This window comes from Muntiacus reevesi, chromosome 22 (genome assembly GCF_963930625.1).
Source record: "Muntiacus reevesi chromosome 22, mMunRee1.1, whole genome shotgun sequence".
In the NCBI taxonomy this organism is placed as follows: Eukaryota; Metazoa; Chordata; class Mammalia; order Artiodactyla; family Cervidae; genus Muntiacus; species Muntiacus reevesi.
Genome location: NC_089270.1, coordinates 26,107,921 through 26,180,009, shown reverse-complemented (window position 1 = coordinate 26,180,009; position 72,089 = coordinate 26,107,921). Strand labels below are relative to the sequence as shown.

Below are 72,089 nucleotides of genomic sequence, written 5' to 3'. Positions count from 1 at the left end.
TCATTTGTATATCCTAGAACTATTAATAGTTCCCAAATAAACAGTTGTGGCCAAGTGCTCATCTTAAAGTCTTTTTATATGAAGGGAAAATAAAGCACTAAGGTATTTCTGTCTTGGCATTAACTTTCTGGGAAACAGTATTAATAATTCAATTCCATTGATATCAATAATTAAAGCAAAAGGAAGTTGATATATTTGAGGGTCATCACTGTCCCACTGGGCTTCACAGGTGGTACTAGTGGTAAAAAGCCCACCTGCCAATGCAGGAGACATAAGAAACACAGGTTCAATCTCTAGGTCAGGAAGATCCCCTGGAGGAGGGCATAGCATGTATTCTTGCTTGGAGAATCCCATGGACAGAGGAGCCTGGTCAGCTACAGTCCATAAGGTCACAAAGAGTCAGACATGACTGAATGACTAAACTCACACACTAAGAGATGACTCTTGAGAGCTTTACTCCAAGAGGTCTTGTCTGCAAAGGGGTAAAAATTACAACTTTCTATATTATCTAGAAAACAGATCAAAACCTCTGACTTTTTCTTAGTCTCATCCTTAAGCATATGCCACCACAGGTCACCCGCTCCTGCTTACATCTTTCCTCTTTTCCTTTGGATTTCTTCCCAATGCACTTTCTTTGTTCTCTTCCCAACTCTGGGCTTTCTTTCTGTTCCAAGGCTGGACCTTTTATCTTCTCAATTGGTTTTAAGATTTTACCCAAACTTTTCCACCTTTATTTCTATTAAAGTTTTTAATACTTGATGGAGTAATAGATCACATTGAAGGTCTGATAAACCTAAAGACCTCCAATATAGGAAAATGCATGTGGGTATGTATGGGGGAGTGGAATTTATTTGACTTTTCTCTTTTTGCCTCACTGAGGACACTAGCCTGCCCCTATCTTCCCTGTCCATGAGAGTCAGCTACTGCCAACCAGGAATTTCAGTTTCACTGCAGGCATCAGTTTCCTCGTGGTCTGGATGCTGAGTTGAGAGCTAGTCACTAAGCCATGTGACCTGTTGCAGCAGAGTAGGTAACTCTATGGAGACTGTGATGGACCATCTGATCAGAGGCCAGGTGGAGGATGATGGGTAGAAGTCAAGAGATATGAGAAGTCAAATCATCATTAACAGGATGGTTGCTGCTCCCGGGGATCATATCAGGGCCATTAGATAGGAACATGTGGTCGCCTTCATAGGAACACAGCATCCAAGGCTGGTAGAATATATCACAGTCAGGCCAGAGAACATGCCCCCAACAGCCCTGGATATTTCTTCCAGAACAACCCAAGGATCTATGTGGGGCCAAAGTTCCTTTGCTTGCCCACTGCACACCACCTTTGTGAAAGAAACAAGAAGAGATGGCAATTCTCTGAAAGCCTGTTTTGTATTCCAAGCGATGCAGAAAGTTTCTGGAAGAAACTGTTTACATTATACAGTTGGACTAAGTTTAAACCAGATTGGATGTTTCATTAGGTTGTTTTCCCACTTCCTAGCATGTGAGTGCTCAAGAGAGAAAAAAATCATCAGTAATGGACTGAATTAATTTGTGAGATTTTTTTTTCCTGAAACAGCCAATTTGGAGTGTGAATTGCATTTTTTTTGTACTGTAACACACAAATTTTCATTTCTTTTCAAAGATTTCATAATATCTCTGAGGGCTATGACTCCTGCTCTACATTTATGGTGAAATACCATCCACTTACAGCAATTCCACCCCCTTGCAAAATCTTTATTTTCAACCCTTGTGTATGATTTAGATATTGCAACCACTAGCAAGACATCTTAACTTGGATATTCTATAGACAACTTGGAACCTGATCAATGTACAGCGGATCTTGCCTTTTCTCCCTCAAGTCAGCTCCCACCTCACCTGGCTCTTGCTGTCATGCACATACATAGCATTTTTTGTGTTCCAACCTCTCTTGTTCACAGCATAAACTGCACCTGTCTCCTCCTTTTCTCATTTGTTCCCAACTGTATTTAATGTCAGGCACTAATTGTTTTCTTTTGAAGTATGATCTGAGTTTTACCATTTGCTGCTCCACTTTTACATGATTACTGCATATTAATATGCTGCAAATCCTCCCATCCTCCCCTCCTGACCTTGGCATCTCTGCTCCTTTATCCATCTCCAGTACTTACAGATGCTTTTTTTGAGACTATGACTTCATTATGTCTTTTCCCTGCTCAAGGCTCATCTTTATCTTGACTTAGACTTCCCTTGACGTCCAGCTCTACATTCCCAATTGCTTGCTGAGTTCTCTACAAAGATGCTCCCAGAGTCCTCAAAATCCCATTTTTGGAAACCGAATTCATCATGTTTACTACCTCACCAAACCTCCCCCACCCCTTGGCCCTCCTCCTCCGATCTATATCCCAATCATACCAAGAGCTGCCAGGTCATCAGTGAAGAGCTATGATATCAGTCTTCACTCTCACTCTCTACTCTTACACATCTCCAAATTCAACAGGTCACAAAGATCATGTTCATTCTCTCACCAAAATGTCCTAAGTACTTCACAGGCTTTATATTTAGGTCTCCCACTTCTAGCTCCTGTCATTTCTTCTGCCTTATGTCACTCAGGTTTCCAATTTATTGTTCACAACCCTACAGAATTCTCTCTATAAATGATATGTATTTTCATGTCACTTGTCTGCTCAAAGCCTTTTGTCTTTCCCATCCAGTGAAATCCAATAATACTTAGTATGACATATCAGGCCACTGTGATCTTGCCCTTTCTCTATCTGACAGCCTCATCTTCAAGTATATTTCCCTCAACACCCCATATCCACTCTTCATTCTAGGGTGGCCAGACTTAGAAAACAAAAAGTACAGGATGCTCAGTTAAATGGCAATGTTTGGAACATACTTACACGAAAACGTTATTTGGTGATTATCTGAAATTCACATTTGACTCAATGGTTTTCTCTTATCTGGCAACCTTGTCCACATAGCCTCTTCCAATTGTGCACCACATTTATTTATGTAATCTATGTGATCTTATCTGTAATTATTGTCACCTTCAAGAGCAATCCTTCCCTCTTCCCTCTCACATGTTGATTTTCCATCCATGAAATATGCCTCTTGAAATATGAACCTTACCTAAAGCCCTGTAGTGAAGTGGACCTCCACCTCCCCAGCCCCTTTCCCCAGATACTCTTTATTTAAGAGAAAAGGCTTTGTGATATAACTAAGGGGATGGGAATGGGAGGTAGAAATGTTTGCTCAGCAAAATAATGCCATGTTGAGTCTTCAAGAAATGGAGTGATAAACTTATTAATAAAAGGGATACTCTCTTGGAGGGGCCTGGTGGAGGGGCATTGCTTCTAGTGGCAAGGTCTGCTTGTTAGAAGTTTAACAGGGGAATGTTGGAAGCCCTTCATATTTCTCCTCCTTGTCTAGAGAGGGGGCAGGAAAGAAGCCAACAGACACCAAGACAAAGCCCAGAAGTTTTTTGTGTGTGTGTAAAGACACAGGCATTCAGTGGATAAGACTGCTAAATTTGTGAGACTGCAGAGGGACCTGAGGAGACTGAAATTTTTTGTTTGTTTGTTTTTTGTTTTGTTATGTGAGTATATGGGATTTTTGGTCTTTTTTTGATGTATAGTTGATACATAAGACCACGTAAGTTCCAGGTGTACATCACAGCAATTCACAACTTTCAAAGGTTGCATTCCACCTACAGTGACCACAAAATGTTGATTATATACCCTGTGCTGCAGAACACATCCCTTTAGCTTATTTATTCCATACATAATGCTCTGCACCTCCCAATCCCCCTTTCCTGCTCCTCCCTTCTTCCTTTCCCATCTTGGCAACCACTAACATGCTCTCCACATTGGTGAGTCTGTTTCTCTTTTAGAATATTCACATTTTGTTTCCCCCTTTAGAGTCCACGTATAAGTGATATCCCACCGCATTTGTCTTTCTCTATCTGACCCATTTCACCCAGCATCCTGCCTTCCCAGTCTATCCTTGTTGCTGCAAATGGCAAAATTTCATTCTTTTTTATAGCTGAGTGTGTGCATGATCAGTTGCTCAGTTGTGTCTGACTCTCTGTGGCCCCAAGGACTATAGTCCCCCAGGATCCTCTGTCCATGGGATTTCCTAGGCAAGAAAAATGGAGTGGGTTGCCATTTCCTTCTCCAGGGGATCAAACCCACATCTCCTGCATTGCCAGGTGGATTCTTTACCACTGAGCCACCAGGGAAGACCTTTATAGCTGAATAGTATTCCATTATATATTATACATCACATTGTCTGTAATCGATTCATCTGTTGATGGACACACGTTGCTCCCATATCTTGGCTATTGTAAACAGTGCTGCTATGAACATTGGGGTACGTGTATCCCTTCAAATTAGCATTCTCATTTTCTCTGCATATATACCCAGGAGTTGAACCACTGGGTCACACGGCAGTTCCATTCTTAGTTTTTGAGAAACTTTTATACTGTTTCCCACAGTGGCTGCACCAAGTTACATTCTCATCAGCGTTTGTTATTTGTGTTCTTTTTGATGATCACTACTCTGACAGGTGTGAAGTGATATCTTATTGTGGGTTAAGCTTGCATTTCTCTGATTTTTAATGATGTTGAGCATCTTTCCCTGTGCCTATTTCTGCATTTCTTCTTTGGAAAACTGTCTCTTTGGGTCTTCTGCCCATGTTTTAATTGAATTGTTTGTTTTCTTGATGTTGAGCTGTATGAGTTGCTTATAAATTTTGTATATTAACCCTTTATCAGGCATATTATTTATTAGTATTTTCTCCCATTCAGCAATTTGTCTTTTTGTTTTTTCTATGGTTCCCTTTATTGTGAAAAGTTTAAGTTTAATTAGGCCTCATTTGTTTATTTTTACTGTTATTTCCTTTGGACACAAATCAAAAAAATCATTACTATAATTAATGTGAAAAATAATTCTGCCTATGTTGTCTTTCAGGAATTTTATAATTTCCAGTTTTACACCTAGGTCTTTAATCCATTTTTTAGTTCATATTTGTATGTGGTTAGAGAATGCTCCAACTTCATCCTTTTACATGTAGCTATCCAGTTTTCCCAGCAACACTTATTAAAGAGACTGACTTATCTCCATTTTCTAGTCTTACCTCCTTTGTCACAGATTAATTGACCATAAGTGTGTGGGTTTATTTCTGGGCTCCCTAGTCTGTTCCATTGATCTGTGGGTCTGTTTTTCTGCCAGCACCATGCTGCTTTGATTACTGTATCTTTGTAGCATAGTCCAAAATCAGGGACAATGATGCCTCCAGTTCTGTTCTTCTTTCTCAAGACTGCCTTGGTTATTCAGGGTCCTTTGTGCCTCTACACAAATTTTAAAATCATTTGCTCTACTTTTATGAAAAATTCCCTTGGTATTTTTTAAAGGAATTACAATGATTCTGTAAATTGCCCTAGGTTTTGATTAGGAAAGAGGAATTACATCCCAGAAAACAGGCAAGGGAGAGGGTACTTGAAAGGAGAATACTGTGAGGTGGAGAGGGGAGTGGAAAGGAAGAATTAGGGGATAGGAGTTCCTCTGAAGGCCCAGCATGACACTGATTGGGTCCAAATTCCTCCCTACCTGTTCTTAACCTGAATAGTTTCAGAATAATCACAGAAATCTCTTCAGAGATGAAATGGGTACACCACAGAGGGTGTTCAGCACAGATTGCTTTGGGGAAAAGTGGGTGAGGCAGCACTTGGGACAGGAAGAGAATGAGGAACCCTATATCCTCTGGTCATAGGCTGACTGGTCTCCTCTTCAAGGTGGATTACTGAGGTCACTCCAGAGCATCTCCACACAGACAGTGACCCAGAAGGAAAAGAGTCAGTTTGATCTCAGGTAGACACTTCCAATTATGAGATAAATAAGTCCTGGGAATGTAATGTTCAGCAAGGTGACTATAGTTAATAATACTGTATTATGTTTTTGAAAATTGCTTAGAGAGTAAAATTTAAAAGTTCTAATCACAAGAAAAATGTTTCTGTAACTACGTGAGATGATGGATGTTAACTAAACTTACTCTGGTAATCATTTTGCAATATAGAGATACATCATTTTACTGTATACCTAAGACTAATTCAATGTCATATATCAATTACAGCTCAATAACTTTTTTAAAACCTTCCACATAATAGCTCTTTACACCGTACTTAATGCCCTCTGCCTCATTTACGGGGAAGAATGACTTATCGAGGATGGCACTGGGTGACCCATTGGGAAGTAAAATTACATTGCTAACCCAGAGTGAATGAGTGTGCTGCTAGAAGTTTCTCAAATATATTTCTCTTCCCTCCCAGGAATAGGCAGGACTTTGTGATCCTAAACCTTTGGACTTTTTGGCTCAGAAGATTGTCAGCTTTTGTTTGACCACTGAAAAAAGTTGTTAGAGGAATGAAGGATCAAACCAATGAAATCATCAGCCAGACTTTGTGTCTCGATTCCATTCAATTTTACTGCTTAATAAAAGTAAAAAAAGAAACAGACCTTTCATATGAAGGTGTTGAAATGGTGGAAGCAGCCCAGTTGCTGGGAAAAGTTCATGGAGGAGGGGATAATCGTGAAAGATGACCCCCTTGGTGATTCAGATACTCCAGGAGATGCTGACAAACTGATGCCTGTAAGGACGGGGCATGATCTGGGAGCTATAGACGGTTGTCCATGACTAAGGCGTGGAGGTGCTGCAGGAGATACTTGCCTTAGAGCAGACCAGTCTAACCTGGGAAGGGAAGACCCCGCTTCTGACGGATGGCAATATAACTCTCAGGGACTGGGTATGTCTCCAGTGTTGATGGACAATTCAAAAAGAGGGAGGGAAGTTTGTTTTCTCCAAGGTACAATTGCATTTCAAGTCACCTCCCAATTGTCTCTTGTATCCTTCCATTCCATTCTGGCTTTCCTAAACAGGAGATAAAGGCCATAACTAACAAGGTTTTTTCTTTAAACCGTCATATCCTCGTGGGCTGAGCAGAGGGCGAGAATCATTAAATATGCGTGTGTGCACAAATCAGGGCTTTCCTGACGGCTCAGCAGGTAAAGAATCCTCCTGCAATGCAGGAGGTAGGGAGGCTCAAAACCTGGGCAGAGAAGATCCTCTGGAGAAGGAAATGCAATCCACTCCAGTGTTCTTGCCTGGGAAATCCCGTGGATACGGGAGCTTAGCAGGCTACAGTGTGTGGGGTGGCAAAGGGTTGGACATGACTGAGCACACACACATACATGTCCACAAATCAACTGCAATATAACAAGATCCATCATGGCTTTCTGAGTGCCTACTCTGCCGTGACTATGACCAGCTACATGATTTGTGGGTTCTGGTGCCCAATGAAAGAACCAAGCGCTTGTGTGGAGCTATTCTTAGAACAAGGTCCAGAGAGTTGCACAGGTCAAACACCCATAGAGCCAGCTCTGGTCAGGAGTTTTCATGAGCAGTGTTTCAGTTATGCTCGCCACCAACATGTGGCGCAGTGGGTATTACTATATCAAATTTAGAGATTAAGAACTGTGTGAGCGTGCATGCTCAGTTTCTCAGCCGTGTCTGACTCTTTGTGACTCCATGGACTCCAGCCCACCAGGCTCTTTTGCCCACGGGATTTCCCAGACATGAGTACTGGAATGGGTTTCCATTTCCTCCTCCAGGGGATCTTCCCCGACCTGGGGACTGAACCCAGGTCTCCTAAGTCTCCTGCATTGCAAGTATATTCGTTACTACTGAGCCACCTGCGAAGCCCAGGAAATGTATGTGTTTTGTCCAAAGACCTTTCACTAGCAAGGAATAGAGTTCACGTTTAAACTAAATCTAAAGATCTTATTAAATCTCTAGAATGATATTGGGAATAATGAAATGTAAAATTCAGTAAAGTTGCAATGGAGATTTTGTAATTGTTTGTTTATGGAAAGTTGCATGGAGAGCTGCTGAATTTAGTTTCTTCCTCTTCCTTTTGTCAATAACCAGCTCTGGGATTAGGGTGAGGGGAGTGAGCCTGACACTTGCTCTAGACCAAAATTAAAGGAGGTGCCAATGAACACAGGATCGAAGATAAAAAATGTGCAATGTGATTTTTTTTTAAATCAAAATTCACGCAAAAAAATCCGTGATGAATAAACTATCTAAATTAGAATTAAAGACCAACCAACAGTGGTTATTTATGTTACAACTTTGCATTATTATGCAACAGAAACACTCTGCCTTCAGTCAGCCTGCAGTTCCAGGCCTGCTGCCATCAGATCCCCAGCAGGACAAGCTCATGAGCACTGAGGAGGGCCTGTGAACAGAGTGGGCAATGCAGACCTTTATCGATTAGTCATGTGTATTCACATGGATAGTCATGCTTTGTTATTACAGAGTTTTCATTATATTTTTTTCTTGATTCAAAATGTAAAAGGATGTTTTGATAAGTGTATATAGGAGCTCACATTTTTCTTTTTGCCCCAGGCTTCAATATGTCACTGTCAATAATCTAGTATATCACTGCCGAAAACTCACTGTACTCTTGACAGTTTACAGTGCCTCTGATCTATGGTATACCCCATATATACCCCATACGGTATGAAATGGGCACCACACACCCACTGACCATAGACATTCTAAAGAACATTTGGCCCATTGGGAAGCATACATTCCATTTGGAAGCAGACATTACTTCTGGTTGGATGTACACTTGTCCTGTTCATCACCATCATCCATACAAACATTATGTCAGAGCATTTAAAGAAGCATATTCTCCCCTCCTTAATCAATCATGGATTCCCCGATGCTCTCATCTGCACTAAGCCAGGCACTCGAATTTCTGTCTTCTGCATCCCACTCATTCTTCTAGCCCTAGATAAATACCACCTCTTCTGAGAAGTCTTCCCTAGTCCCTAAATCTCTAGTCCATACTGGCAAGGCATTATTTGTATGTATAAAACCTTCATCTTTGCTGCTATAAAGTAAAATTCTGTGGGATGGGGCTAAATCTAGTTCATTCTTTTATCCTGATCTCTTGGCACCATGCTATGCATAGAGCTGTGTTGAATATCCACTGGATGAATAAATAGAGCTTATTTGGCTATTTATTATAACTTTGTGAATATGTCTTTTCTCCTATTTGAAAGAAATATACTGTATGTTGTTCTCCTTTCTTCTCTCCCTGCACTTAACAACACTTTTATGCATATTCCTGTTGTCAGCTTCTGGTAATATTTAATCAGTTGGACGGAAGGTAGTTTACAAAAATGACAAGTTTGATTTTAAACATGTACTGATTCACATGAGGTGATGATATTACTATGAAAAAAAGTTTTGCTGCCGAAATAACATTTTCAGTGTACTGGAAAGGTTTATAACATTGACAACTACTGAATGTTGTTTTAAAATGACTATTTCTTCATTTTCATGAAGGTAAATATCTGCCCAGTCCATGCCTAAATAGTGACAAATTCCAGATGGGTGAGGTTTAAATTAATTAAGCTCCATTGATTCAATGCACTCGAGCAATGTGGAGTCAATCTAGGGTATCAGAAAAATATTTTTAAATTAAAACTATTTGTATTATATTTCATTATTTGCAAAAGCTTTTGGAATAGCCAAATACTTTACAGGGTGTTTATTTCCTCATATCTTTTGTGGCTCAAAGAATTATTTTATCCTATCAAATTAAGTACTCTCCATTAAGAGTGTTATGTTCGTGCCTTGAGTTAGTATGCATGCCCTGTTGCTCAATCTATCCATGTTTTAGTCTATGTCCTTTCTTATTTCCAGATATTTTAACAGGTTTAAGAAAAGTCAGCTAAGCCTGTTTGACCTGGCTGAGACGCTGAATTTTAAAAACAAGTAAACATATTCAGCTGTTTGTTGTAGAACCCTCTTATTTTATTCCCGTTCACTTTTCACTTTTTAAAATGTCTCAAAGTTTTGTCAGCCACATAGTCTTAGGGGGAATTTATTGAGCTAATTGGCAGACTCTAGAACACATTTCTGTTTCTTTCCTTTTGGAAGGTAGATAATTTCAGTTGCACTTTTATTGCAAAGTCTGAGATACCAAGATAGTGCCAGCAAAATGCTTAGTCTAGCGACTGAAATATTTTAAGCATTCTCTAGGTAAAGGTTCAGGTTTTCCTGGTGGCTCAGTGATAAAGAATCCTCCTGCAATGCAGGAGCTGCAGGACACATGGGTTCAGTAACTGAATTGAAAAGATCCCCTGGAGGAGGGCATGGCAACCCACTTCAGTATTCTTGCCTGCAGAATATCATGGACAGAGGAGCCTGTCAGGCTATAGTCCATAGAGTCTCAAGAGTTGGACATGACTGAAGCAATTTAGCACACACACATGCAGTAAAATTTCAAGTAATATTAGTTATTATTAAAAAGATCAATATTAAGGATGATAGTGATAATGATTCTGGTGTTTTCTGACCACTCTTATGGAAAGCAAGGAGTATACCTAAGAGCCAAGTTACAATGATTTACTAGTAATGTGGTCTGGCAGGGGACTAAAGCTTCCTGAGCCTTAAGTTCATACTTGTATAAATGTAAAATATCATGCATGTAATGTGCATGATAATTCTTACTGTGCAAGAACATGGTGAATAATCAATAGGAGAGGTTATTCCCAGGCCCAGACTCAAATTATACTCAATTCAAGTAATGTTGAGCTTACAAGTAGTAAAAGTCCAAACCCACTTCCAAAAATAACAAGCTTAACTCAGCACAGTTGAAAAATTATCAGCCCTTTCATTACTTTCAATAGCATTGTAATAATTCTTCCTTAATTCTTCTCATGGGGTACTTTCAAGGAAGAAAGAGGGAAGGGAGAGAGGAAGAATACAGGGAGAGAAAAGAAGTTGCATACGGCCAGTCACTGAGTTGGAATCTTTGCCTAAACATGGCTTGTTCAGACAAGAGTAGACTGACATTCCTGGCGATCATGAACTCTTGAAAATACAGAGAGCTTTTACTGTGCAGCAATTTAAGTTCAGAGACGAACTCCTTGTTTTCCATAAGGGTGATCAGAGAACATCGGTATCATTACCACCATCATCCTTAGTATTGTTGATCTTTCTAATAATAACTAATATTACTTGAACCTTACCTAGAGAATACTAAAAATATTCCAGGTGCTAGGCTAAGCATGTTACTGTCTCATCTAATCCTCTCAGCCTACCTTATTTATTATTTATTTTCACTTTGCTGATGAAAAAATTAGTAAGGTTAAGTAACTTGCCCAGGGGTTCATAGTCAGTTACCTGGGATTGAAGCCCACATCTGTCTGAATTATGATCTTGTGCTCAGAACCTTTATAATAGTTCAGAAGCAAGTTTCTCCCAACCCTACACCATTTACAGAATGATCAGGACCACTGGTTTTATTAGAGTTCAGATACTGTGGTATGCAGCTGAAGCTATGAGACAGAGGGGTGACTGTACACAATGCAAGACCAGGTTATCTTCAGGAGTAAAACAAGACCAGCCAACAAACAAAACGCACTATGCAAATTATTTTTTAGAGTTGCTAGTTCTGGATCATAGAGCAAACGAATGTTCCTAGGGTATTAAAAAAAGAATATGCTAGAAACAGCCTTATTAAAATTAGTTTACACATGGCAGTAATATAAAAATGGTTTTATAGAGCAAGTCAGAAAAAGGTTCCCTCTCACTTCTTTCTAAAACCAGCATATGACAAAGTTGTCATCCAGTTTGGATCACAGAGCTTCAAAATATTTTATTATTCTGCACACACCATAAAAGAATAATTACACTTTCTGCAGCAAGTAACACTGAGTTCTATATCTGTGAAGTTCTGTTTTGTTTTTTTTTTTTTTTTTTTTTTTCACTTAAATAAGCTGAAAAAGGAGAAAAGGGAAAACACCTACTGAAGTACTTCTGTTGCATTTTTTCCCTGGTAACTGAAACTCGAGTAAGAAAAAGAAAAAGTGGAGGAAAATGTCCTTAAACGTGGAAACACGTTTAACTAACATTTCCTTAATAATACAAGTACTGGCTGTAATTGTTGCATAAACGTTGCTAGATACCCACATTTTGAAATTTCCAATAGCACAAACATATTTATCTCTTGAAAAATAATTACTGACTTTGTTTTTAGAGTTATATCATTTATTTAGTTTTCTAATACAGAATTTCAGACTACTTCAGACACCCAAAGTTGACAGGTCCCAAGGTTGAATGGACTTGCAAAAGTACAAACTAGATATTATTATAAGATACACACTCTCAGGATCCAGTCACATTAACAAAGAGACAGGAATAGACTATTTGCACGTTATGTTCCAGTGTCAGTGCTTGAATGCCAAAGTAGGTCGCAGGGGAACAGGTTTCTTTGCAGAAAAATACTTTGAGGCATAGAAGAGTCTTTGAAGAACAGATGTCCAAATGTAGCACCCATATTCATCAAACATAACAAAAAAGATTGTATAAACCAACATTCTTGCACTGAAGAAACATAAACTTTTTTTCTTTTTTTTTTTTATAATAATAACTGTCAGGAGTGAAAAAATATATAATTTACTTGGGGGTGAAAAGAAACCATATACTGAGTTTCTGGGAAACTCACCATATACTGAGTTTCTCTCACCATATACTGAGTTCTGGGAATGTTCATCTTGAGTTTCATGCTCCAAGACAGTGGTATAGGTTGAAAGTCTAATGACAGTGTCCTCTGAATAATGTAACTTCTTGGATAAGTCCTGTTTTAAATTCAGTGCTGTGAAGGATTATATCCACTACAACATAAACTAGTGACCCTGAGGTCACTATTTGTCCACTGATGAGGTCCCAGGACCTAAGGTACTTGGCATTTAGTAGGTTCTTAACAAATATTTTTGAATGAATGAATGATAGCAATGCCCTAATATATTTAGGTTCTCATAATGTAGTGTATGCAGACTATATTAAAATGAAGGTTTCATTAAGGCAATAGCTAGGTCCTAAAACCATGGGCACTAAAATGTGTCCTAGACTTCCTTCATAAAATTTGGCACAAACCAGGGCCTTTTCCAAATAGCAGATTATCTGACCCAGAACATTTTACTCTACTCTCTATGTAACAATAATATAGAGTGGAAATAATCCACTTCAGGAAGCAAATCAAAAGCTCTCCATCTCAGCTCATTGCTATAGCAGTATTGGAAGCAGAAACATCTCACCTCTCAGCACACATGCCCATATACTTTACCCTGTCATGTACAGGACATTTTGAAACCAGGCATGAAGCCTTCGTTCTTTCTCTTCTCATATTCCCTCATAGCAACACCCACTAGTCCCTCCACGGCTAAGGCTTTCCAAGAAATTCTGTAGAATTTGTTAAGGATCCAAGAACTATTTGGCCTTACCTGGGATATGGGGTAAAGAGCTTTATTCTCAGAGCCAGTCTTCAGTTCAGATGTAATTTCCCTCCAGAATCTTCCATGATTCCTTTTCAACTGGCTAAGTCATCCTCCTCTCTGATCCCATAATACCTGAGCCTCTCTTAGACCGCCAAACTGTATTGAAATTATTGCTGAGTAGCTGTTTCCTCCCACTGAATTGTAGACTGTCCAAGGGCCCATGTCCTATCCCTCCTTGCATTTGTCACGGTGGGTGGTGCAGTACCTAGAATACAGGAGATGCCCAATCAGTGCGTTTTGGACTGTCTACTCAGTCTCCACGCTCCCCTGCAATCACTATCCTGAATGGCTATACAGTGACAAATGGAATATCACTGCTAGAAATGCTTCTCTAATTGAAGGCATTATTTGATAGTACTGTCTCATAAAGGACATCATGTCTGCTTTAAGAAACTGTCATCTGCGATCTCACGATACACTGGAGTTAAAGATCTTGGTTCCAAGTCATAGAAATCCAAATAGCACTAGCTTAAGCCAAAGGAGGAATTCATTACAAAGATACTGACAGGTCTCATTAAGCCTACACACAGGAACCGAACGAAGCTAAACTCCAAGACTTTATGGGACAGGAACTCAGACTGTCAGGAAACTCGCCTCTCACCTCGGTTCCTCTTTCACCAGGTTCTTTGCTTTTCTGGTCCTCACGGAACAAAACATGACTGTCAATAGCTTTGAATTGCACATCCGTATACTCCAAGAACCCAAAGAAGGATAACTTTATTTCAAGTTCCCAATTTCCCTGGAAATGACTCCAATTGGCCCAATTTCATTAATTGCCCACCTTAGATCAACCAAATACAGCTGGTGCTCATGATCAATTCCACTCTTTGCAACCCCATGGACTGTAGCCTACCAGGCTGCCCTGTCCATGAGGTTCTCCAGGCAAGGATACTGGAGTGGGTTGCCATTCCCTTCTCCAGGGGATTCCCCAACCCAGGGATGGACCCCACCTCTCTTGTGTCTCCTGCATTGGCAGGCGGGTTCTTTACCACTAGCACCACGGAGGTGAGGTTAAAAAATATGGCCAGGCTGCTGAGTAGCCAGTCTCATAAGTGTCTACCATATTTTCAAATTCTTCAGTTTCCAAGGAAAAAATATGGTCAGAGTAAACTATTTCAAAGGTATTCATGATAGTTGCTATAAAACACAAGGTTTTGTAAGGCAATAATGCTCAATTTTATTTCTATTAAAAATGTGTGGTAACAATAGAAAATTCCTAAGCAAATATATATTTGCTTTGTTTTAAAAATAAATTTATTTTATTACATGATAATACTGACAGTTTACATAAATGAGGTCATTCAGTATAGGCAAAAAAAAACTATACAATACATTTTTAAAACATAGGAAAATCTTTGAAGTTCTTTCTTGGTAGTTCAGATCTACCAAATTTCAAGAGACACATTTTAGCATCAAAACAAAATTTCCAAGCTTGAATTGCCTTGAGAGATTCCATTGATCAACCAACCTCGGTTAAGGAAAGAAGAAATGTTTATAGCATTTTTAAAAATTTTAAATGCTCTAATGAACATTTGTTTCAAGCACTCTTAGTAACGACTGAGAAAGAGAAAGCATGAAGAAACTCAGAAGAAGCTTTTGAAAAGAGTGTATACAACATGAATCAGGTGAAATTGATCCTATTTCAAGGATGGTCATTGTTTAACCTAGTTCTTACTGATATTTGAGCTATTTCTGTGTTATACTTAAGCACAGCCTCATTCTCACTTGAAATACGGCGTGTGAGAAAAAAGTAATACAGAACTTCACCTTTTCTCTGAATTCTCTTCTTCATTTCAGGCATGGAGTCTACACTGCAAATTAGAATTTACAAAGATTCTGGAAAAGCTGCTTTGCCGACAGGCACAACAGCCAAATTGTAGTAATTTAAGGACATCTGCCACCAGTTTTTATAAATGATCCACCCAGCCAATGTAGGAAATTCCATATTCTATGGAATTTTGACTAAATGTGCATTCTGCTTTTTCAGATTTAAAAAGAATCTTTATTAAATGTAATATGGAGTTGAAGGAGCATTTGGCAAGATGGTCCCAAGTAACAGGTGACTATGGTCATAATTTGATTGCACTAAAATTCATCTGAAAGCAATCACAGGTACTGTTTTCTTGTGTGCTAAGTCACTTCAGTTGTGTCCGACTCTTTGTGACCCTACTGACCATAGCCCACAAGGCTCCTCTATCCATGGGACTCTCTCAGCAAGAGTGCTAAAATGGGTTGCCATGCCCTCCTCCAGGGGATCTTCCCAACCCAGGGATCGAACCTATGTCTCTTAAGTATTCTGCATTAGCAGGTGAGTTCTTTACCACTAGTGCTACCTGGGAAGCCCCAGAAGAACAACAATGAGGATATGCCTCATACATCTCTGCCTGGGCTCTGCTGTGCTGTCCCCGACCATTTACCCCAGGATGAATAGCCTCTTCCAGTGCTTTATCTATACTTTAGCAAGCATAAACATTTATATGGAGCTTAAAGATGGTCATGCAATTACTTTCCATCTCTGTCATTTTCCTAACTGTAGGACAAATCTGTTTGCTTTAGAAATGTAAAAATGTATGTATATCACTGAGAATTTACAAAGGAGCAAAGAAACACAAGGAAAGTCAAGTCCATAGAAAGCATGATGGCAACAGTATCGTATATCCAGGACTCTGCAACCTGAGTTTCTGCAGGAAAATGTACCAGTGCCTCAGTCATTGCACACACAGTTTAGTGTAATGTCTTGGGTTATATTGTGCATTAGGTTGCAACAACTCCAGTGAACAAAAATGATGGTTAAGAGCAAACTTTGAACTTGGCTAAATATTGGTTCCAATTTCAGCTCCACCAATTCCTAACTCTATAAACCAGGGTTATTTAACTTCTTGTGTTGTGTTAGTCACTCAGTCGTGTCTGACTCTTTGCAACCCCATGGACTGTGGCCTGCCAGACTTTTCTGTCCATGGAATTCTCCAGGCAAGAATACTGGAGTGGGTTGCCATTCCCTTCTCCAGAATATCTTCAAGACCCAGGGATCAAATCCAGGTCTCCTGCATTGCAGGCAGATTCTTTACCGTCTAAGCCATCAGGGAATGTCCTTTAGCTTCTTAAGATCTGTTTCTATACATGAGAAATGAGGATCATAGGTTTTTGAAAGAATTAAAGGAAATAATGTATTTCAAACTCTTAGCACATAGTAAGTGTTAGATAAATGGTAGTTTTATTGTTAATGCAATTCCTAAGATCTAAACTCCTTCCTACTCTTCTTTTTTGTTTGACTAGCAATTTTGGTGACAAAACTTAACTGAAAGTTTATTAAAATGTCCCTGCTTAACTGGGTGCTTTTCCCAAATACTATATAATAATAAAATTACTTATTATTATTATAAAAACATAGTAAACAACACAAGTTAACATTACTGACAAAAAGTAAATACATTATTTAAAATTCATTTTGCTAGCTGTTTCCTGAGACACATTCCGTCCGTTTTCAAATGAGTAAGAAGATACTTTGTAACTTGTCATCAGCCTGGAGTAATCTTCATAGACTATAGGAAAAAGAAAAGAAAAAAAAAAAAAGAAAAAGAAAAAAGCAAGTCATTAAAAAGAAACTTACTATGTAATAAAAAGAAAAAAAGAAAAACACACACACACAAACTCAAGCAGGAAACTGTGGGTACTCTGTGGGTACCTCTGTCAAGTTTATTATTAACCTCTCTATCTGAACCTGTATTCCTTTTGTTCTTCAAAACTTGTTCTCCTCAAGATTGAGGAATATACAAGAAAAGGGGGGAATTGTAACCGAGCAAGACCCTATGGGGCCTTCCTGAGACCTGCCTTCACCCATATCCTCTGCTTTATGTACTCTCTCAAGTACCCAATTAATAGTATTTGATGCAAATTTCCTGACTTATTTTGGCGATGGGAAAACCTCCCACCAAATGGAAGAAGTTCCCTACCTGATGACCCTGAACACATAGCCCCAAGTCTCCTGGAACCTTAAAACTGATAATGTTAATCCCTATGACAACACCCTGCTGCCTCGTCATCAGCCATTCAGAGAACTGCACAAGCTGATCACGTACCCAGCCATTCCACCTCCCACTTGCCCTTTAAAAGGGCTTTGCCGAAACCTTTAGGGAGCTCCAGGTTTTTCAGGGCATGAGCCACCTATTCTCCTTGCTATCTCATAAAACATACACACACACCAAAAATAAAACAAAAACCTTCAGAATCAGCATTTTTGTTTTCAATTCATTCATGTCATTCTGATAATAAGCAAGAAGAACATTATAATTTCTCGATAATCATTTACTGTTTTCTATTGTTCTGCTGAGCAATTCTGGAAAAGATTTTGCTGGGCAAGCTATGGAAAGCCACCATTTTCTCCTACTGGATGAACAAGGCAGCATGTGGCCATGGTTGCTGCTAGCTTCTTCTATGACCTAGAAGGACTTAGCCAAGGATGAAGTCAACTCTTGGAATGGTAAGCAGAAAGGCAGAAATAATAGTTCTCTGCATGAGAACTCTGGTACAAGCAAATGCGAACATTCTCTTTCCTCTGGACTGCCAGGGCAGGTGAGGCAATACATCGCCTTTATTTTAAACCAGCTTGGTGGGGTTTGATGCCATTATAGACCAGATTGCCCTCATGCCTGACTCAGCCAGCTATGTTCCATCTGCCCCCTGGAGCCTTCCCCTGCTCATTACTCCAGGGGGAGCCCAGACTGCAGCCTGACCTATGGACTGCTTCACATGGGCTCCCCTGCCCCCCGAGTTCCTGTTGGGTTTGGCTAGTGAAAGGTACTGGCTGAAGATCTGAAGGCAAGAGGACAGAGGTTTGGGGATATTCTCCCGCTCCTGCCTCCTTCCTTAAGGGCTCAGGTGCTGACCATGGCTATTCCCACCCATAGCTACAGCTTCTGCCTGGTGGGCCCGAGAGCACAGCCAGCTTCTCAATGGCAAGGTAAGTGTTTTTCAGCCCTTTCAGGCCCAGGTGGGGGACAGCCTCCAGCAGTTGCTAGACTCTGGGAGCCTCAATATTCCTATGGGCTCCCTCAACGCTGCCCTCCCAGCCCCTTCATCAGAATGCCTTTGTTGGATCATCTGAGAGAAATTGTGATTCCTGCTGGGATCTCAAATGATGGAGCATTTAAAAGAGCCTTGAACAGTGCTTGGAATGTGGCAAATGCTCTGTAAACGTGGTTATTATTAAAACACTGCTTTTGCTATTTCCTTTCAAAGTGAGATGTCTAAACTAGAATTTTTATTTGTGTCCCCCAGTGAAAAATATATCAAATATCTTATAATATTTTATAAGAATATAAAATAACCACCACAACCATGCATAACTAGAAACCAGAACGATCTAAGTGCATCAGAAAAACTGTGTAAAAGTCTATATTCTATCTCTGTGGTACCATGCAAAAGAAAGATATGATAAAGTCTTTTATTTGGCTTCAGAGTCAATGAAAAAAATGTCAATTTATTTTTAGATGTTTTTAAACATAATCAAATTCCAATCAATGATTTACTGGATGCCATTAAACCCCACTTCACCAGGCAAATGTCACCTGAAGAGCTCCCCATCTACTAAGTTTATCATACTTACCATTAAGCAATACTAGTCTCTTGAATATCATCATTTATAGGAGTTAATTCTTTACCCAGAGTTCCCATTTCTTCTTCCTTCTTTCTTCTTTTCCGACGTTTCCGAAGAGGACTTGGAAAACGAAGTATTAGAAATTAGCATGGTCCTTTTAGTTAATGCAGTCACAAAATTAAATGTCAAGAAAGCCTATGATCTTATTTCCAGACTGGTAAAAATGTACAGGTCATTAAAAAAAAAAATTTAGGTTCTCTCTTAACCCATCCCTTTCTCTAGGCTCAAACAGCTACAATAGCAAAAGTACAGAGAGAATGTAGTTATAGCTACATAGGAGGAATATAGTACTTGATTGTGGATAGAGCTTGTTGAGCACAAGAAAACTTTTCATGCCAAGTCATTTTATAGAATAGACTGATAAGCATTATTTAGTATGTAAATAAAAGATAGTACAAAATGGAAACTGACATAAAACTAAGAGAATGAGGGTAATCTCTGAATATGTTAATTAGTTTCTATATAAATTATTTAAGAAATGTATTAGATATTCTGTAGTGCAGTTTAGTTTTCTTAAAATATGATACAAAATGAATGTAATAAAATAGAGCATTCCCCACTCTGCCCCAAACTTGGCATTCTAAAATTCCTTTTTGCCATAAAGGAAGTAAAATGTTACAAATATCTTTCAATTTTACATCTAGAAGGAATCCTACAGATTATTTGTAAATGAGAGTTTAATCCTCTCATTTTACAGAAAATAAAATTAAAGTTTAAAGAGATTAAGAAGTTTGTCCAAGTTCTCAAAAGTGTTTGATGGCACAGCTGGGACAAAAATCTCTGTAGACAGCTGTGTAGCTGTGTTAACACTTTTCTACCAAGAATGTTGTAAAGAAAGGAATCATCTAACACCCTCCTGTAATGAGAACCACAGTCCAAAGTACAGTTTAGGAGGCTTCTCAAGACATGAAGGTAGCATTTTAAGAAAATGCTTTTTTAGCATGCTGTGTGGGAGTCCTGGCCTGATAAAAAATTTGATGAGTTTCCAAAACTAAAGCATTGTACTAAGCCATTCTGTCTCACAGAAAAAAACAAGGATTTTCTTGATTAACAAAGTTGAGGTATATCATGAAAAATAGAGACAGGAGAAACAGTGCAGGCATCTTAATAATAAAATTCGTTATTTTAATGTGACTAATAAAAAATACTTTTGTTTCTATCTTTCAAAATTTTTGTGCCACGGTACAGTTTAAGAAAAGTATTGTTTAAACTATTAACAAACTTACATAAAAGGTGATGGGCTCTAGGGCTAAATAATTGACTTTTTATTTCCTTGGACTACAAGGAGATTAAACCTGTCAATCCTAAAGGAAATCAACCCTGAATATTCATTGGAAGGACTGATGCTGAAAGCTGAAGCACCAAACCTTTGGCCACCTGACGTGAAGAGCTGATTCACTGGAAAAGACCCTGATGCTGGGAAATATTGAAGGAAGGAGGAGAAGGGGATGACAGCTCAAACTCAAGGAAATAGTGAAGGACCAGGAGGTCTGGTGTGCTGCAGTTCATGGGGTTGCAGAGAGTTGGACCTGACTTGGCAACTGAACAACAAAACTGACTTTTTTATTTGATATATAATTGACGTATAACATTTTATTCATTTCAGGTATGACTTGATATTTGTTTATATTGGAAATGATCACCACAATAAGTTTTAGTATTTAATATCCCATCTCCACATTTACAAAATTTTTCATTCTTGTGATGAGAACTTTCCAGATCTCCTCTCTAAGAAACTTTCAAATATTCAAGACTGTATTATTAACTATATCACTATGTGTACATTACATCCCATGACCTGTTTATCTTATAAGTTTATACGTTTGGGTCGCCTTCATCCATCTTGCCCACTTCCTCTTTCTCAGAGGACTTATATAAATTTTATTTTAATTATAATTACGCTTAGAAAAATGACAAAAACTATGTCATGTGTTTATTATAAATGCTTCAGAATAAATGATGGGGAACTGTAAAAAGTAATTTAAATTTTAAAAAAAGGGAAAGAGAAAAGGCAGGAAGGAGGGAAGGAAAGAAGACAGGAAAGGCAAGATAAAAGTTTTTAGACTTCCTTAAAATTAAATTTAAAAATACTTACTGACAGCATGTGCAGACACTGACCACCAAAATGATAAAAATTACCATAACTGCTATCAGACAAATCACCAAAACCTGCCCTCTGTCTCCTCTTAGGTAAAACAAGTCAATTCTCTCACATCTGGCCCCAGCATAGCCTTTATCACAGCTATAAAAACAGAGCAGAAACAGGGCAAAAAGGTCAAAAAGTAAAAGACTTTTAAGAATCTCTACTATTTCTTTGTTGAAGAAGTTAACAACTTTTTTCATTACTTGGAATTAACAAAGGGTACAATTTTTTTTTAAAAAATGTGTTTAAGCTGTTACAATCACTGCGTTCATGAGAAATTTCATTCTTTGCTGAAAACCTGTTATCCTTTGGACATCATTAACAATATGTCTAAGATAAATAAACGGGGAGGGTAACACTAAAATCGACCTTGAAATTTTAGATTCTGAGTTTGAAAGGGAGGGGGTGATAAAATCCCCTATACAGCACTCACAAGTGCTTAAATATCCCTGGACAGGGAATTCAAAAATCCCCAGGATTTCCCATTTCATCAGAGGGTGATACAAAGAGTTTCACTGTGCCTGAGTTCTCCTATTATAAATTATATTTAAAGTATACAGTTTTATATGATCAAACATGGAACGTACAAAAAGCTCTGTAAATGTTATTTTACAGGATTTCTCTCCACATACCTTTCCCCACCCCCTGGCCTCTCTTTTGACCTTCCATACATCAGTTCTGGTTCTCATGCTTGTAGGAGTCGCAGATTAGGTAAGTCTCTTCCATTCACCACCTCCCCAGCTGCATCCCCTCAAAACACAATAGATGTCCTCTCTAGTTCCTTTATCTGATCCTCTAAAGCCACAGTTTCAGATCTGTGCACCATTCCCTGTGTGCTTAGGAGCGCGGTCGTGTCTGACTCTTTTGGGAACGCCGTGGACTGTAGCCCACCAGGCTCCTCTGTCCATAGGATTTTTCAGGCAAGAATACTGGTGTGGGTTGCCATTTCCTCCTCCAGGGGCTCTTCCCCACCCAAGGATCAAACCTGTGCCTACTGCGTTGCAGGGAGACTCTTTACCCTCTGAGTCATCGGGAAGCCCCACCTTTCCCTCTGCTCTCTAAAGGCCCCTTTGCTGCATGGTCATGGTAAAGTGAAGGAATCAGGAATCAGCAAGCTCTCCAAATGCCTCAATCCCCCCTCTCATTCTCTCATCGACTTCATCAATACAGTCCTGAGTTGACCTCAACTTAGCAGATGCCCCCTGTCTGAAGTTACAGAGCCATTTGACCAAGCACCACCTAAAATTCAATAATCTGGGGACTGTGCATTGCAGTCCCTGACTTGTGTCAGATGCCTAAAGGATGCATAAAAAGTTTGTCTGAAGATATTTGAAAACCAAAATGATATGTTGTAACATCACTACTTTTGGCTATCAAATATCTTCTCTTTTTTTCTCCTCAGACTCATTCCAAACACAAAGAGATACTGGTCATATACATAATTATTTAAACCTCAGAAAGATGAAGGAAGCTCTGCTTCTTAAAAAGATGACTGTGTAATTTCATTTTTTGTTGTCTTTGTTTGTTTAAGAAGGTATCTATTGCCAAGCCACTCTAGAGTTTACATCTGATAAAAAGCCAAGGCAGCCTTATTTCTCAAATAAGGAGGTCCCTGACTGATGATATTGTAGCTGCTGCAATGATTAAAAAAAAAAGAAAAGAAAAACTAGCTTGGTCACAGCCATCAGTTGAAAGATGAGGCTCTATGTAAGCAAAGGAGAAAAAAACCACCTGAGGCCATCTATTGTAAAATGACCCCAGGATGTATGAAGGAAAATTGCTTCCTGCAAGATAGCTAGGCTTTTCATCGCAAGGTCAAAATAACAGGAAGAGAGCTTAGAAATATCTGAAATATCAAAAAATCTCTTGCACATAGAACTGGAAATGGGGGGGGGGGGAATCACTTTTAATTGCAAGTGTGGGAGGGAGGTTTTAATGGGTTTTTTTAAGGTTATAATTAAAATCTACAAATATAGTCTCGTCTAATTAGCTGGAATGTTTCTCTAACAAATTTACTAAATACGGCATTTTTAAACAATAACTTTGCCCATAAAGTACATGGCAATTACTTGCTACTCTTTTAGAATGTTTTCCTAATTATAAGCTCTGGGTTCAGTTACTCACCCATGCTTTAAATGAATTTCTCAGTAAGCAGTCCTTCCTATAAGTTATAACCCAGTGAAGCTATGTAGAAGGTCAAACCCTTACACAGCTAGTTACAATGACTCATGTTATTTCATAGCTCATCTAATTATTACCGAATCAGCTAATGGTCATTTCAGTGGGAAAGGAAGGGGAAAAGGGTGAAAGATGCTAGCAAATGTTTAATAAATGCTGAGCAAATGAATGAGTTTTTATTTAATAAACATTCCATAAGTTAAAAATAACATTTAAAGATGCTATCACCCTTGAGGACTCTGGGATCTCTGTTCTGAAATAATCACTAGGCACTATTATAAGAACTTTATAAGTATCAACTAATTGATCCTTATAACAACCTTTGAAATAGTATTATTAACCCCTTTTGGAAGATGGAGAAGCTGAGATATAAAGAAAGTAGGTGAGTGGGGGCTAGGATTCAAACACAGGAAGTCTGGCTCCCAAGTTGTCCAATCACATGTAACACTGCCCAGGGATCAAACTCTCATTTCCTGAGGCTCCTGCCTAGCAGGCAGATTCTTTACCTGATGAGCCACTGGGCTTCCAAGGTGGTTCAGGGGTAAAGAATTCGCCTGTCTCCTGCAAAAGACTTGGGTTCGAGGGTTCAGTCCCAAGGTTGGGAAGATCCACTGGAGAAGGAAATGGCAATCCACTCCAGTATTCTTATTTAGGAAATCCCATGGACAGAGAAGCCTGGCTGGCAAAGAATTGGACATGACTTAACGACTAAACAACAGCAAGTGAGCTGTGCCATCTAAAATAAAAGATGGATAATATCTGGAAACAAATTATCCCCATCCCCCCCCCCAAAAAAAAAAAATACTGAGATGACTAAGAAGGGATTGAGTTATTTGAAACACACACTTTGGTTTTTTATATAAAGACCGGAGTCCACAACTCCCATGATCCCAAACAAAAGGAGAAATTTCTGGTTTCCCAAGATGGCATAATCGCCAGTGGCAAGACAATTTTGCCTGAATCCGTGCTACACCAAATTGCCTAAAAGGTGAAGCCTAGTTGAATAGCTCCCATTCAATTCAATAGTACATTTATGGAACATTTACTCTGTGCTGGGTACCACAATAAATATTCTTGCTTGAGGTATTATTTTGCTTAATTTTCAACACTTGAAAGAAGGATATAATTATCTTCTTTTAGAGATAATTAAACACCCAGGAAATGTAACCAACTCATTACTAACGCTGCTCATAGTTGGTTGAAACAAAATCTTAGGTGTATTTTACTCCAAAGACTCCAATGTTCTTCCTCCCCACCACCACCCCACTGCCCTCCTTGGTTTTATACTGTTTCACCACTAAGAAGGTGTTCCTGGTTCAGATTAAAGCCTTGGAATTGACATTCAGCACAGCACTAGATCAAACCTGGATCTCTTGCTTTGCAGGCAAATTCTTTACCTCTTTGTTGTCTGAGCCCCCAGGGAAGCCCCCAGTGGTAAAGAACCCATCTGCCAATGCAGGAGATGTAAGAGATGCCATTTCGATCCCTGGGTCAGGAAGAGCCCCTGGAAGAGGAAATGGCAACCCCACTCAGTATTCTTCCTGGGAGGATCCCATGGACAGAGGAGCCTGGCAGACTGCAATCTATAGGGTCTCAAAGAGTGGGACATGACTGAAGCGACTTAGCATGCACGCAGACACAGCACTAGATGAACTGTGACAGAGGGACTTGTTCATTGATTCATCAGATGTTTCCTGAGTACCTAGTAAATTCTAGGCTCTGTGCTTGGCGCTGGAATATGAGAATGAATAAGCCATCATCCCTGCCCTCTAGGAGCTCAGTCACAGAAGGGAGGTTCAGAGAAACCAACAGTGATACTCCAGGGGGACAGAGCTTTTCATTGAAACGTGACGAGATCACTAAGGAAGGACATCCAACTCAAGTCAATGCAGGGATCCAGGAGGAGCTCGTGTTTGAGCTGTATTTTAAAGCTTCAGTAAGAATAAACTTTCCAGACTATGAGAATAGCTTGTCTAATAAACCCTGCAAAGGAATGTAGGATTTCATAAGAACATTTGAGAATGTGGTGAGAAATATGGCTGGAAAGTCAAGCCATTCAACTATACTTCAGTGAAAACATATATATATATATATAAAACCAAAAAGGTCAGTGAGAGGAGTGATTCAAGATGATATTAGAGAAGAGACTAGAGACCAGGTAATCTACTGAGAAGCTGTGATTATTCTGGAAACAAGTAAGAAGGGACAATTATGGTTCAAAGTATGACCATGACTTCCTTTACATATAAAGATGTCAGCTCTCCCTGAATTAGTTTGTAAATTCAATATAATCCTAATAAAAGAAAAACAAAATAAAACAACCAAAAAGGTTAAGGCAGCATCAGAGGCGCTCTGGAGGAAATGGGTTTTAACCTCTGACTGAGGGAGACAGGCTGGGTAATTCTGCTGTTGTTCAGTTGCTAAGTCATGTCCAACTCTTGTAACCCATAGGCTGCCAGGCTCCTCTGTCCGTGGAATTTTCCAGGCAAGAATACTGGAGTGGGTTGCCACTTCCTCCTCTAGGGGATCTTCCCAACCCAGGGATTGAACCCTAGTCTCCTGCATTACATTTAGATTCTATACCACTGAGCCACCTGGGAAGACCAGGCAGGTAGATTACACCTGTGATTTTCATTCTAGAAGGCCACAATATTAAAGAACAATACATGTACAGACATAGGGACCAGTAAGAGAAATGTACTGGGTTAAGAGGCATTAATCTTTTAAAAATTCATTATATTCTCCCAAGCCAGAAAGCAAATAAATAAAATATTAAAAAATCAGCTCTATCTTTCCCAACACATGTAAGCACATTTTCCTTATTTCCTTACATTAGGTTTTTTCTTATTCCCCTCTAAGTATTACCTATGTATATTGTTTTCTTAATTGAATTAAATTATAATCAAACTCTTCTTCAAAGTCCACAACTCTTCAATTTCCCCACTATATCAGGGCTTGGAATCACTGTCCTGAGATACTTGTGGGGGCGGGGTGGGGGGAAGAATACTGGGGCAACTACACAGAAGAACATAAGCATTCTATGAACTTTAATTCAAAATTATACTTTAAAAAGTCACCTTGTTATTTTATAAGGTAAGGTCTCAGCACTTTAGCAAGACATCTTTAGCAGAAAATAAATATTTAAGATATGCAGAAAATTTGTTTGTGCCTGAGTAAAATTAAACTTGGACTCAATCTACCAAGAGTTGGAAAGAGAACTCTCCTCCCAGTCTCCTGCTGTACTAAACAGACTTTATGGATCTCTAAAAATAGGACTGATTTCCATGCACTTAATTGACACCTGCAAAAGTAGCTTTGAATTTGGCAGAAATTTCCTTCATATTTACATTCACCGTGAACCACCTAACAAATGCCAGAAGAATGTGTTCGAGTTTGAACCACACCAGAGTTTATTTGAGCTGAAAAGCACCCTTAACACTAGACAGAAACAGGTTTGCTTGCTCAAGACAGCAGCGGAACACGAGCCCACCCCCTAAGGCGATCTGGACTCCTGCATGCTCAGTTCTCAGCGAGCAAGTGTGCGTCAGTTTCTCCGTAAGTCACCGCCCCTAAACAAGTGGGGCGGGGTTTGGGGGGGCTGGGTAGGGCCAGGGAGAACGGTGACCTGACAGATGGCTGGGTTAACTCAGACTTTCCGCTCCTGTCACCTCCCCCCACCCCAAGCCAGCTCCAGTCTGTACCCCTTGGCTTGTAAGCGCCGTGCTCCACTTACACGCAGGAGGGCGTCTGCTCGGCCACCACGAAGCGACATCTGCCTTTAATACAGTAATGCTTGTACTGTTTGGGGCACCGAGAGAAGTGGCCTCTTCTCTTTGGTTGGGTGGTGGTAACTGGAGAAGGAGAAATGACTCAGTAATCAGCTCACTTCAAATGCACATTTGTAAATGTAATAGAATTACACTCCTACCGGTGTCGCCAGTGTTTCTGCAGAACATGCTCCAATTGCTCATCGCTCCTTCCCTCCACACTGGGATATGTCAGGCTTTGGGGACCAGAAGCTGGCCCTAGAGACTGGCTATTGGGGAATGTGATGGGAACGTTTCAGATTTTAACAAAGATTTCTGTTCAAAGGACCTCTCAGTGACGGCAGCGCTATTTAAAGGGTAAACATAACTGCGATAGAAGAGAAGATTGGGAAGATTGTCAGAGGTGTGGGGCTGTTGGCATTGAAAAGAGAGGAGGGTTTTTGTTTGTTTGTTTTTGCTTTCTTCTTTTCGTTTTTTAAAACTTAAACACAGCACTTACTGAGTGCCAGATGCTGGTCAATATGCTTTTTTTATATAGAGAGTCACCCCTCCACATCTGAGGAGACTGATTCCAGGACCCCAGCTGATACCAAAATCCACAGATGCTGAGGACCCTTATATAAAATGGCATTTACAGTCAGTCCTCAGTATCGCCTGGTTGGATCTGTGGTTGCCTGAATCTGAGGATGCTAACCGGAACCCACAGATTGGGGGGGCAGAGCTGTATCAGCTCATTTAATACTCATGACAGCCTTGTGAGGGAAGCACCATTCTAACTCCTATTTATGGATGAGCGCAGCACAACGCTGGGAAAGACTGAGGCAGGAGGAGAAGGGGCCAACAGAGGACAAGACGGTTGGATGGCATCACCGACTCAGTGGACGTGAGTCTGAGCAAGCTCCGGGAGGTGGTGAAGGCCAGCGAGGCCTGGAGTGCTGCAGTCCATGGGGCTGCAAAGAGTCGGACACGACTGAGTGACTGAGCAACGACAAAGCACAGCACGTAGAGGCTAAGTTACTTTCCCGGATCCCGCAGCTAGCGTGTGGCAGAGCTGGGACGCAAACCCAGACGGGCTGTGCATTTGACTGCTCCCCTCTGCCAGGCAGGCAGCAGTCATCTGCCCTCCGCCTGAGGCACCCACAGGTCCTGCTTCTCTGAATCGAGATTATCATTATCCCTCTCATCCGACCCCTGGAGGGCTCTTCCTGCTGTGAACGAGGAAAAGACTAAAGAAGCTTCAAATCCAGGATTTCATTCCCTTACTGACTTTTTTCTGACCTTTTAGCATCTTAATTGCCTAATTTTTCAATTAGGGAAATAGCGGGGGATAATATGGAGCAACTTCTCCATCATTTACCTGTAGAAAGTTTCAATAAACAAGGGCTGTCAAGAGAAACACTAAAAAATGCTAACTAGCTGTTTCATGGGTTGATTGACAACAAACGCCTGCCCACACCCAGAGAAAACAGCTAACTAGCCAGCTGACCCAGGGTCCGACATTCGATTGTCATGGTATGACCAACAGCTTGCAGGACTCAGATACCTGTGAAATCAGAAAGTCCACGGTGGTCACTGCAGAAGGGCATTGCACACGAGGTTTGGTATGGCACCTGTCACCCCGATGACGTTAAACAATCCTTTTAGAAATAGCAATGACCACTAAACTTTTAATTAATATTGTGAAATGAGCAAATATATAGCCACCCAGGGTCACCACAAAGGACACTCGCAAAGGACTCTGACTGATGGATACAGAGGAAATTCCTGGGATGCCAGGTCACAGAGTTTCAGAGGGTGGGAGAACATTGCAGAGGAACTAGCTGACCTGGTTTTGGTCGGTGACTTGATTACTGGTCATGCTGACTGCTTGTATGTGCCAGACATTTGCTCCCATGCCTGCCAGTCAATGGACTCTGATTGAAATTTCTCCCATAAATAACTGCAAAATATCTCAAAGGCAAAGATCTGTGTATTTTGGCAAAAAAATTGATCGAATGAAAATCAACTTCCATTCATTAAGTATTTCCTCTTTCCAGAGGCCTGTAGTAAGCGTTAGAAAACATCAAAGAAATAAGAGATACCCTATCTAACTAGCTACAGTGGCATGATAGAACAAATTTAATTCAATAATAAGCAACAAACCAGTAAAAACAACCATAGTAACCATGTAAACAGTGTGGTACACTGGAAACAGTGGAAAAAACTCTGGCTTAAGAGGAAGGAAATCAGTGCTTCGTTTTCAGCTCTGCCTTACATGAGCCATATAGGTTCAGGCAAGCTAATTAAGCTGTCTGAGCCTCAGTTTCATGATCTGAATATTGAAGATGATAACATCTACCTTGCAGTACTTGGATGCAATCTCAAAAGTGACAGAATGATCTCTGCTCGTTTCCAAAGCAAACCATTCAATATTACGGTAATCCAAGCTTATGCCCCAACCAGTAACACTGAAGAAGCTGAAGTTGAACAGTTCTATGAAGACCTACAAGACCTTTTAGAACTAACACCCAAAAAAGATGTCCTTTCCATTATAGAGGACTGGAATGCAAAAGTAGGAAGTCAAGAAACACCTGGAGTAACAGGCAAATTTGGCCTTGGGGTACAGATGAAGCAGGGCAAATGCTAATAGAGTTTTGCCAAGAGAACGCACTGGTCATAGCAAACACCCTCTTCCAACAACACAAGAGAAGACTCTACACATGGACATCACCAGATGGTCAACACCGAAATCAGACTGATTATATTCTTTGCAGCCAAAGATAGAGAAGCTCTATACAGTCAGCAAAAACAAGACCGGGAGCTGACTGTGGCTCAGATCATGAACTCCTTATTGCCAAATTCAGACTTAAGCTGAAGAAAGTAGGGAAAACCACTAGACCATTCAGGTATGACCTAAATCAAATCCCTTATGACTATACAGTGGAAGTGAGAAATAGATTTAAGAAACTAGATCTGATAGACAGAGAGCCTGATGAACTATGGACGGAGGTTCGTGGCATTGTACAGGAGACACGGATCAAGACCATCCCCATGGAAAAGAAATGAAAAAGGCAAAATGGATGCCTGAGGAGGCCTTACAAATAGCTGCAAAAAGAAGAGAAGCAAAAAGCAAAGGAGAAAAGGAAAGATATTCCCATTTGAATGCAGAGTTCCAAAGAATAGCCAGGAGAGATGAGAGAGCCTTCCTCAGCGATCAATGCAAAGAAATAGAGGAAAACAACAGAACGGGAAAGACTAGAGATCTCTTCAAGAAAATTAGAGATACCAAGGGAACATTTCATGCAAAAATGGGCTCAATAAAGGACAGAAATGGTCTGGACCTAACAGAAGCAGAAGATATTAAGAAGAGGTGGCAAGAATACACAGAAGAACTGTACAAAAAAGATCTTCATGACCCAGATAATCACAATGGTGTGATCACTCACCTAGAGCCGGACATTCTGGAATGTGAAGTCAAGTGGGCCTTAAAAAGCATTACTACGAACAAACCTAGTGGATGTGATGGAATTCCAGTTGACCTATTTCAAATCCTGAAAGATGAAGCTGTGAAAGTGCTGCATTCAACATGCCAGCAAATTTGGAAAACTCAGTAGTAGCCACAGGACTGGAAAAGGTCCGTTTTCATTCCAATCCCTAAGAAAGGCAGTCCCAAAGAATACTCAAACTACCGCACAATTGCACTCATCTCACATGCTAGTAAAGTAATGCTCAAAATTCTCCAAGCCAGGCTTCAGCAATATGTGAACCATGAACTTCCAGATGTTCAAGCTGGTTTTCTAAAAGGCAGAGGAACCAGAGATCAAATTGCCAATATCGGCTGGATCATCGAAAAAGCAAGAGAGTTCCAGAAAAAGAAAAACATCTATTTCTGGTTTATTGACTATGCAAAAGCCTTCTACTGTGTGGATCACAATAAACTGTGGAAAATTCTGAAAGAGATGGGAATACTAGACCACCTGACCTGCCTCTTGAGAAACCTGTATGCAGGTCAGGAAGCAACAGTTAGAACTGGACATGGAACAACAGACTGGTTCCAAATAGGAAAAGGAGTACATCAAGGCTATATGTTGTCACCCTGCTTATTTAATTTATATGCAGAATACATCATGAGAAATGCTGGGCTGGATGAAGCACAAGCTGGAATCAAGATTGCGGGAGAAATATCAATAACCTCAAGTATTGATATCTGGCAGATGATACCACCCAGAAAGTGAAGAGGAACTAAAGAGCCTCTTGATGAAAATGAAAGAGGAGAGTGAAAAACTTGGCTTAAAGCTCAACATTCAGAAAACTAAGGTCATGGCATCTGGTCCCATCACCTCATGGGAAATAGATGGGGAGACAGTGAAAACAGTGTCAGACTTTATTTTGGGGGGCTCCAAAATCACTGCAGATGGTGACTGCAGCCATGAAATTAAAAGACGCTTACTCCTTGGAAGGAAAGCTATGACCAACCTAGATAGCATATTAAAGAGCAGAGACATTATTTTGCCAACAAAGGTCCATCTGGTCAAGGCTATGATTTTTCCAGTGGTCATGTATGGATGTGAGAGTTGGACTGTGAAGAAAGCTGAGTGCAGAAAAATTGATGCTTTTGAACTGTGGTGTTGGAGAAGACTCTTGAGAGTCCCTTGGACTGCAAGGAGATCCAACCAGTCCATCCTAAAGGAAATCAGTCCTGGGTATTCATTGGAAGGACTGATGCTGAAGCTGAAATTCCAGTACTTTGGCTACATCATGCGAAGAGTTGACTCACTGGAAAAGACCCTGATGCTGGAAGGGATTGGGGGCAGGAGAAGAAGGGGACGACAGAGGCTGAGATGGCTGGATGGTATCACTGACTTGATGGGCATGGGTTTGGGTAGACTCCAGGAGCTGGTGATGGACAGGGAGACCTGGCATGCTGCGATTCATGGGGTCGCAAAGAGTCGGACACGACTGAGCGACTGAACTGAACTGAACTGAACTGAAAGGGCTGTTGAGAGGCTCAAGCAAAAGAACACATGTGGAAATTCTTAACTTCCCAGGTGGCGCTATTGCTAAAGAAACTGCCTGCAATGCACAAGACCCAGGTTCAATCTCTGGGTCAGGAAGATTCCCTGGAGAAGGAAATGGCAACCCACTCCAGTATTCTTGCCTGGAGAATTCCATGGCCAGAGGAGGCTTGTGGGCCAGTTCATGGGGTCACAAAGAGTCAGACACGACTGAGCAACTTTCACTTTGTGTGCAAATTCCTAGCAAAGGGCATGGGACAATAAAGTCCTCGGTCAATGAGTTGATTCTAGAATCCTGAAAATCTTGACAATTCTAAGAGAAGTCTTGCAGCAGTACAAATAGAGCTTATCTAATTAAAAAAAAATTCTGGAAAATGCAGATTTTTTTAAAGAGATGCAAGTATGCGTGCTCAGTCGTGTCGGACTTTTTGTGACCCATAGGCTACAGCCAGACTCCTCTGTCCATGGGCTTCTCCAGGCAAGCATACTGGAGTGGGTTGTCATTTCCCCCTCAAGGGGATCTTCCCTGACCCAGGGGTCCAGCCAGAGTCTCCTGCATCTCCTGCCTTGGCAGGCAGATTCTTTACCACTGAGCCACCTGGGAAACACTTATAGGAGATGCTGAGCAAGCAGCAGAGTTGTGGAGAATTTCAAGAGTGAAAACTCAGTCGTCAGGAATAGGCCAGCCTTATGCAGGAGGAGGGAGGCAGATTTAATGGACATGGAAGAGACCTGAAGGAGGGCAGAAAGGATGGCTGTGAATGGAAGTCAGAGACCTCAAGTGTCAGCAGGCTGGAGTTTTACCCTTGGATGAGGTGGGAGAGAGGTGAAGAAGGTTCTTACGGGCTAAATTAAATGGTATGTGTGAAAACTAAGCTGTGAAGCATTTTACCAATGTATTAGACATTAAAGCGCAGGATGGATTAAAGTAAGAAGATGCCAAGGGGGAAAGGAGGAAGCTAGGGCATATCTGAGCCATGCAGACATACATGATACAGGCCGGGGGCAGGGGAATGGAGGGCAAGGAGATGAACAAAAGAATAGAGAATCATCAGTACCATTTCCATCATAAAATACAGAAAATTTAAAACATGATTAATACAATAAAATAAAAGAACAGGTAAGAACAAGGACCCACGGTATAGCTCAGGGAACTCTACTCAATACTGCATAATAACCTATCTGGGAAATGAATCTGAAAAAGAATAGGTATATGTATAACTTCATCACTTTGCTATACAACTAAAACTAATCCATCACTGTAAATCAACTACACTCCAATAAAGAAGCAGTGAGACTTACTGACAGATCTGCTGGGCTCCAGAAAGGTCTTTTCTACTTTGTAAAGCACACCTGACTTTAAACATAAGCTATATGGCTCTGTATCCTGAACTTCACTAATTCCTCTGGCTGCCATGCCCTGCTAAACATAGCCAGCCTTTTTAATAAACACCATACAGAGCAAGATACCAGAGAGCGCCTTACCCAGCAGCTGCTGGATGCAGTGATTTGATCAGCCTCGGTTCATCCAAGCAACACAAAGCCATGCCAGGGAAAGGGTTGCCAAGTCCTGTTTTGATTGCTCACAGAGTTCCCTCCTTTGCCAAATAAGCATGCCCTTAAATATTCCCAGCATTATTTGGATTTAAAATCCCTTCCATGTCACCAAGCAGAAAACGTCCTGTGATTTCTCTATGGAACTTTAAAACCTGGAAGAAAAATTAATCACACATATTGCCCTCCCCATTCCACACCCCCTCCCAAAAAAATAAAAACTAAATGGGAGCCCCTCTCTCTCTCTCTCTTGCATGGAAATGAGAAGGGTTATCAGCATTTCCTCCTTTGAAATGCACCTAAAATTCCAGTTGCTTTCATCTAATATTCATCAAGGTCACATTTTCTGAAAATTGAACAGCTGTGAAATCTAACATTTTCTGCCTATCATGAGACCTGATGATGTAGGGAAGGGGACGGTAAAGTCTATCCTTCCATTCCAGAGATATTTATCAAGAAAAAGGAAAAGTTAATCTTATGACAAAAGAATGATTTGTTCTACATATTGTGTTTCTCTGTTGAGAAGTGAATGGCATGGTCTTAAAAATGTAACAGCCGTGAAGATTCCTGTTGATACTGAGGTTTTTTTGCTGTTATTTAGTCATTAAGTCGTGTCTGATTCTTTTTCAACCCCATGGACTGTAGCCTGCCAGGCTCCTTTGTCCATGGGATTTCCCAGGCAAGAATACTGGAGTGGGGTGCCATTTCCTATTCCAAATACTAGGGGTGGTGGAACTTAATTGCTTTTTTCCCCTCCTACTTGCTCTTTTCCAACTCACACTCCCCGAACCAAATCATTTCTCTGGGAATGAGTTTGTTCCACAAAATTACATGGGAAAATTGCATGTACCAGATCACAGCACAGTCTTTTAAGTGGATGGGCACTGCAGGTAACATATCACAAACTCTTCATGAGACACGGTATTCCAAAGATTCTACAGCCAATTAAATAAGGAACCACCAGGGCTACTAGAGGTCAAGGATGTCAAATTTTGATTCCAAGAGTTAGTAGAAGGGGTCAGAAGTAAGAATATCTTTCTTTGATAGTAAGGGCAGGTAGATAGAAAGTGGTCACATTTTGGGGGTCATAAGAATGATTAAATGAGATGTGATGGATTCTCTTGAGCCAAACTAAAGTGGAGGAATACAGCAGACACCCAGATAACCTAGTTTAAATACAGAATTTTCCCCATTTTGATGGATGCTTTGATCAAACAGTGTGGTTCTTTAGTCTTTCTGTGTGTATGTGCTAAGTTGCTTCAGTCGTGTCTAACTCCTTGTGACGCTATGGACTGTAGCCCCCCAGGATCCTCTGTCCATGGAATTCTCCAGGCAAAAATACTGGAATGGGTTGCCATGCCCTTCTCCAGGGGATCTTCCCAACCCAGGGATCGAACCCATGTTTCTCATGTCTCCTGCATTGGCAGGCAGGTTGTTTTCTACTAGCCCCACCTAGGAAGCCCTAGTCTTTCTGTACATGATTCTTATTCTCCAGCCAAGCAGGTTTTGTCATGCCTGTGTGATTAAAACTCTTCACAATTAATACATTAGGCTTATTTTCATAAAATCGTCCCTTACCTATCCCGATAATGCTCATGAAAAATCTATTTAATGATTTTTTTCAAATGATATCAATATCAGCAACTCTTCTGAAATCAACTCTAAGGGTAATATACAATTACTGGGAAAATGCTTTTTTGGTAAATTAACTCATTACAATGTTTATAACTTTTTGTATCTCTAAACCTTTAGTTAGATACTTAGTTAAATCCCTGTGTAAGAGATTTAAAAGGGGGGAACTAAATGCAGGCTTCCCTGCTGGCTCAGATGGTAAAGAATCTGCCTGCAATGCAGGGGACCCAGATTCGATCCCTGGGTCAAGAAGATATCCTGGAGAAGAGAATGGCTACTTACTCCAGTATTCTTGCCTGAAGAATTCCAGGGACAGAGAACCCTAGCAAGCTACAGTCCATGGTGTCACAAAGAGTCTAACACAACTGAGCGACTAACACTTTAAACTTCTCAACTTTTTAAAATTTTGGGATAGGAGTCCCACAAGTGTTAACAAAGAGAGAGAGGAAGGGGGAAAAATCCTTATAAACTGACCTCCCCACACAGATATCCAACCTAAAAAGAGGGGGAACAACCAGTGCACCGAAGAGTTCAAATGGTCACAGCAGCATCTGGAGAAAAGTTTCCTCCTTGAACATGAAGTAGAGCCTGAGATTTTAATATTTTAGACATCTTCCCAGTAGGGACGTCTTCCTTTTACAACCTTCTTAAACTAAGAGGGGAGGAAGGAGGTTTTATATTTTTTAAGTTAATTTTTCTTCTTATCTTGCCAACGATCTCTGTGGGACAGAGGAATGTAAATTCAGGATGCTCTTGAAAAAGTGCAGCATCAGAAAATTTATTGTAATTGAGGATTCCCATTTGTCTTACATTCAATGCAGTTTCTTGTCAAAATGTGAATTGGACTATTTCTCCAGGAAAAGAAAAAATAAATCTCACAGATGTACTTGTCACCATCCTGGGCTTCTAGAATATGTTTATACAGAGGGCCAATCAGGTCTTATTAGCAAGTCTTTTACCCAGAAGGACTGTGTCAACCATTTGTGAGCTAACAGGAGTGGACATTCACTTATAGCTGTGCTTTTCATTCTAGCCCTTTGAAAGGAAGAAGAAAGAATCCAGTGTTGAGATTTGAGTATATTTCATATATTTAAAATTATTCTTGGCTAGGAGATAAATAAGAATGGACAGGGAAAAAACTGCATTTCTTTTCGTTTTTCAAGAATGCATGTGATGCCCGCTTTGCTCATTCTCCCTGGCTGGTTTGACTTCGACTCTCTCAACTCCTTCTAAATTTTGCGATGCATTGAGGTGCAACACTTTCTCAGCTTTTCTCCTCAGTCCTCTTCCTCTCTGGGTGTTTCTTGGCTTCAAAGAGCTTAATGATAACAATGCCCAAATTTGTTTCCATCCCAGATCTCTTCCTTCCATGCTAACTGCCTCATTAACATATGTCTAGCTGGCATTTCAACTTGACATTTCCAAAATGGAGCCTAGGATTTCCGCCCCCTCAAATCTTGTCCTTCCTCATCTCAGTAAATGGCATCCTCCTCTTTTTCCCTATTACCTTTGTGACCTCATCTTTGACCATTTTGCTCTTTGCTGCATCTTTGGCACTTGGGACAGGGCCTCCTGTATAGTCGGTAGCTCATAAGTACCGACAAACGGAATAAATGTTTCATTCAAGATAGAAAATGACAGACTAAAAATGGAATGCTTAAAGACTGGGGCTGTTGGCAAGTCAAATCCTGAAATCATTTAGAAACAAGAAGGACTCCTAAAAATCATTTAATTCAGGGGTCCCCAGCCTCCGGGGTGTAGACCAGTATTTCCTGTCAGATTAGCGGTATTAGATTACAAATAAAGTGCACGACCCGCTTCCCTGGTGCCTCAGACGGTAAAGAATCTGCCTGCAATGCTGGAGACCTGAGTTCAGTCCCTGGGTCAGGAAGATCCCCTGGAAAAGGGAATGGCAACCCACTCCAGGATTCTTGCCTGGAGAATTCCAAGGACAGAGGACCCTGGCAGGCTACAGTCCATGGAGTCACAAGAGTCAGACATGACTGACTGACTAACACTTTCACTTTTTCACTTTCAAAGTGCACAATACATGGAATGCAATTGAATCATCCCAAAACAACACCCCCACCCCCAGTCCGTGGGAAAACTGTCTTCCATTAAATCAATCCCTAGTGCCAAAAAGGTTGGGGACCACTGAAAGTCACTTCTTTATTTTCCAGGTTACAAATTAAGTCTTTGAAAGCTTAAGCAATGTGCTCAAGGTCACAGTTACTCAACAGAGACAATCTGCTCCTGTTTTACATTAATTTCTCTTTCAAGAAACTACAGTCATTTACACTTTGAAGCAATTGTTTTTCTCAGAATTTTTCTCATGTATGGAGCATTCTGGTCTTCTAAAGTGATTCTAGAATATTACCATGGGAATTAACAATACACATTCTAGAGCCAGTCTTTCCAACTTCACGTCAGGCTACTCTGCTTACCTGTGACCTTAAACAAACTAGGAAACAAACAATTTATAGACTAAAAGGGCAATCTCCAGCCTCTATAGAAAATAGCAAGGAGTTTATTCAAAAATTTTAAGTGGGACAGCCATATGATCCAACAATACCACTCCTGGGTATTTATACAAAAATCAGGATCTCAAAAAGGAAGGTGCACTATCACGTTAATTATAGCATTATTCACAATAGCCAAGATGTGGAAACAACCAAAATATTTATCTAGAGATGAATTGATAAAGGAAATACAGTATATACAGACAATGGAGTATTAATCAATCTTGAAAAAGAAGAAACTTTTGCAATATGCAGCAACATGGATGAACCTCGAGGGCATTATGCTAACAGAAATAAACCAGTCACCAAAGGACAAGTAATACATGATTCAACTTATATGAGGTTATCTAAACAGCCAAATCCACCAAAACAGAGTAGAATGGTGGTTGCCAGGGGTTGTGGGGAGAGGCCTTGTTTGTTGTTCAAGGGCTATAAAGCTTCAGTTCTGTAAGATAAATAATTCCTAGTGATCTGCTATCCAATATCAGATTCCATAGCTAATAATATCATATGCTAAGTCGCTTCAGTTGTCTCTCTTTATAACCCTATGGACTGTAGCCTGCTAGGTTCCTCTGTCCATAGGATTTCCCAGGCAAGAACACTGGAGTGGGCTGCCATGCCCTCCTCCAGGGGATCTTCCCAACTCAGGGATCAAACCCAGGCCTCTCAGTCTCCTGCAGTGGCAGGCAGGTTCTTAACCACTAGCGCCACCTGGGAAGCCCCAGTTATATTGTATTGTACACTTAAAATGTTGTTAAAAGGATGGATCCCATGTTACAAGTTCTCAAGACAATAAAAAAATTTAAAAATACACTTAGGAAGATAATGAGGAAGATTTTTTAACCCTATCAATCATCGATTACAGAGTAATCTACCAAAGGAAATGTGAAAATGTCATTTAAGACATTTGAAACCAGACTGAAGGAAAGCACACACATAAAGTAGACTTTGTCCTTCTCACTACACAGGTGACAAGACCCACACCGTCACGATCGAAGACAGCGATGGACTCACAGCCCACGGGCACTCTCCAGACCACCCACTAATGGGAGGGAGGAAAGAGGAAAGCTGGGCTACAACTGATGACTCACTTCAGGACGACTTGCTCAACGTGTTCCTGGCTCAGTTACAACATCCCCAGGACACTAGGAAAGGAGCACTTACACCAGGTCACCGTTCTGCAGCTCAGAGAAGTTTCCAGAGGCTCTTCTCCACTCTGCCCTACTTTCAGAATTGGCCTATGTTGGGTTGTGTTTTGAAATAAGAAACAGCCTCCGTAGAAGATCAGGCCATACACTGTATAAATGACAGACAGACCTTAGACCAGAAGTCAGTCAACTGTGACCCAAAAAACAAATCTGGTTCACAGCTTGTTTCTCTAAAAAAAAAGTTTTACTGGAAGACATCCAAAGCCATTCATTTGCATAGTGTCTATGGCTGATTTCAATGGCAGAGCAGAGCAGTTACAAAAAAGACCACAAGCACCACAAAACCTCAGTTTTTACTATCTGACTCTACTAAAGCTGACCCTTGCCTCAGACTAATAACTTTGAGAATACTAATTCAAGCATCTGTAAGGTAAAATATGTTTTAAAAATTGATGCCTTCTTCCCTGCTTTTAAGTTGTAAAATAGAAAATAAAATTTGAATTTGAATAGAATGTGCCAACTTTCTATGAATCTAGTCCAAGACATCACATGATGCTAGAAATCACATCTATGATGGAATGAGAAAGACCTGAGTGTGAATCCCAGATTTGCAGTATACCAGCAGTGTGACCTTTGGCAATTACATATTCTTTCTAGCTTCACCTTGAAATAAAGTAAAAAGTGTTACTAGCTCATAGAGTTCTTGCAAGGAGTGAATGCATTACTGTATGTAAAGCCCAGTGCCTGGTACATTAGCAAGTGCTCAAAAAACTATCTGGTTTTATGATTACTGTATTATCAACAACTTAAAATGTAGGGAAGTCAGCTTTCTGAGATTGAATATAAAGCTGATGAAATAGAAAGACATCACTAGTTATGCATTACCTGGGCAGTTTTCTGCATGATCTCCACAGAGAAGGCCATCATTTTCAGGACTTCTGGTTGAATTCCCATCTGCCAGAACACAGTGGAGGATCACTAGACCTTCAAGTTCAAAACAGAACCAAAACAAACATGAAACCTTGAAAACATGCTCAAGACAAAAGATCCTATCAAAGTCTCAACCATTTATGAAAATAACAAGTCTGTGGCTCCCATTTCCAAGTTATTCTCTTGCAGCATCGAAGGGGCACCCAGGCTGGCATGTCTCATTTTTTAAGCTCAAGGCTCAAGACAGAATTTTCAAGCCAGTATCACTTACTGGGTTTCCCTGGTGGCTCAGACATTAAAGAATCTGCCTACAATGTGGGAGACCTGGGTTTGATCCCTGGGTTTGGGAAGATCCCCTGGAGAAGGGAATGGCAACTCACTCCAGTATTCTTACCTGGGAAATCCCATGGACAGAGGAGCCGGGAGGGCTACAGTCCATGGGGTTGCAAAGAGTCAGACACGACTGAACAAACAACAACAATACACACATCACTTCTATCTGATGAGACCTGGCCCTATAAGTGAGAAGACTTAGCCATAGCTGCGATGAAGCCTTATCCTATGAACAGAACAAAGGGAGTTCTCAGCCACCTGATGAATATACACTGGTGAGCTTCAGGGAGGAGGGATAATGAACCCATGTGGCAATGTATTTTCTCCCCTGGTCTTCACATACCCAGTGCTTCTCAAGTTTTAACTACTGAGTGTGCTTCCTTCTGGGGAGATGCAAACTAGATATTCAATTCATAGGAACTATTTTAAAATTTGAAGTTCCTCCAGCTTAGTAAGTCGGTCTCTGAGAATGACAGGTCTCATGGAAAAGCAGGGGAAGGAAAGGAAGACTGTGCTGAGGTTAGGAAAGTTTAGAATACAAAGGGTAGTCCTTGCAGGGATTCAGATTCAAACAAACCAACAGTAAAAATCACAGTAAAGGTATCAGGGCAATCTGACAATCTTAAGAAACTGTTAGAGTGTCAAGTGTGATAGGAGAAGGAAATGGCAACCCACTCCAGTACTCTTGCCTAGAGAATCCTGTGTACAGAGGAGCCTGGTGGGCTGCTGTCCATAGGGTCGCATAGAGTCGGACACGACTGAAACGACTTAGCATGCATGCATGCATTGGAGAAGGAAATGGCAGCCCACTCCAGTAATCTTGCCTGGAGAATCCCAGGGACGGAGGAGCCTGGTGGGCTGCCGTCTATGGGGTCGTACAGAGTCGGACACGACTGAAGCGACAGCAGCAGCAGCAGCAAGTATGATAATGATTTTGTGGTTTAGATGTTAAAAACAGAATTTATATCTCTTAGAGATATGTATTTAAATCCTTATTAAGGAGATTAATGTATCTCTGATTTGCTTTAAAATAATCCAACAAGGGAAGACAGGTGTGTGGCAGTGAGGGAAAGGCATAGATGAAGCAAGATTGTTCACATATTGACCATTGTTGAAGCTGGGTGGTATGTTTGTCAAGGTTCACTCTGCTGTTGTCTCTACTTTTACATATACTTTTAAATATCTGTAATAAGAAGCTGGAGAGGAGAGGGGAGAGGAGGAATGATTAAACTGCTTGGGAGCTGGATGATCCTGAGTTTATAACCTGTTTTTGCCACCTTATAGCCACGTACCATGGGCAAGTTTCATGACCTCTCGGTTTCCTCATTGGCAAGATGGAAATAATTATTTTGTCTTCTTCAGAGAGCTGTCGTGAGGCTCCAACCAGCTAAGTGTACAAAGCACTTAATGCAGTGCTAACACTTAATCAGTACCCAGTTAAATTACTCATTATTATGTAACTAGTAGGAACAGAGTAACTTGCCCACTGGTTGTGTTGACAAGGTTCTAAACTGCACATGTCCTTCAAGTACAATTAAGCTCAACAAACATCCACAAGCACCCCCAAAACACACCTGTGGACAGGAAATGCTCTACCCTCAAACTCTTCCAACGCTGCTAAGGCAGGTAATCAGCCAACCAAGTAATCACAATACAAAGTGATAGTATTGTACCAGATAACAATAGAATCCAGAAAGTTCAAAGGCTGAAAGAATTTCAAAAAGAGTTTTACAAAACAGAGAGTTTTTTCTATCTCTATCGAAGTGGGGGGAAAAAAAATTTTTTTTAAAGAGGTGGTACCTAGCGTTGGAAACAGTGAAGAGAAATAGAAACTCATATCCATTGATAAGAGGAAAATTATTACTACTTCCACAGGACAATTTACCAGAACTTTCAGCTTTTAGCTAAAAGCTTTAAAATTGTCCAAGTGCTTAAGTCCAGTAATCTCATTTCTAGCAATTTTTCCCAAAGAAATAAATTAAAATACACAAAAAGATTTCACCACAAAATTTCTACATGTGACATGGCTTATAAAAAAATTAGAAATTGGCCTAAATATCTAACAATAGAGAACTGAGTCAAGATATAGGAAATATTTCCATGTAATAAAATGCTCTTCAGCTATAAAATATTATTTTTAAACATTTAAAAATATCCGTCAGTAAGAGAAGCAGTTATAGAATAGTAATTAGTGAGTTCTGAGTGTTTTTTTCTGCATGTGTTTGTGATAAATATGAAAATAACCACATAGACAAATAGTTAAAAAAGAGATGGGTAAGTAAGTAGATAGAGTTGTCCACATGGTTAGAAGAATTTTTCCTTAATTATCCTAATTTTCACTTTGTAATTTTTCTACTTGACTATTCTGTTTGTTGAAACAAGAAAAAAGGAGCAGCTCAAATTTAAAAACAAAACAAAACACAATTTGGATACCAAATTTCTATATATTTTTCTGCCTTTAGCCCTATTACCTGGCTCCTCCTTTCACACTTAGAACAAACCAGAAACAGTCATTTAAGACTTCTCAAGCACAGGAATTGTATTTTTCCCAGCTCTGAAATCCTGTTATTTAACACAGAGCACAAGGGATATTCAACAAATGTTGATAGATGAGCGATCTTAGATTAATCTATGAACATGCAAAACAAACATTAAGTTCAAAGATCCCAATGTCAATGTCCAGTGGAAAATTTTATCCTTTTTTTATTATAAAACAGGTTTAAATCATTTTTTAAATCCCACATATGGGCTTTCTTCATGGGCAGAATAAGAGGCATTAATTCTTCAGTTAATCTATTCTGATGATGGAAATTGAAAAAAAAAAAACAAAACTAAATCTCACAGAGATTTAACATCTGCAAACTAAGGATGGCAATATCTTCTTCTTAGGAGTATTATAAAAACATAAATTAACATAAGAAAAGATACACACATGGTTTGGCAGATAGTGTACAACTTTTAGTCTTCTTGAGCTCCTTCCCTTATCACTTTATAATTTAACACAACATTCTCTATTCCCACACGACAGAGGGAGTCCTGATTCCATGGAAATCCTGCCAGGGTCTCCGAACACTCTGGCAGGCTGTGCCCAGGCTGTCTTCTGCTAAGGCTCACCCCACATGCTGGCATCCACTGGCAAAGAAATTCCACTGGAGAGAGCCCCTGGGAGGACCCCTTGGGTCAGACATTCTCAGGCCAATCAGACACCAAGTTCAAGGCTCTGGGATGAGGTATACAGTTCCTCCTACTCCCAAGCAATAATCTTCATCAGCTTGTGGTCCTGAACCAAATCGAGCTTGATTTTGAAGAACAATTTACTTGGTCTGCATAGTTTTTTAAAACTGAATCATGATGGTTCATATCAAGCCTGGATTTTTCTGCTTCTATTTAAAAAGTGGAAGGTCTGGCAACACAGATCTGAAACACCTTCATAGCAACAACTAGCTGGAACCTAGCAGCACGTGACCTCTTTAAATGCCACAGACTCCACCAGGCTTGTTGAGCTCATTGATTTTAACTTCCTAGACCCTGACAGGAATCTGAGTGTGTGATCCATATGGAGAGACTCAGGAATCAGAGAAGTGCTCACAAAAGCATCTACTCAATATTGAAGGCTGCTTCAAAGAGAAAGGATGCTCCTGTTTCATCCATAATTCAACAGATATTTATTAAATATTTTGGGTTTGGCACTGATACAAGACACTGAATGTTCAAAGATAACAGATACCATCACTACCTTCAAGGAACTCATATTCTCAAAAGGAAGATAGACACACAAATCTATAAAATGTAATGTGATAAGCAAAACAGAGGTAGCATGGGAATAACACAGGGTGGAGAATCAACTTGCATAACAGCAAAAACTTCACAGAGAAGGTGGGAATTACGGTGACTTTTTAATAGGTAATAAATGCTCTTTTAAAACATCAATAACTTCTAGAAAACAAATACTGAGTTATCAAGATAACATGATTATATTATATTATTTCAGCAGTTGACAATATTTATGTGGTAATGATAAAGTAAATACTGAGGGAGGTGAAAGTCGCTCAGTCATGTCCGACTCTTGCAACCCCATGGACTATACAGTCCATGGAATTCTTCAGGCCAGAATACTGGAGTGGGTAGTCTGTCCCTTCTCCAGGGGACCCAGGGATTGAACCCAGGTCTCCTGCATTTCAGGTGGATTCCTTACCAGCTGAACCACAAGGGAAGCCCAAGAATACTGGAGTAGGTAGCCTATCCCTTCTCCAACAGATCTTCCCAACCCAGGAATCAAACCATGGTCTCCTGCATTGCAGGTAGATTCTTTACCAACTGGGCTATCAAATGTGTCATAGAATCAAGACCAATAATTAGCCAACATAGACCATGTAGAGTAACTAGTTGTGATTAATCATTATCTATGCAGTGCTCATCATTAAGTGTTTTGAGTATTACCCTTATAGTAACTATACTGGAATGAGAAGAGAAACTCAACAAGGCTAAACTTGACAAATCAAGAAATAGTATTACAAACAAATGGTTTAGCAATACAGAGGTAAATACAGAAGAAGCACCTTAAAGAGTCAAAAGTGGTTGATTCTAGCAAGGTGAAGAGCCAGGAAGGCAGGAACAAAGATCTCTTATTCAATATTATGATCTTTTTAGCATTATTTGATTTTTTAAAAATCTGTGTACATGTATTACTTTATTTTAAAAAATTTATTTTTAAGAAAAAGACCAAAAAAATTGTAACTAACCAGGGCATTCTCAATTAAAGAGCCAACTTATAAAAAGGCATGGCATGAATAATACAAGTTGTCCAGTTCTTTGGAGGGTGGGTGGGGATTGTGATGGAAGAAAAGATTGGAGGGCCGTAGGTCACAAATGGCTAAGAGCCATGTTAATTACTTTGGATCTGCTTCCCTGGTGGATCAGACAGTAAAAAAATCTGCCTGCAATGAGGGACATCCAGATTCCATCCCTGGGTCAGGAAGATCCCCTGGAGAAGGAAATAGCAACCCATTCCAGTATTCTTGTCTGGAAAATCCCATGCGCAGAGGAGCCTGGAGGGCTACAGTCCAAGATGTTGCAAAGAGTTGGACACTGACTGAGCAGCGAACACTTTCACTTTCATGTAGTTAAAATGGGGTCATTGAAAAGTTTCAAGTGAGAACCATTGTGATCATCTTTTTTTTCACTTTGAAAAGGTTCCTTTAATACCAATACAGGTGATTCAGACATACCTAAATGAAGGTGGTGGCAACATAACCGTATGGAGAAGAAGAAATGAACATGAGAGATATTCACAAAGTGAAATATAAACAAAAAAGACTTGGTGACTAATAAGCTAGAGTAGGAGGTAGGATAAAAGGAGTCTAGGATGACTCCAGAGTTTGTGACTAGAGTGATTGGCTGGATTGTGGTACCAACCACAAGTGTAAGTATACAAGAAAACAAACAGGTTGAGGATTGCTATAGACTGTTTTGTTGAAACCTAATCCCTAATGTGATGTGACTAGGTCGTGAGGGTGGAGCCCTCATGTTTGGGATCAGACCTTATGAAAGACACCTCACAGAGCTCCCTTGCCATGTGAGGACAAGGTAGAAAGATGTCTGTCTATGAACCAGGAAGCAGGCTCTCTCCAAACACTGAATCTGCTAGAGATCTTCATTTGGGACTTAGCAGCCTCCAGAACTGTGAAAAATAAATGTTTGTTGTTTACAAGCCATCAAGTCTATGTTATTTTTTTACAGCAGCTCAAACTGGAAAACATAGGCATGGAAAAAATTTCCGTTTTAGACATTCTGAATCTGACAAGACTGTGTCTCATTTACAAGCAGTAGATGGATATTAGATCTGGAACCTTGGAGTGAAGCCAAAGCTACAGGTTCTAAATTTTGGAGTCATGAAAAATAAACTGGTATTTAGCGCCATTGATATGGATCTGTTAGAAAGAACTATGTGAAAAGAAAAAAAAGCTGATTAAGCACACAATCCTGAAAAGAAAAAAAAAAAAAAACAGTATCATAGAGGAGCAGAAAGAGAAGAGCCCTCAAGGGATCAAGAAGGAACAGCCACAGAAGAGAAGTTTTCTAGAAGAATTTGATCAACTATATATGGTGACCCAGCAGTAAAGAACCACCTGCAGTGCAGGAGACTTTAGTTGGATCCCTGGGTCAGGAAGATTCCCTAGAGGAGGAAATGGTAACCCACTCCAATATTCTTGCCTTGAAAATCCCATGGACAGAGGAGCCTGGCAGGCTATAGTCCCTAGGGTTGCAAAGAGTTGGACATGACTGAGCAAAAGCAGGGATAAGGACCGATGGAGAATTAAAAATAAAACCTGAAATATATGCATTAGATTTGAAAACCAAAAAGCACTAACAATATCTTGCTAGATAAATAGAAATGGCATAAACATGTGCAAATAACTGTAGACTACTCTTCAAAGACTAGAAAGGGAAGGGTACCATTAGTCAATATGTACAGAAAAGAGTTATTTTGCTTTCATCTTTATTGTGAAAGATAATTGACAGGAAGCTGCCAAAGGTACAGGGGAGAGGCAAAGGATGAATTAATAACAGAGGCAGAGAGTTTGGAAAGTTTAACCCAAAAGGCAGGGCCACTGCAATTGCAAGGTAGTCCTTTTGCAGTCAAAGTTAGCAGTTTTGGCAGGTATAACTGTATTCAAGTGAATGAAAATTCCTTGGTGAATAAAAGCTTAAAGATATCTTATATTCCATATATCTTACCTCATTGATCAAAGAAACACACATTCTAGTTAAAATGAGTGGGAAATGTCTAATGGGTTTCTCCACTTTCACGCTACTAGCATCTGGGGGCTGGATAATTCTTTGTTTCAGGATGCTATGCACTGTATTATGACCAGCAGTATACCTGGCTTTTGCCCCCAAGATGCCAGTGTCACCTCCTCCCTTCCTCCATCCAACCCTAAGATGTCACAATCAAAACTCTCTCCAGACCTTGTCAAATGTTTCCTTGGGTGAGAAATTACATTGGTTGAGAACCACTGAAATTCTCTTCAAACCATTTTAATTTTATTTTTATCCAAAACATAGCTTTCATTTTTAAAATATATTCCTTTAATCTAAGTCAACTGCATAGCTTCAAAGGCTCACATTTTGACTTAAAAAATTTCTTAGGGAAAATGCCATTATCTTATGGAAAGAGCACCAGACACAGTCATTAATTCACCACTTGACCTTGAGTTAATTAACACACTATCCTGACCTTTTTCCTCATGAAAAAGTACAATCAAAGGCTCTCTGCCTATCCCATGATCTAGTTCACAAAAATCAAGTGAAATAATTTAGCAAAAGAATTTTTAAAAGAAGACACATTATTAAAATTATCTTTATCAGAGAACCTATGGATTGTATTTTAGAGAAAATAAAAGAAAGTATGATACTAGATGTGGAAAACATAAAATTTTCATTCAAGAGTCACAAATTATATTAATTTTCAGAATTAGTAAGAACCTCAGAGGTATTCAAATCTCCTACCCCTCAACTCTCATGGCTAAGTTGCCTCAGTCATGTCTAACTCTTCTGCAACCCTATGGACTGTAGCCTGCCAGGCTTCTCTGTCCATGAGAGAGGCAGGCAATACTCCAGGCAAGATACTGGAGTGGGTTGCCATGGCCTCCTCTCTGGGATCGTCCCGATCCAGGGATTGAACCCGTGTCTCTTATGTCTCCTGCTTTGGCAGGTGGATTCCCACTAGCTCCACCTGGAAAGCCCCCAATCAACTCTCAACTTCTCTATAAAACATTCCCTGAGAGAGAGTTTATTAAGCCCACCTTTAAAATTTTGGCACAGAGACTTCACTCTCTTCTAAGGCATCCCATTTCAATGAGACCATTCATCCATTCTTTCGATCACAGTCATTCATTCAAAATAAATATTAGGCATCTATTTCTAAACCTCTACAAATGCTTCTTTATGTTGAACTAGTTTTTTCCTTCCCATAATTTTACTCTGCTAATTGGAATCACATAGAATAAGTCTAAACTCTCTTTCTCATGACAGATCCTCATATGTTTGAAGCCAGAAATCAAGCTTTCCTGAAAGAATTTCTCTTCCTCGGGCTAAACATCCTGGTGACTTCAATCTTATTTTACCTGAAATCACAAGACCTCTCATAAACCTTACATGCTCCTTAAATACAAGGTTAAAATAAAGCAGTATTTTACATGGTTTGGCAAAGACAGAATGGGACTCTCAACCACCACACTGAAGGTGCCATATGCATCCCCATAGCATATCAGCCCTTTAAAATTATTCCATTAATTTCAGGGGTTTTATGCTGCTTAGAATAAAAAGAAACTCTTAAATTTCTTATACTGCTGGAAGGCAGCGTATTGATGGATTTTTTGTTACGTTGTTTTGGTTTTCTTTTTGTTTGTTTCAATTTTCACCTAAACTTAAGTTTGCACTTGTCCCTTTTAAATGTTATTGCATTAAATTTTAGATGTCATCCAAATATTTCACAATCTCTTTACTTTCTTATTCTTTCATTCAATCTATTATCCATGTCTCCCTGCTGCACATGACCTGTAGAATTCTCAGATGCATTCAAGCAATAAAAACAAAATAACACACAAAAAGGTTAAATTAGCTGCATTTACTAAGTGATTGGATATTGAGTCTGTATTTCTGAGGTTGGTTTTTAAATGGCGAAACTACTCATAAAGACAAAAAGGAAAAGAAACCTAATTCTACTTTAGTGAGTCAAAGCTCCATTTACTTTTCTGCACTTTGAGATTCTCAAATTAAAAGTTATGGAATGTATTAACAGTACTATCCCCGTCAGCCAGCATAGAGAATGAAGTCATTGGGAACAATACAAGCATTCAAAGAGGCATAGTTTGACAAGGAGCATGACCTGCCGTCTCAGAGTTACTGCTAATGCTGAGGTAAGTCATACACCAGCTGGGTCAACTATTTAAAAAGATCAAATGTGACCAAGTCAAACAGTCATATAGGTTGTATTTGCCTCATCTCTGAGCTGAACTTTCCATTTTTAGACCCAAATGCATTTTATAGTTTTAAAATAAATATATTTTATCACAAAATATCCATATTCTGATAACTTAGGACATCTATTTGTGCCTACTAAATCCTATGATTTCCCGTGATATCATATCAATCTTATTTTAGGATTCAAATCACACTCCATGTCCCATTAGGCAATCCCACTGTAAATCAACAGAGAATATATCAATTTACAAATACAAGCAGAAATCAGAAGAATATTTCATAGTCAAATTCCCAAAAGTTCATTTATATTAGAGGGATTAATAAGAAAAGGATATGTTTAGAGTCAAATGGAACTGTATTTGAATCCTGAATGTACCTTTTAATTTACCAACTTTGTGATATGATTAAGTTACTCAGCATTGAACTACAGGGTGTCCATCTACAAACTGAGGCCCATAATACATGACTTATAAGGTAACAATTTAGCTAGCTGCTTAAAGAAACTGGAAAAAGTAGTAAATTATGATTATTAACCTTGGCAATACCTGTCACAATATAGGACTCAACAGAACGGCAGCTATGAGACCAAAAGCAAAAAAATTCTTATTACTCTCATAAAATATAGAATCTCATTCTCGTTAATGGATACTGACATTTCTACATTTACGGTGTGATTTGCCTTGTGTATTAAGTATTCCTACAAAACAAACTACAAAAGATAAATAAATGTACATATACCTCATTACACTTCTAAAGTGCAAGATGAAATGTGTTCAGTGAGAAAAACCTGTGTGTTGGTCTTTTCACGTGCTGGTTTTTCTCCAGTGTTTTTAAAAAACTAATTAACATGAATGCACTTCAAGCAATTAATAGAAATACATCATCCTCTGCATTTATGTTTCCTTGTATTTTCAGTACAGTCTGTCAGTGACTCAGCATGGTGTTTATGTCAGATGGGTGCTACTAATTCAGTTGGTTTGTTAAATAAGTCAATGATACAAATATAACAGATAAATTCAGATCTTAGATGATACTATTTAGCAATCAAATGTATTATCTATCTAATTTTTAATTTCTGGAAAATAAAATTGATAAAGTTTTTTTTTCCATTTATTTTTATTAGTTGGAGGCTAATTACTTTACAATATTGTAGTGGTTTTTGTCATACATTGACATGGATTTACATGTATTTCCCATCCCGATCCCCCCTCCCACCTCCCCCTCCACCCCATCCCTCTGGGTCTTCCCAGTGCACCAGGCCCGAGCACTAGTCTCATGCATCCAGCCTGGGCTGGTGATCTGTTTCACCCTAGATAATATACATGTTTCGATACTGTTCTCTCAAAACATCCCACCCTTGCCTTCTCCCACAGAGTCCAAAAGTCTGTTCTGTACATCTGTGTCTCTTTCTGTTTTGCATATAGGGTTATCGTTTCCATTTTAAAACTTTGAAATCAATGTTAGAATTTAAGCAGCTGGGAAATTTCCCCAATGTATCTCTATTGTCAAAAAGAAAAACAGAATCCTAAGTATGCATACTATACACAAAAAGTATTTTCTGCATCCAAAAAGAGGACATATCTAAAGTGGATTTGAAAAAAATATTCAGGGGTAGAAATCCTTTTTACCATTGAGCTTGTGGGTGGCTGAGTAAAAAACTGTGAAATAGATTTAAGTTTGACATTGATGTTCTCCTCCATCTTTTGGTGACTCCTTTCCTATTCTTTTTCATTGTTGTCTTTTCCCCTTCTATAAACTAGTATCCTCCTATTGCTTTAACATTTTCCCTAATAGAACATAATTTCTTCCTAGATTTCCCTTTCTAAATGCATTTGCTTTCAAAGTATACCTTCAAAGAAAGAAATTATTTAATTCAACAGAATACTCTAGAATCAAGTGCCTCAACTGGGTCTTCTGGGGAGCCTGAGATACAGATTAAGGGGTTATCACTTTGTTGGGGATGTACAAGCTCTGGACCATGAGAATGAGAAAAAAGGAAAGGAAGCCGAGAAGGAGACGGTGCAATGTCACGAGTGTGCCCATCACTCTGGGTGCAGCTCAAGAGTGAGTCACAAAGACAGAAATGAGTGACACGCTCACTCATCCACGGTCTGTGTAAAAAGTCGGTAAAGGAACTGCATCCTGAAGTAGCCCAACAGAAGAAAGGATGCAGGAGGAATTTCTCTACCCCAGTCACTTCCATCACCCATTTCCCACTGAATGAAATTTACCCCACTGGATGCTGCCTGCTCCTTTCTCTGGCCCCTTGGGGAGTGAAAGGCTGGAATTTCTGCCCTGGGACATGGCCTTATATCTAAGTCCTGAAAGAGGGGCAAGCTGGTATGAGTAGAGAGTGGATCAAGGGACAAGGGAGGTAGTTGAAGTGCCCTTAAGAAATGCCTGACTTTGTGTCCCATATAGTGGAGTATTTGGTGGCATCAGAACATCTCAGAGGGAGCCTTATTCCAGGACAAGGAGAGATTTTTCTAATATCTCTCAAACCACACACACCGGAAGGACTATCTAATCTTATAAAACTGAAAGACACGTTCCAGATTTTCAGGGCCAGGAGAGGAGGCCTAGAAAAGGGTAGAGAAAAAAAAAATTAGAGTCTTCACATATAGTTTATGTCCATTCAAAATAAGGAAATTAGAATACGAACTCCTTCCTAATTCAACACAAAATTTTATTCAAAGTGGTAGAAACAATATCTCAGTGTTTAAGAAGGACTTAGAATGATGGATAGTGTATATTTAACTCATAAAAGAACCCCACAATAATATTTTTAAAGCTCAAAAGGGAAGCAATGTAACAACCTGTCATACATAAACTAACTCATATATCTGAAAGCTGTCAACACAATAATGCCTTTGCCAGTAAATCAACCTTTCTGTTTTGGCCATTGACCATTATTAAATCTATGACAACAATGACTAAATTGATAAAGAACCCTATAGTAACCTAGAGCTAGTTCCTTAGAAATCATCAGTTGTCAAAACTTAACTTTTTGAACCCTATTCCTTTATGATAAGGCCAGGCAAGACAGTCAGACATTGTAGCACTTTAAATGAAAAGCTCTGGGCTCACTGAATTTCCATAATAGTTCAATGAGAGGAAGCAAAAGGAACCAAGGAAAAAGAAAAATTTGTTATCAAGGAGGATTATCCGAGTGCAAAGTGAGGAGGAATAGCAAAGTTGGCCTCTCGATCCAGCAATAACACAGCCTCTGACCCATGAGGAAACAGTCATCAAACTTTAATAATGGTAAACAAAAGAAAACCCTATGTTTTAGAGTAGATAGGGTTTTAGAGTTGATGCTCACCCAACCTAAAAACATCCCAGAATTTAGGCCCTTAAAATAAGTTATGGTAAGTTAACCCACTTAACATTAACCCATTATTATCTTTATTGATCAAACCATTTGCAGAGATCATAAATATCAGTCAATCAATATCAGACAGTATATTTATAAGTGTCAGGGCTTCCCTAGTGGCTCAGATGGTAAAGAAACTGCCTACAATGCAGGAGTCCTGGGTTTGATCCCTGGATCAAGAAGATCCCTTGGAGAAAAGAATGGATACCTACTCCAGTAGTCTTGCCTGGAGAATTCCATAGACTAAGGAGACTGGTAGACGACAGTCCATGCTGTCACAAAGAGCTGGACACAACTGAGTGATTAACGGTAAATAACTATAAAGAAAATAAATTCTAACAGAATTCCAAAAAGAGGCAAGGTGTTGAGCCGAAGAAATCACTGGGAAAAGTTTCACAAAAGAAGTTGGAAACGAAACTGAACCAAAGGTAATGACATAGAAAGGAGCTGAGTATGCTCTAGGGGACAATGCATAAGGATGCCCAATTGGAGTGAAGAATTATACACAGAACTATTAAGAAACAAGGGCCTTCTGGATGTGTGGCGTGTGACTGTGAAATAATTCAATTGATTTTCTTGTGTGACCTATGAAAATAAGACTCATTAAGAAATAGTCACACCACATATTTCTAATTGAAACTTTGCAACCTCTGTTCACCACATCCTGAATAAAGCATCTGACTAATCTAGAAAACCACTCAAGAAGTTATTTAATAGGGGTGGATGCTGTTGGGTAGAAATCGGTAAGAACGAACAGAGTGCATTTTGTTTGTTATGCTTCTGTCAAGGCCAATGAAAAGTGTATTCATTTCCTCTGGCGTCTAAGTCACATTTTTGTCCTTCTTGCCCTCTCTTACAGGGTAATTTTCATTTATTTAAAAGTGAGTAGAGAATCTTCTCATGGAAGTTTCCTATCACAGGATGGCAATTTTAGAAACGTGTCTCATAATAACATTTGAAATTTTAGTCAACAGAATTTATCAATTATAGTTATGTCAGGGTTTTTTCCCATCACAATAGGATCCCAGGTGATAATTATTATCCCAACAGATGGTAAAATATAGAGTGTAGAGTCTTTAAGGCAAAACTGAGCCCACGGCACAGGATTGATACCATATCCCAGGATATACTCTCATCACATCATATGAGGGGTGCACGATACTGTATGGGCATTGTCGGTTGTGTCAACCTTGATAATTCTAGTTGTGGAAAGACATGGTTACTGAGTACAGTTTGGGGCAGGGAGAGTGGGGGAACAAGTGATTTTCTTTTTGAAATTCTTTACCGTTGGCCCCCAAGGTCTCCAAATGTCTTGCCTCTTCTCCTCTAAGGGAAGTCAGTCGGCAGTGTCTTAGTTTGAAACTCTATCTATCAACCTCCAAAGTATCCCCAAAGTGAAGTAGCATCATAGTAACATCCATCATTCAGAGAGACATAAGAACCCTCGGTGGTCATTTGGTCCAACTCCTACCTCTCCTGGGAATCTCCTCTATACAACGTTCCTAAAAGCCACCCAAACCACAGACATATCCAGGCTCATGAAGCTCACCGCATCCCAAGGCAGCTGATGCTATTTTTTTCAGAGAGAAAAATTGGGATAAATTTTCCTAAATGAAGGTGAGAGTATCTACTATGTACAGGAATCCTCTATTCTACTGGGAACATAGCTGTGAACAAATCAGATAAAAACCCCTGACATCATGAGTGGCATTTACATTCTAATGGAGCTGTTGAAAACATGGTTATAATGAGACAGATTTCTGCTTCATTTTTTTCCTTTCCATGCTTCCAGTGGTGAATATGACAGCAATTTCCTTTGATCAAAGTACAAACACACTCCCATAGGCTTAATGAACACAATGATTCTATTTTTCTTTTTAGACACACCTATGAAATAATTTTAAAGTTATCTACATATTCATAAAGTTAAGAATATTAATAAATTTTGAGCAATTTTTAGCCAATTATTCTGCTAAAATCTTTTCCTTCATTATCCTATTTTATCCTCAATACACTCCCATGTCTCTGGATGATAAGTACTACTATCATTACTGTCATTCTATGGATAAGAAAATGCAGCACAGATAGACTAAGTAACTTTCTCAATGTTATAAGACAATTATCATGGAACAACTTAATATTTATGCAGGGCTCTTGGCTCTTTAAAATCTGAGGAAGTTATTTTGTCAAAAGAAAACTTTTCTAAAACAACCAGGTTATTTTCCAGTTGTCTGACATTTAGAAATGAATTTTGACATTGCATTATGATTCACCCTTCAAAAGTGATAGTTTATCCTTTTTATACAAGGTAATTATTTGCATAACTCCCAGTAAATGAGACAACCTCATTTTGATAAGATTAAAAGTATCAAAATTATCTTGTAAATATTTTATTTTCTCTGCTAGTGGAGAATGACTTTTCATCTGATTCACCTTAAGATGTTGGGTTTGGGGGTCAATGTCAGGTAAGTGCTGGAAAGTTTTTCATTGCACAAAATTAGGATCAAAATTGGCAGTTGAAGAAGAATCCATTGAGACTTTTTATTTTTAGAAAGCAGATAAGCATTTTGCAGCACCATTTCTTACATTTACCCCTTCCTATCAAAACCAGCCAAAATAGAACTCTTTTTGAGAATTCGTATCTATTGCCTATTTCATAATTAGTGGGAGGAGGAATTTGAGAAATAAAGGCAAGGGAAAGTTTTCCCACCAGTTGGTAGGTGCTGATTGTATTTTAGATATAACCAGAATCAAAATATCTATAATTTTTAAAATTAATAATTTCATCTATGTTTTCCAATTATCTATTATAACAACCCGTGTTAATCTAGAACTAACTATATTGCAGGCACAGCTTAAGTGCTTTATGCAGTAACTCACTCAGTCCACATGAGAGTCTCAGTTCTGTTGCTATCAGCTTTTACAGATGAAGAAACTGATGTCAAGAGGGTTTAAGAGATTTGTCCAAGATGAAGGAGTTGTTAAACCAAAGTGCCAGGGGAGTCATGCCTAGATGGTCAGGCTCGGAATCTATACTTTTGCCAATAGCATCACATTGACTCAGGATACGCTCTTCCTACTCCTTCTCAGTAATAGGCCTATGGATGCAATCAGGGGAAATCTAAAGCGAGATCACCTCCCTCCATCTGCACTAAGGAGTGTTTCCTAAAGTGTCACAGTGCTGCAAGCATTCCAGGAAAGAGCAGGAGTCACCCCACAGGTTCAGATTTGTTGAAGGACAGGATCAGACTAGGATGGTCAAAGTGATTCTAGGCACAGACCAAAGGAAAACACCTGGCCTGACAAATGCCTACTGTTCACTACCAGCTGGAATGGCCTGGGCCTGGGATATGAGTGGGCAGGTTTCCTGGCTAGGAGGAAGAGTCAAGAGTCCAAGAACCTGAGGCGGAGACCAAGCCAAGGATGCCACAGATGTGTGGGTAGCCAGCAGGGAAAGCAAATATGGTAGGAAAATAATCTTAAATGCTTTTTAAATAAGAAGAACTGAGTTCCTCTTAAATACAGTGATACATATTGCACTTTAGTGTTCTATCCTCTGCTGTCTTTCTCATTCACCCACAAATATTTATCTACTGTGATCCAGGCATTCTCACTTCATCCTCATTGTTCAGGCTCATAAAGCCAGAACAAATTATTTAATGCCTCCATGCCTCATATCCTTCAACATAAATGGGAATCATCAATATGTCTAGCTTGTGTGTTCAAGGGATAGTGTTATGTGGATGAAACCAGATATTACACCCTTAGAATAGTGCCCAACATGCATACTACATAATTGCTCTACTATTAATTTTGGTGTAAAGATCAGTGAAGTAATGGTATTAATATGAAATCACTTTATCAATTGTGAATTTCTCCAGAGTGTATTATGTTGAGATTTCATATCCAAGGTTAAGCAGATATCTGAGTACATGGCAATGTCCTGTGTCAATCAGTTTAGGAGATTGAACTAGTCAAATGCCAGAATTTCAATAGGAAGCTGGTCATGAACAAGTCAAGTCTTGCTAGGTCACTTCAGTCATCTCTGACTCTTTGTGACCCTCTGGATTATAGCCCACCAGTCTCCTCTGTCCATGGGATTCTCCAGGCAAGAATACGGGAGTAGGTTGCCATTCCCTTCTCCAGGGGATCTTCCTGAGCCAGGGGTTGAACCAGTGTCTCTTACATCTCCCGCATTGACAAGCGGGTTCTTCACCCCTAACACCACCTGGGAACCCCCAAGTCAAGTCTGGGTCTCCTCAAATGGCCTCATTCGGCTCTGATGATAATTCCCTGTCCTTTCTACTAGGCTGTCTGCATTAGAGGAAGAAATAAGCCTTCCTCTCCTACTCTGGACAGGCCTGAGCCATCGGCTCACAATGCTAACATCTAATCATTAAGGAAGCCAGACAGTGGATAGTTATGAAATACTTCAACATAACATTAGATAAGTCAGAGAATCCCTCAATACTAACAAGTCAGACTGCATTCAGCCTCCGCAGCAAATCTATCTCAACTTCTATGGGAACTATCAGAGGTTTTCATACATTTAACACTAAGCAGAAACCCATAAATAACCAAGTTGTTTCTCCCAGTTAATGAAACACACATGTGTTAGGAAAAGTTCTAATCATATAGGAGAGCAAGTCACCTCACACCTCACAAAATCCAAAGGGCATTTTCTTTAACGAACCAATGGAGAATGCCCTGGGTCCAATGCATTTCCCTTCCTGCTTTAAACACCTGCTCTAAAAGCCTATATTTTGACTGATGAGATCTGCCCTTGAACCAAACCTGTGAGAGACAAGTAGCAGTTGTGAACCTAAAACAGAAGTAAACTTACTATTTGCCAAATAAAGTCCCTTTGTGAAGGCATCTCTAGCACCGCCAGAGGCAAGTCCCAAGTAAGAAGAGATGAAGAAATGTGTCCTTCTACATCATCTCTGAGCTGTGAGCCTGTTTCGGCAACAAGAAACAGCTGTTTTCTTTACTGAACCTACTCTTCCCTTCATGCCTGGCCACTGTCATCAACAGCCACTTGCACTCATTCATTCATTCATTCATTCAATTAACTAGCACGTTTTCAGGTCCTACTATGTGCCATGCACTTTTTATACATCTCAAAGATAAGGCTAAATTAATGAATAAATCCATGATTTTGCAGCGCTGTTGTTTAGTCACAAAGTCATGTCTGATTCCTTTGGGACCCCATGGCCTAGAGTCCACCAGGTTCCTCTGTCCATGGGCTTTCCCAGGCAAGAATACAGGAGCGAGTTGCCATTTCCTTCTCCAGGGGATATTTTTGACTCAGGAATTGAACCTGCATCTCTTGCACTGTCGGCAGATTCTTTACCGCTGACCCACTGGGGAAGCTCTTTGCAAAGAGAAATGCTATATTAGTAACTCAGCCTGTTATACAACCAATTGGGGCACTTTGAAATAAGAAGCCTGGACACAAACGCTGTCATACTTTCTGTCACTGTTTTGGAATCTATGATTCTGGTCTAAAGGTCAGGTAAATACTACACTGTGCATGCTCAATTGCTTCAATCATGTCCAACTCTTTGCAACCCTAATGACTGTAGCCCACCCAGCTCCTCTGTCCATGGGATTCTCCAGGCAAGAATACTGGAGTGGGTTGCCATGCCCTCCTCCAGGGGATCTTCTGCACCCAGGGATTGAACCAGCATTTCCTGCGGCTCTTGTTTTGAGGTGGATTCTTTACCACTGAACCACTGGGAAAGCCCAAATACTATACTACATATCCTTTAATAACAGACATAAAGAATGAATAAAAGTACTTCTTGGCTATTTGACTTGGTGTTGCTGATCATCAATGTAGGTTATTGCCTAACTGATACTAATTAAGATGAAATACCCCATCTTTCTCCAACCATCTAAAAAATCTACTTTTTAAAAAAAATATAGCAAGTAGAGATTCATGTGAGCTACCCAAATTCCTTTTTTAAGATACAAATATGCCTGAGCAAGTTAGCAAACATTAGCAACACAAAGTACAGCCATTTTAATCAGATTGCTTTCCTCTTAAATTTTATTTTGGAAGACCCTTGACCAACTAGAATATGGATTCTTTATGGATCCAAGGGTTTGTCTACAAATTTGGAAGTGTATCAGGATTATGGCTTAAGTCTAAACTGCCTGCAGCTCAGATTCTGGCTAATCTATTTGGACCACTCTGGGAAGACACTAATTCTAACAGCGTGCTATGCCCCATCGCTCAGTCAAGTCTGACTCTCTGGGATCCCATGGACTGTATGTAGCCCAGCCAGGCTCCTCTGTCCGTGGAATTTTCCAGGCAAGACTACTGGAGTGGGTTGCCATTTCCTATTCCAGGGGATCTTCCCAGCCCAGGAGTTGAACCTGTGTCTCTTGAGTCTCCTGCAGTAGCAAGCAGATTCCTTACCACTGTGCCAAAGCTGATAATCATGGTTTAGATGGGTGACTCAGGCTTCAGTTTGGTACCTGTTTCACTGACTCACCCCTAACCTAGGCTCCCAGTAGTATTCATGCCTGTGTCGTGACATGAGCTGACTACTATTAGTATGTGTGTTAGTCACTTAGTTATGTCCAGCTCTTTGAGACCCCATGGACTGCAGTCCGCCAGGCTCCTCTGTCCATGAGGATTCTCCAGGCAAGAATCCTGGAGTGGGTTGCCATTTCCTTTTCCAGGGGATCTTCCCGACCCAGGGATTGAACCCCTGCCTCCTGCATTGAAGGCAGATTCTTTACCATCTGAGCTACAGGGAGGGTGAGAAAAAACAAGAGGAGGCTTTCCCACTGGACTCTCCACAGATGTCAAGAGCACATGGAACTGGGGTGAGAAGTCTCAGCAGAGATGGAGCAATGCCAGGGGTGTGGACAGACACAGGTACTCTCTTTCCTGGGCACCTTTGACTTCAGCACAGATATTTGCAGGCCAAGCTTTGGCGGAGCCACTTTCAATGGGCACAACAAAGCCTGTCTGCAATACTGGGGTCTTTCTTGCAGAATTATTTGGGAGTTTCCACACAATAACTGAGAATGCAGCAATAGCAAAATTTGATTTGTAACACTTGTTAATATGCAAGTGTGGCCTATGAAACCTGGAATTTTTGAAAAGGAAAAAAAAAAAAAAAACTCCCAAGGCTTTTCTAAGCCAAAAAGCATAACTGAAGAGGCAAATCCTGAAATCCTCACTGTGGGCCTTCAGCTACTTCCTTTCTATAATGAGAATTTTACTTGCTGCCACTTACCTGCTTTACAACTTGAAAGTCAGATATTACATCATGAATACATTCATATCTTCAAGAAGAGAAAAACAACTTACATATATTAATGGTGTAGATGTTATAAGGAGCAGAACATATTTTTGACCTTAAAACCCATTCATTGTTTTTTATAAAGCACTTTTTCCCTTTTTCACTGGTTAGGATTTTAGCTTTAGTTTGTTACAGCCATGGGTGAGAAGGAGAAATTTATAAGGAATCCAACTTCTTCAAAATTTAAAAAACACTTTAAACAAAGTTCTTGCCCTTTTACCATATTTATCAAAGAAAGGAGCACGTATGATTCTTTTTGTAAAGATAAAGTTTATAAGAAACAAAGATCCATTACAACTAAATGGAAATTAAATGTTATTGTAGAAAGATTTTCTCTTAAATTCCTAGGAGAAATGTTGGTTAAAGGTCAGGAGAGTGTTGGAACATCCCTGGTGGTCCAGTGGCTAAGATTTCACACTCCCAGTGCAGGAGGCCCAGGTTTGATCCCTAGTCAGAGAACTAGATCCCAAGTGCCTCAGTGAAGAAGAGTCCACATGCCACAACTATAAGACCCTACATGTCTAACAAAGTTCAAAGATCCCAAGTGCTGCAGCGAAGACCCAGTGTAGTCAAATAAATAAATATTTCTTTAAAAAGATCAGCAAAGTGTCAAGTGGATAAGGACCTTAGTCTCATCTAAAGCAACCCCTTTACTTTACAGAATGAGAAAAACAATGCCCAGAAAATTGTAATTTACAGACATCTCAGAGTCATGGAATGGCAGAGCTGGAACCAGGTCTCAAGTCTGTTCACTGCCAGCTCTCAAGGCACTTTTGCTGTCACACACACACACACACACACACACACACACACACACCCTAGAACATCACACAAGCCATTGCTCACATTCTTTTCAAGAAGTAAATAAAATAACATGTGACTTAAATTAGGAATGAGACTTAAAAATTAAGTATGTGTGAGAGAAATAGGACCACTTAATGGAAACACTGAGGTCAACAAATTACATCCTTTGGCATTTTTCAAGGAGTGGAGCCTCTTAGGGAATCCAGAGACTGAATTCAATTCGCTAAGCCAAACATTCAACAAGGCAAGTTGCACACTTAGGTTACCCTCAGTTACAATAGCACTGGATTAGAGCTCTGTTTGGTTTTGCTTTTTCATTTCTGCCTTTTGACAAGTTTTGAGAAAAAAAAAAAAACAACCACCATGTGATAGTTAATAGGGAAGAATGCCCATCAGCCTGGAACAATCATTTCTACTATGGCCATTTCTGCTGGCACACCACCCTAATCTTGTCCCGAATCAGCTCTTGCCTGGATTATATCTATGAGACAATCACGTACTCTGGCCTCCTCTCCTCTCACACTGCACCCCACTGCCAGGCTTGTCTCCTTAAATCATTGTTTGCATTATATCACTCTGTATTCACAGCCTATGATGGTGAATGTTTAACTTTTTATTGACTCGTCAAAATATTTTAATCTGGCTTCTTTTGGCTCTTCATAATCTATCTGCCTCTCATCAATTCTACTGTCTGGCAGGCAGACTGCCTGTCTCTCCAGGAAATAAATCTCATTCCCATCACCAACCCTTTGGTAAATACTTTTCCCCGTTCTCCTGCCCTTCTCTCCACTATTTCAAATCATGCGTGTGTGTGTATGTCTGTGTGTGCATGCACACTAAGTCATGTCCAACTCTTTGCAACCCCATGGACTGTAGCCCACCAGGCTCCTCTATCCATGGGATTTTCCAGGCAAGAATACTGGGGGAGGTTGCCATTTCCTTCTCCAGGGGATCCTGCCGACCCAAGTATCAAACCTGTGTCTCTTGGGTCTCCTGCATTGGCAGGGGGATCCTTCACTAGCTGAGCAATAAGGAAGCCCTCCCTCTCTCTTAACTGTTTCAAACTCAGCCAAGCCCCAGTCCAATCCCCTCAAGTCCTCCATGCAGCCTCCCCACTATTCCAATTCTCCCTATTGAGTTCTCTTTTCTCTAGTTTCATGATATTTTCTCCTATTGCTCATATCTATGAGTCCTGCATTCCTAAATTTAACACATATCTTTTAGGTCAAGAATGATGTTTTAAGACTCTCTTGAGCCCTCTTCCCACCCCCATTCTCATATGCTCTAGCATCTTGCTCACTGTAGCAGATTCTCAATAAACACTTTGACAGTAGGACAGAGCAGATAAAACAGAGGAAGAGAATGCCAGTTTCACCCAAGTGATGCTTTTAAAAGCAGAGTACTGTCTCTAGCCCTACCTCTCGGGCTCACTGCCGTTCTTCAGGCCTCCACATCACTCCATCTCTAAATTGATTGTTTCTGACTTCTCCCTCTGCAGGCTCTGTAAATCAGTTCTTTCTCTCTAACCATGGTCTAAGTCTGATCTACTTCCAACCAAGGCCATGACACCTTTTAGGCACCAATCTTACTCCAAGAACACAGCCAAATGGAAGTTTTCATTTAGACCCCACCCCTTTTCCTCCATAAGAGAAAGCACAGCCCTTTCTAGGCTGGAAGATAAGTGTCCTCATCACATAGACACTTCAACTGTCACACTGGTGCCCCAAGTTCAGATGTCCCTCCTCCTCGTCCCAGCCAGGACTATAGAACATTGCCAGTTGCCCATCCCTCTGCCCGCACCCCTCACCTCCAATGATCAAGATGCAGAGGAGACACCTTGAAGGAGTAGGATCTTCCCACCTGGGTATCTTCCTGCTACTTCCCCATACTGGAGGACGAGGGGAGCCTCGCGTCCAGCTGTATAAAGTCACCAGCATCCGAAGTTGCAGCTCTCTCTCTGCCAGCCCTGACTCCTAAGGAGGTGAGGAGAGCCTCCAGGGAGACCCAGGCACCCTGTCCCTCCTTCCACTAGCCACTCTTCCCTCCGAGCAGGTGACCACACCCAGTGGTCCCTAACCTACCCACTCAGGTTTCACCTTCAAGGTGAAGAAAAGTCTTCTCTCTGCAATTTCTCCTTAAAATAGGAAATCATATATTCCAAGTGGAACACCTATGTGTTTCATCAGTAGTACTAGCCTTCAGTGAAATACCCCATCTCCCTCTCCTTTGCTTCCCTATCAGCAACAACAAGACCCAGAAGATCTCAAAAGTTGAGTCTTTTTTTTTTCCTTCTCCTGTTCCCCCTAACTTGGCCAGCAAGAAGCAATGTAATAATTCTTCTCCGGGCCCACTTTAGCTCTCTCTGCCTCCCAGGTCCTCCCCCTCCTACCTCTAGTACCCGCCCAGGCGCACACACAGGCAAATAGCTCTCCACCAGGCTCCACACTCCCCCAGGCCTGCATCGCCAGCCAAGGAGTTCCTTTTCCTCCTCCTCTCCCCGGGACGTCTCGGTCTAGTCCCCCGCTCCCATTTCAGTGGATTTCACTGCCACCACTCCTCGCTCGCGGGCACCTGCGCCCCTGCCCTCCGCTCGGCGCCCGCCAGCGGGATCCCTACCGCCCTCGGGCCGCCCCCTGGGCCCAGGGCCGCTGGCAGCAGGTGCAGCCCCAGGTGCCCAGGTGCCAGATCCTCGAGCTACCCAACTCGTGCACGTTCCTCGACCCGCCCCTGCCAGCCCCAGGGCTCCTCGGAGTCCAAACACCAGCGCGGAAGATTCGCCCCTCCTTGCGACCGCACCCGAGACTCTCCTCCCGGGTCTCCAGTGCCGAGTGCGGCCACTTACCCAGGGCGAGGGCCGGGAGTAGGGGCAGGCCGGCCCCGCTGCCGCCCGGGGCGGCCCGGGCCATCAACTGCGCCTGCGGGGCCGGGCAGCCCCCCAGACGAGCCTCCCGCCTCCTCCTGCGCCCTCTTCTCGAGCCGCGGGCGCCCGACTGGGTGCCTGGAAACGAATGCCCGGAGCCAGCAGGAAGCGAAACTACTCCCCAGGCTGGCACCCGGGCTACCACCGGGCGGGCAAACACCCAGGGCAGGCGGCCGGAGGTTCGGCGAGTGTCGCCGGGAGGAGGGAGCCTCCTATTTATCCTCGCTTCCGTGGCACACACCCCACCGACCGGGCGCAGGACTTCGCGGCGGTGACCTCCACGCCGTTCCCACCCAAGTTACCCCACACCCACACCCACGCTCCGGGACACTTTCGGCGCCTTGCCCTGGGGCCGGCTCACCCACTCCCCCTACTGGGTCGCACTGGCGGTTCATTTCCCTCCCCCCGGGGAAGTCGAGGAGGTGGGGAGGGAACCGAGAGAGGGCACCTGGAGAGATCCGAGATGTGGGGCCTGCGGGCGGCCCTGGGGGAGGCCGGCTCTAAACGCTCGGAGCCCACGGGGCGAGAATCAGAGCCCCGACCGCTCTGGAATTCCGCTTCTCTTATTTCAGCCTATTGTTGGCGTCTTGGACGGACCGGAGCCAACACTCGCTGTGGTTAACCTCAGGCATCTGCCAATTTACAAAGCTTCTCTTTTCCGTATATAATTAGTTGAATATCTGGGAGTTTGGCCTCACCAGGAGCTACTTTAAGAATGTCACATATTTTTTTTTATATCTCCATTTACTCATCTATTCATTGCATTTTCATTTATTTATTTAATTCACGAACTCTCCTGGATCCCTGGGTCTGGACAATCCTTTGGAGAAGGAAATGGCAACCCACTCAGGTATTCTTGCCTGGGAAATCCCATGGATAGAGGAACCTGGCAGGCTCCATGAACTGTAGTTATGGAAGTTGCGAAAGAGTCCAACACAACTGGCTGAACAACAACAACAAAATGAATCTGTTAAAATAAGGAGAAAGCCTCCGGCTTGCCAAGCACTATCTCTACCTCAACACTCCTATTCTTGAAAGAGAGGTGGGATTTGATGGTTCAGCATCGAGCATCCTCTGGAACACAAAGGCACCCTCATAGCTTTCAAAGACAAAAGCAGCCTTCAGTTTTACCTTACATGATTAATACGTTCGTCTCCAAAATAACTAAAGGGTACAGCAGTTTTCATACTGATCTATGCTCCTCCTGTAAGATCAATATGTGTGATCACGCCCCTTCAATACAGAAGTTTATTTCTATAGCATCCAAAAGTCCAATAAACATTCATTTACATAAAAAAATGCAGTTCAGATGTCTTCCCCTTCCTCCCCACTGTTTAAATTAAATAAATTATTATGTGCTTTTCTTCCACAAGTGACATTTCATTTCAAAACCAATTCACATTGTTTTAGGAGGCAACCAATATATCCAGAGGAATAAAAATCAGTTGTTCATTTCCAGAATCCCATTCTAGCCCCCACACGACAGCTCATAAAGCATCTTTGGGAGGACAGGAGTGCAGTTCAGAAAATTGAAGGTTGTGAGACAGACAGTTACTGCACCCCAGATCAAAAGGGCAAGAGCGCAGGAAGCTTGGGGTTCACATCATGTCCCTTCTTTCTGTCTCCATCCTTCCCTTTTCCTATCTAATATTCTGTTCTTCCCTCTGGATCAGGGCCCTAGATTAAGGCACCTTTCAGTCTGAGATGGCACTTTAGCCAACAGTTGTCGTGGTATCCTCAACCGAACCTTACTGTTTTATTTTCCTTCTCCATAGATACTAATAAAAAATAAAACAAACCTAAGCAAAAAATACCAAATGTTTGTCTACTGTTGAAAAGTGACAAGACTTGGCATAGATGGTCACCATTCATGCCATTCAGATGGTATGAAATTAACTTTTTCAGGCCAGTGGAGTATGAAATTGTGTACTTTAGTATATTAACTAGACCAGATAAATTAATAACCTTTTCCTAAGGGCTTTATTTACTTCCAGAAGTAAAATAAGTACTCCAGAGAGTAGGCCTTCCAAATTTCCTGGCACCAAAGATTCAGTCTCTTCAAGATCAAGGAACATTCTCTTTCTTTTCATTCCTCTTGCCTGCCTTCCTTTTGGACTTCCTCCTTTCTCTCCCTTCTTCCCTTCCTCTTTCCCCTTCTTCTCCTTCCTTTCCTCTTCCTCTTTCTTTTTCTCTCTCAATTCACCCACCATGGGGGAAAGTATATCTGGGTTCCAACCACTAACTTCGGAAGAGTAGGAGGTAGGAATTGACCTTCATGAGGTCTCATTTGTGTAACTGAGGTGTGTCTCAATGCTATAGATTATAAACTGAGCTGTTACTAAGAGAAGTGAGAAGGTAACAGGCAGGAAGGCCAGGGGTCTCCAAACAGGAAATAGGCTGCAAGTGTCAGACATTTCTTATCTCTCTTTTAAGCGGCAGGAGGAAACAAACTAGTGATATATCATTTTTTTCTTTCCCTTCTCTATATCAATTTTTAAGAGAAACTTAAAATACTGTATTGCTATAATGCACTTAAAATATTGTATTGCTATAATGACACCTGGTTCCATTTGAAGTTAACTATTCTCAAACCTTGAGTTAACCAATGCATTCTTTTTATGGAAATGTTTGTCTTAAACTATGTTAATGTACTATGCATTTACCCCAAACTGTGTCTTTAAGTCGGTTCAGCCTCATGGCTCAGAACCAACTTGACAAACCAGTATGTTATACTCAGGCATTGTTCCCCTGATCTATGTAAACGAAACTATTTGTATGGTAATCTGGTTTCTGCAAGATTCAAGTCAATCGCTTTATGACCCAGGGTGAATCTAGTGCCAAGATTATCCCAAAATACATCTTTTGGATGAGGGGCCTGGTGCCATTCTGAGTTTTAAGACATTCCTTTCTTTCATTAACAGACTGCTAGTGACTATATAACATACAGCTAAAGACTAGCAGGGGGGTATTCTTTCTGCCCCCTTCTGATGCCTATGTCAGAAGCTTTCTCTAGCTCCTTCATACTTTAATAAAACTTTATTACACAAAATCTCTGAGCGATCAAGCCTCGTCTCTGGCCCCAGATTGAATTCTTCTCCTCCGGAGGCCAAGAATCCCGGCATCTTTTCACGGTTTAGCAACAACCTTTCAGAAGACTGGGTCAAATCTACAACAGAGTTATAAGGTAGAACTTGTGTCCTCAGAATCCTCAAGCCAGGGATTTCTTGAAAGGTGTCTTTCCTCTGCCAACTTTAAACTGGTCTGACCAGCCCTCTGGAATCTTAGCTGGGTGCCTTTGAATTCCTTTAAGCATCAGTTTCTCTCTTCCCACACAGAGTGGCCTCCAGTGGGGACACTCCTTCCTCTCCTCTGGACAGGACAAAATAAGCTTGTGGTTATTTTGGGTATTTGTGGTTATTGTGGTTATTATGGGACACAACACCTAAATAGACACAGCAGTGGTGGTAAACAGGAAAATTCTGGAACATATCCACTCAAGATCAGCATGTATCCTCCAAATTATAACTTTAAGGTATTCAAGGTATAGGAAAATTTCCTAGTGGTCATTAACATTGTTTAATTCAATAAGAGTAGGTAAATAAAAAGAAATATTAATGATGAATATAATGTTTTTATCGTAATGATAAACATTATGCATTGTAGATTATTAAAAATTAGTAGTATAATCTGTGTGCTCTGTCGTGTCCAACTCTTTGTAAACCTATGGACTGTATTCCACCAGGTTCCTCTGTCCACGGGCTCCCAGGCAAGAAATACTGAAGTGGGTTACCATTTCCTCTTCCAGGGGATCTTCCTGACCCAGAAATAGAAGCTACACCTCCTGCATTAGCAGATAGATTCTTTACCACTACCACTACCAGTGCGCTAGTGCTAACTCGCTTCAGTAGTGTCTGACTGTTTGTGATCCTATGGGCCATAGCCTGCCAGGCTCCCCTGTTTATGGGATTCTCCAGGAAAGAATACTGGAGTGGGTTGCCATTTTCTTCTCCAGGGGATCTTCCTGACCCAGGGGTCCAATCTGTGTCTCTTAGACTCCTGCAATGGCAAGCAGGTTCTTTACCACTAACTCCACCTGGGAAGCCGAGGTTTTCAAATATTCTTGAAAATATTGACTAAGTCTCTAAAAAAGTGAAAAATCATGCCTAAAAGCTGTCTTCGGGTGATCTTATTTTACAATCTAGTTTTTTTTCTTGGGAAAGGAGATTATTACTTTTTTTCTATAATTTTCTATTTTCTATTATTACTTTTTTCTATTTTCTCATACCTTCTTCTTCAGTCCTTCAGGCATTCAGTTTTTATACATATGCCTCAATCTGACTTGCTCTCTTTTTAAAATGGCAACTTAATGGAAGTTTCAGTTCAATTCTGTCGCTCAGTTGTGTTGGACTCTTTGCAACCCCATGGACTGCAGCATGCCATCCAACCATCTCATCCTCTGTCTTCCCCTTCTCCTCCTGCCTTTAATCTTTCCCAACATCAGGCAGGGTCTTTTCAAATGAGTCAGTTCTTCTCATCAGGTGGCCAAAGTATTGGAGTTTCAGCTTCAACATCAATACTTCCAATGAACACTCAGGACTGATCTCCTTTAGGATGGACTGGCTGGATCTCCTTGAAGTCCAAGGATTCTCAAGAGTCTTCTCCAACACCACATAAATCTCAAATATAATTGTCACTGTGATATCAGTTTCAGCTCTCCGTTACGACCTTTTCCTCTGACCATATTCATAAACACTGAAAAAGATACTTCTGCTTAAAAAAAAAAATCTAGGCTTTTGCACAGTCCCTAGTTTAGACTAAGTAGGCAAGCACCTAAGTGGTGTAATTGTAATGTTGTAATATGGCCAGGTCCTAAAGAACCCTCCCTAACACACCTGGCAAAGTGGCTTCATCCTTTCCTACATGATCATCTTTTCCCATTAGTGTCAACACTCTTCTATGTGGAACAAAAGAGTGGAATACTCTGTACAATTGGTTTTGGAGTTTGTTTAGTCCATTCACATGGGAATCTGTCACTGAATGCCTGGATCACAGATTACTCATTTCTCTGAGCTTAAGTTTTTTAATCTATAAAATGTGATGGTAATGATTGGCATAGTTTTTATGAGGTCACAATGATGTATATCTCTAAGGCAAAAATCTGGCATATTAGAAGTTATTCAGTGTATTAGAGTTATATTATTTTGCAATCTATGTATTGGTTACATAGGGGAGAAGAGTAGGAGCTGGCTTCCTTCACTAACCCTCTCTTACACAGTCCTAGGGGAGGGAAGGAAAGAGCACAGAGCCTAAAATTACTCACTGGGAAAGTAATAGTGAGCCTGAAATTCCATGAACTGGGGGACTATTTGTGCCTCTGGAACTCCCTCAGATCACTCTAACCTTCTTTCATTTGGTAGCTTCAAACTTACCCCAGGATTTGGTGCCATTGTAGCAATCATTGGAACAGAATATTAGAAAGAAGAAGAGTTATTAGAAGAGAATGTGGAAACATATCTGTGGGAATCTCAAGTCCTAAAGGCAGACATTAGGAGGCATAGTGGAAAGTATTAGGGGTAAAAATAAGCAAGTGGGATAAAGAAATAGAAGTAACATTATTGTGAGAAAACTTGCAAATAACTGGCCAGGTAGAGAACATTCTCCTGACCCATACAGTGGCAGAACTGTCCCCCTACACACACATTGTTTTTCCACTCTGGTTCCCATCTTCTAGTTCATCAAACATTGAATACCTTACCTTGCACCATGCATTGTATTAGGAGGTGCTGCTGCTGCTGCTAAGTCGCTTCAGTTGTGTCCAACTCTTTGCGACCCCATACTTGGCAGCCCACCAGGCTCTCCCATCCCTGGGATTCTCCAGGTGAGAACACTGGAGTGGATTTCCATTTCCTTCTCCAATGCATGAAAGTGAAAAGGGAAAATGAAGTTGTTCAGTCGTATCTGACTCGTAGCGACCCCATGGACTGCAGCCCACCAGGCTCCTCCATCCATGGGATTTTCCAGGCGAGAGTACTGGAGTGGGGTGCCATTTCCTTCTCTGAGGAGGTGATGGTATTACCCAAATGAACACAACTAATGTGAAGACATTTTTCATGTAGAACCTTTCACCCTGTTGTGGACACACTTACAGTGGACAAAGTGAGTATTCCTGAATCTTCCCGGCTATAAGCCCCCCACAGGGAGGGGAGGAATTTTTTCAGCTAAGTTTACATGAGTTTATCAACCCACTGCTAGAATAACAACAACAACAACAACAGCAAAAACTTATTGATGCTTATTGTGTGGCAGGTACCATTTTCAGCACTTTACACGCACCAACTTTTTAAATGACAGGTGGCGTTGTCTAGTGGTAAAGAAACCACCTGCCAGTGCAAGAGGCATAATAAACATGGGTTTGATCCCTGCATCAGGAATATGCCCTAGACGAGGGCATGGCAACCCACTCCCATATTCTTGCCTAAGATAATCCCATGGACAGAGGAGCCTGGTGCGCTACAATCTATAGGTTCCAAAATAGGGGAAGGAGTGTGTCAAGACTGTATATTGTCACTCTGTTTATTTAACTTATATTCAGAGTACCTCATGCAAAGTGCTGGACTAGGTGAATCACAAGCTGGAATCAAGATTGCCAGGAGAAATATCAAAAACCTCAGGTATGCAGATGATACCACTCTAATTTGAAGAAGGGAATGGCAACCCACCCCAATATTCTTGCCTGGAGAATTCCATGGACAGAGGAACCTGGCAGGCTACAGTCCATGGGTCACAAAGAGTTAGACATGACTGAGCAACTAACACACAACTCTAATAGAAGAAAGCAGAGAAGAACTAAAGGACTTCTTTGATGAGGTTGAAAGAGGAAAGTAAAAAAGTTGGTTTAAAATTCAACTTCCAAAAAACTAAAATCATTACCTCCTGTCCCATCACTTCATGGCAAATAGAAGGGGGAAGAATAGAAGCAGTAACAAATTTTCTTTTCTTGGGTTCCAAAGTGACTGTGGATGGTGACTGCAGCCATGAAATCCAAAGACACTTGCTCCTTGAAAGTTGTGACAAAATTAGACAGTGTATTAAAAAGCAGAAACATCACTTTATCAACAAAGGTCCATATAGTCAAAGCTATGGTTTTTCCAGTAGTCATGTACAGATGTGAGAGTTGAACGGTAAAGAAGAAAGGGTGCTGAAGAGTTGACGCTTTTAAATTGTGCTACTGGAAAAGATTCCTGAGACTCCCTTGGACAGCAAGGAGATCAAACCAATCAATTCTAAAGGAAATCAACCCTGAATATACCTTGGAAGGACTGATGCTGAAGCTCTAATACTTTGGCTACCTGATGGGAAGAGTCAACTCATTGAAAAAGACCCTGATGCTGGGAAAGATTGAGGGCAGGAGGAAAAGGGAGCTACAGAGGATGAGGGGGTTAGATGGCATCATTGACTCAATGGACATGAGTTTGAGCAAACTCCAAGAGATAGTGAAGGACAGGGAATCATGGAGTGTTGCAGTCCATGGGGTTGCAAAGAGCTGGATATGACTGAGTGACTGAACAACAACTTTTCAAATGCTCATCAAATACACTGTGAATTATGTACTTTTGTTATTCTCATTTCACAGTGAGAACATTAAGACAACAAAGTTAAATAAGTTGCCCAAAGTCACATAGCTGATATATGGCAGAGCTTTGCTGCATAAGCTCAGGTTCTGAATCTTGAATACATTCTTCACACCCAGTGACCTGGTAGTAGTAAATCATTACCTCGACTTTGAGCAGCTCAAATACTCTTGGAGATTGAGGTCGATCCTCTAGCTACCTGCTGGAAGTCTCATATGGGAAAAAACAGTGGGTCTGATGAGTTCTTCACTTAGCTTCCTGAAAAATTGCATCTTTTCAAAATATAGAGAAAAAGATGGGAAATTTGCTGAATTGGATGTAATTCTAACTCACAAGGTAAGATTGGCTGTAAAGTTAAGAGCAAAATAAGACATAGGGGGAAAATGACTATGCAACCCTAGAATTAGCTATGGCCACTTAAGGGAAGACTAGCATCAGCTACACAGCATCAATTGAAAGAAAGCAGGCTTCCAAATACAGCCCAGAGAAAAACAGTCATGGGAAGAGGACTTGAGAAGCTAAAAAGGACAAATGTTTCAACAGAGTTAAAAGCTCTCAAAAAAGTGATTCCTATTATGTAATTATTAACAATTTCAGTTAAAATTAATCTAAAATCTGGAGGGGAAGTCACATATTCATGTGCAGACAAGAGTGACTGTCATAGAGCTATGGAAATAGCCTCTGAAGAGGCTGAGATGTGTGAAAGTGACTTGGGACCACAGAGCTGTCATTATGTTCATAATTAAAATTTCAAAGAGGGGCATGGCCAAATGTTCAATATGATGCAATGTACATGAATCTCTCACAGATGTGTGTGTGTG

At 40.6% G+C, this 72,089-nt stretch overlaps 1 protein-coding gene across 1 annotated transcript; it reads right to left on the bottom strand.

Moving 5' to 3' along the window:
• Positions 1 to 14,540: 14,540 nt before the first annotated feature.
• BTC (betacellulin) lies at positions 14,541 to 63,934 on the bottom strand. Its single transcript, XM_065914502.1, has 6 exons — positions 63,560 to 63,934; positions 39,859 to 39,957; positions 27,093 to 27,210; positions 21,134 to 21,280; positions 18,988 to 19,098; positions 14,541 to 16,924 (listed from the first exon to the last, which is right to left on the bottom strand). Exons 1-5 carry the CDS (start codon positions 63,621 to 63,623, stop codon positions 18,990 to 18,992), a joined length of 537 nt encoding a protein of 178 aa, XP_065770574.1. The 5' UTR covers positions 63,624 to 63,934; the 3' UTR covers positions 14,541 to 16,924; positions 18,988 to 18,989.
• Between the last annotated feature and the right edge of the window lie 8,155 nt (positions 63,935 to 72,089).

What these genes read in the sequence shown, in the direction of transcription:
- BTC (XM_065914502.1), bottom strand. Translation starts at nt 63,623, where the DNA reads ATGGCCCGGGCCGCCCCGGGCGGCAGCGGGGCCGGCCTGCCCCTACTC. An exon ending in GAGCAGACGCCCTCCTGCGT is followed by an intron (nt 21,281 to 27,092) that starts GTAAGTGGAGCA and finishes CTGTTTTTATAG; the next exon opens with CTGTGATAAAGGCTATGCTG. An exon ending in AGTGTCTGCACATGCTGTCA is followed by an intron (nt 19,099 to 21,133) that starts GTAAGTATTTTT and finishes TCGTTTTCCAAG; the next exon opens with TCCTCTTCGGAAACGTCGGA.